Here is a 71,448-nt window from a genome sequence, read left to right on the forward strand (position 1 = left end):
CATTTCCAAGTAACCGTTCAGGCTGACCAGTACCGTACACAACTATTCACACAAGGTGAGGTCCGGCTGACCAGTTAAGGCTGATCGGGTCATTAAGCCATAAACAGTAAAAAACAATAGAAACTAATGAACTAAGATTGTTCTCATTGTCAGCAGAAAACCCTCTTTAGTAGAAGGCCTGTGTGGCTGAAAGCACTGAACTGAGCATTTAGAGTTTGAGCAATTCCAGTGGCGGCTGGTGGCAGGAGCTATAGGAGGACGGGCTCATTGTAATGGCTGGAATGGAATTCATGGAATGGTATCAAACTTATGGCAACCACGTTTGACTCTGTTCCAATTATTCCATTCCAGCCATTACAATGAGCCCATCCTCCTATTGATCCTCCCACCAGCCTCCACTGAGCAATTCAATGTTAGCGCCCAAAGTCTCTTCAGTCATACAGCAACACTCTGGTCCTGGTTAGCGGTGGTAGGAATGGTTTGGTCCGAAGTCGGCCTGGTGTTGGTCATCAGGGTAGGCAAGGATTTCTTCAGGGTAGGCAATGATTTGTTCAGGGTAGGCAAGGTTTGTGTGTGCGTAGGCCTGGTTTGGTTCAGGATATGCATGGTTTTGGTCAGTGTAGTCAGGGTCATCAAGGAAGTCAGGGTTTGGTTCACAATGTCCCTCAGAGCGAATCAGTTGACTAACATTTCTCAGCTTGGCTTTCTGACCAACAGTCTGGTACAGATACACAGCCACTATAAACTGGAGGACCTGTCACAAGAAAACAACCAGCTGGAGGACCTGTAACATCAACAACAACAAACTGGAGGCCCTGTTTAACATCAACAACAACAAACTGGAAAACCTGTCGATTAAGACAAATGTGAACAGCTGAGTAGTGGGTATGTGTCTTTGTGCATGTGGCTTTGTGTGTCTGTGTGTGTCTGTGTGTGTCTTTGTGTGTGTGTCTGTGTGTGTCTTTGTGCATGTGGCTGTGTGTGTCTGTGTGTGTCTGTGTGTGTCTTTGTGTGTGTGTCTGTGTGTGTCTTTGTGCATGTGGCTGTGTGTGTCTGTGTGTGTCTGTGTGTGTCTGTGCGTGTGTGTTACCTGAATGATTAGCAGGCCCACTTCCATGCCCACTATTGTCAAAGTGTTCTCCTTCAGCCAGTTGGTGATTATGTCTACACATCTCTGTAAAAAAACACACACACACACACACTTGAAAATGTCAATACAGATGGGAGAAGTGTGTGTGCATGTGCGAGAAAGAGAGCGCGAGAGAGGAGAGAGAGAGAGAGAGAGAGAGAGAGAGAGAGAGAGAGAGAGACAGAGAGAGACAGAGAGAGACAGAGAGAGAGAGAGACTGTACCTGTGGATGGATCTGTGTTCCATTTCCAAACAGCAGTGTGCTGAATCCTGAGACGGCAGGACAGTCCGTGGTGTTGAAACAGGAACAGGGATACACCTCTATCAGACTGTTGTTCTTAATGAACATGTTGCTCTGCCAGTCATTAGGACCATGCATACCACAGCAGTGCCCCTACACACACACACACACACACACACACACACACACACACACACACACACACACACACACACACACACACACACACACACACACACACACACACACACACACACACACACACACACACACACACACACACACACACACGCACACAATTGGTCAGTTCGGTCTCGCCTCATCTTCACTTTTGATGTGGACCATATTTCACAATTGCTGTCATACATACATAGCGCTGTACATTATCCAGAAGCTTCCAATGTCGTTGATTGTCAGGGTTTGTTCCATATTCAGTGATGATCTTATCCACTTCTATTTTCATCTTAGATGTGATCTGTAAGAGCAAAACACATGTCTGTCTGTCTGTCTGTCTGTTTGCCTGTCTGTCTGTCTTGTTACGTCCGTCGTTGGAAGGAGACCAAGGTGCAGCGTGGGAGGCGTACATTTTACTTCATTTTCAAATGACACCAAAAAAACACGAAACGAACATAAAGCTCTGTAGCGCTAAACAGCAACTATAAAAAGACAAGATCCCACAACATAGCGTGGAAAACAGGCTGCCTAAATATGATTCCCAATCAGAGACAACGATAGACAGCTGCCTCTGATTGGGAACCATACCCGGCCAACAAAGAAATAGAAAACTAGAATGCCCACCCAAATCACACCCCGACCTAACCAAATAGAGACATAAAAAGGCTCTCTAAGGTCAGGGCATGACATGTCTGTCTGTCTGTCTGTCTGTCTGTCTGTCTGTCTGTCTGTCTGTCTGTCTGTCTGTCTGTCTGTCTGTCTGTCTGTCTGTCTGTCTGTCTGTCTGTCTGTCTGTCTGTCTGTCTGTGTAGAAACAAAGCAGTTATCATAGTACTATGTAACAACATGTTAATACAGCCCATTTTCTCTGAGATGCTTAATGCTTGGTCCTGGACATACCTTTCCATGATTTAACAAAAGGATGAAGGTGACAAACAGCTGACCAAGGACGATGCAGATCAGGAAGCCCATATACTGAGAGGAAAGGTAAGACAGAGAGTTGACTAAAATCAGTTAGACCATCACAAGCACTACACTCGGAGCTTAAGATGAGTCACGTGTGTGTGCGTGTGTGTGCGTGTGTGTGCGTGTGTGTGTGTGTGTTAGTGATGCGCGGGTCAGCTGTTTGTTCCAACAAGCTCTCACAGTCTCACAGCAGAATCATACGTTTGTCCATAAACATCACATTTCAAAGGTTATATAATAAATAATGATACATTTATGCATTGTTTTCTCTTTATTCAACCCTCCCTTCATCCACACAATATTTAATGACCCTAAACCCACCCTTCATCCACACAATATTTAATGACCCTAAACCCGCCCTTCATCCACACAATATTTAATGACCCTGAACCCACCCTTCATCCACACAATATTTAATGACCCTAAACCCACCCACCCCTGGATATAACTGTGCGGACTACGGGTTATGAGTCAACCCACGCGTCACTAGTGTGTGTGTGTGTGTGTGTGTGTGTGTGTGTGTGTGTGTGTGTGTTATTATGACCGTAACATGACCACTCACCAGCAGTAGGAAGCACCTGTTCTCCAGTTGGGCTCCCATACACCCCAGGATAGTGACACCAACCACTACCAGGCCAATGATGAACAGTCCCCCAGCTACAGTCTTCACCTCAACTACACACACACACACACACACACACACACACACACACACACACACACACACACACACACACACACACACACACACACACACACACACACACACACAGACAGACAGACAGACAGACAGACAGACAGACAGACAGACAGACAGACAGACAGACAGACAGACAGACAGACAGATACACGCACTCACACAAACACACACACACACACACACACAACAAAAACACAGGTGTGTTTTCGGAGGAACAATCACACCCTCGTCTCTCTCATAACATTTGAGTTAATATAGAAACTCTGAAATGTGACAAATGGCAATTCTCTGTCCAGTATAACTTACGAGAGCTGAGAACAGAAATGAAATTGTCTTTATCAAACAAGATCCATACCGCACATCCAAAGATACAGAGCCCCAGAATCTGTGTAGAGGATTCAGTTAGATGCATGTCACTTCATATGTAGTACATCAAACCCTAATGTAGAGAGGCAAAGCCACATCTCTGGATCGTTTCTAGAAGATTCAGACGATGAAGGCTAGTTGGTTAACATTAGGTTGAATTCTCCATCTTTTTTTGTTCTTACCAGGAAAACAGAGTTGAAAACTGCTGCAAAGAATTTCAGAATTTGAAACTTGTCGTCCACCTTCATGATGTCTTCCTGATATTTTATCTGTGGTTACTTCTCACTGACACGGCGACGGGCAACAGCAATGGCAGACAAACTTTTTTTCTCTCACCTCCCTATCTGCCTGACTACTGTTAAGGTAATGCTTTATTTGGTAGGTGCCATTTCCTGGTTCCATCACCTTGGGAACAGAGTCCAGCTCCTTGTTGTTCTTAATAATTAACTACACCCACGCATGCATCTCTCTCTCTCTCTCTCTCTCTCTCTCTCTCTCTCTCTCTCTCTCTCTCTCTCTCTCTCTCTCTCTCTCTCTCTCTCTCTCTCTCACACGCACACGCACACGTACACGTACACGCATACCTAATTACCTTCCTGATACTTGAAGTGATGTGGTCCTGGGTCCTAGTAGCCTATGAGACAATGTTATTGTTATGGCATGGGTTTGAATCCTGGGTCTGCCATGGTAGTGATAACCTAAATTTTTTGACACACAAAGTCAGCATGCTGTTTAGGCGTTTGTTACAGAACAATAAACGGATGTTTTGAGAGCAGTTGAGGCTGCTGAGGGGAGGATGGCTCACACTAATGGCCGGAATGGAGTGAATGGAATGGTATCAAACACATGTAATACCCTTCCGTTCACTCCATTCTGGACATTATTATGAGCCGTCCTCCCCTCAGCAGCCTCCACTGTTTGAGAGACATAATTAACATCTAAATGCAGAATGGCTCTGGTTGGTGGGAAATATACAGTTCCACCGCCTAGCGCTAGAGGGCAGTGTAATTTGGACACTGAGCCACAACTTACGTGCCGCAGCAACTCTCTTCTCTGCCGCAGCCATACAGTAGAGGAAGACAGAAAGACTTCCGTGCACAACATTTTTATGTATTTTCAGGTGAAATATGCCCCGTTACTGTGCTGTAAAACTTTGCAAAAATCGTGGAGGAACACCCTCTAAAGAAAACAAGAGAATAAGCTTTTACCCGTACGGTATCTATTATTTTCACATCACGTTTCTATATGTGCAGATACAGTCCTACTCTTAGCTAGCTTAACTAGCATGCTCATATTGGTTGCTGGCTAGCGTTGTGTATCCAGCAGTGCCCTCAGAACAAATAGTTAGCTGTCATATAAAAACACAAAGCCTCCTTTGTTTACCATTGTGTATAACAGAATGACTGGTGCTGCATTAGTTGTTATTGTGTTTCTCGGGCTTCAGCCGAGGCTGAAACACTAGTAACGTTACAGAAGCAATGCTTTGTATGTAATCTTGAGAATTTGGATGGGGCTGACAAATCGAATTAGGGCATGTCAACAAATGTAGGTGTCTTAACAACATGTTGGTATTGTCTCCTCCCACAGGTTCCCCTTGCAAGATGAGGTCAGGCTGCAGATATGGGTAGACAACATGAAGAGAGACGAGTGGATCCCCAGCAGACACCAGTACCTGTGTAGTGAACATTTCACTGAGGACTGCTTTGACCTGCGATGGGGGATCCGGTACCTGAAACACACTGCCTTCCCTACCATCTTCCCTCACACACACCATGTAAGTAGACAGACACCCCTTCTATGACACCCAACAAAATTAGCACAAGTCTTAATGCCCATTTCCAGAATAGTGATTGATATTAGAGTTTCACATGACTTTGATCATGCATTTTACACTGATCGTCATTGCAGTGTACAAAGCATTGTGTTAGGATATTTTCTTTGGGATTCATCAGGGCTGGGGTCAATTCAATTTGAAGGCAGTCGATTCAGGAATTTATTTTAATTTAAAATTCAACAATGGAAAAAAAGTTTTGAAATAAATAGCTTCTACTCCTCAGTTTATTGAGAAGTCATTGAAAATAGATGCTGTTTTTTCACATTTTGAATTGTTATTTAAGTTTACCTGAATTGACTGCCTTGATTTTGAATTGAACCATCCCTGGAATTTGTTAAAGTGCGACATCAAATTGTTTTGTTTGTACAACATATTTTGCAGCGAAACGCTTTAATTTCTAGATCCAACAATGCAGTACACCTAATAATACACAATAATACACACAAATTACAGAGCTATACATGGCTATATGATGATAGCATGATTTCTGTTTGTGTTTTACCATCACTCTTTCCCCTCAGGATGAAGATAGAGCCATTTCCACCAGTAAGAACACCACCAAGCCCAAAACCAGGATATGCGACGCCAACATTGAACTCATCCGCTCCCCCTCCCCTCCTGGCAAGAATACACCTCTGATTCTGAAAAGGACAGTCAGAGTGGAACCAGTCGTGGTGAGTGTCACTCCTGTCCCTAACCCTGAGGATGCCAGTGAATCTACGGTCACTACACTGTTATATGAAAGACCGCTTGTTTCAGACACAGAGGCCTCTACTCCTAGTGAAATGGTCCTGGGGGAGGTGATGCTCTCAGAGACCCAGGCTGCAGTGTGTGAGGTGAACAGAGAACGATCTGGAGACAGTGGTGGGATACTGACAGCCTCATGCTTGAACCTGTCTGGTGAGACACTGCAGCAGCTGGATACACTGGACTCCACTGTGACTGTGCTCTGCTGTGAATCCGTCGTCCCTGTCGGCCATTTCTCTGAATGTGAAGCCACGGTGGACGCCCTCCATGTGGCCCTCGGTCAGACGTTTAGGATCTTCCCTCTGGAGCTGCGGAGGGAGGAGTGGGTGGGAGACCGGGAGGAGGGCCCCGGGGAGGGGGAACACATCTCTGTGTACGAGCACTCCTACTCCAAACATGACACGGACCAGGAACAGCTGTGGAGGAAGACAGCCAGCCTCCACAACAAGATCATGGAGCTGGATAGGAGAGAGGAAAGCACCATGGCTAAAATACGATCGCTTGAGAGCGAGATGGCACATCTGAAGAAGAGCAACATTGTTTTCAAAGAAAAGCAGAAATTACTAGAGGACTATATTACTTCTGCGTTGCTCTGATGTCTTAATCGTAGTGCTTTGTTTCCATTAACAACGGTCTTTCTGATGAGATGTGTTTTGTGTTGTTATTACAGGGTTATTACAGGGTTATTACAGGGTTATTACAGTCTCAATCACTTGTACTTATTTATTATCTGTTTACATGTTTCACAAGAGTTATATTACTTACTTGTAGTGAGGCCCTTCTCAAAGAGCGTTCTGGGCAGGGGATCCCTGTCCTTCCATTTGTCTCCGCTAGGTGGCACTGTGTCTTTAGGATAGGCCCTGGCGCTATGCACTACTGTTTCATGTTTAGAATGACATAAATGTCATTTGGAGTGTAATTTGGAGCGTTTTAAGGGAAGTGATATTCCCTATTCTTGTGCTACAGATGGTTGCTTGTTTTATTCAATGATATAGTATTTGTATATCATATCTACTGTGCGGTCATACGGATCCTTACTTTGCTTGTTATTAATGTATAAAAAGACAAATGTTTTTCACTACTGTTTTATATTTATGTGGATAATAACAAGTATCCTGCGGTACGTAAGTATCCGAGTAATTGAGACGATTACACCGTTTTAGGTGTATCTTCTTGGTTCTAATTAAATGGTTGAATAGGAAAAGGTGCAATGCTTGCTCACTATTCAAAATATATTTTTACCCAAGCAACTATTAAAAGCTTGACTTCATCAATGGCCTTCATCAGAACAGGTTCTGATAAATAAACCGGTTCTGATAAATACACAGGTTCTGATAAATAAACCGGTTCTGATAAATAAACCGGTTCTGATAAATACACAGGTTCTGATAAATAAACCGGTTCTGATGAATTAACAGGTTCTGATAAATAAACCGGTTCTGATAAATACACAGGTTCTGATGAATAAACAGGTTCTGATAAATAAACCGGTTCTGATGAATTAACAGGTTCTGATAAATAAACCGGTTCTGATGAATTAACAGGTTCTGATAAATTAACCGGTTCTGATAAATTAACAGGTTCTGATAAATAAACCGGTTCTGATGAATTAACAGGTTCTGATAAATAAACCGGTTCTGATAAATAAACCGGTTCTGATAAATACACAGGTTCTGATAAATAAACCGGTTCTGATAAATTAACAGGTTCTGATAAATAAACCGGTTCTGGTGAAGGCCATTGAAGGCCGAAACGTCAAGCTTTTAATACTTGCTTAAATAAAATAATATATTTGATGTTCAACAAGCGTTGCATCTTTTTGATGATGTAACTGTTTGCTCCTTGACTCCCATTGGTTGGGCGTCATCTACTTCTTTCCATAATGTCATTAAATGGTCAACTGACTTCTCGTTGACGAAAATGCAAAACTGTGGTCCTCATTCTTGATGGGCTTACATTACCTGCAACGCTTTTATCAATGCACTGGCAATGACATCACACCTGTCATGATGAAACTGATGGTTTCAAGACAACTGGGAACTCGGGACGGGGGGGGGGGGTCAAATCATGACGTCAGTGATCTTCATGTCGGAGCTTTATGCAGCTGCGGGGGGGAATCTAGCTCCAACTCTTTCTGGAGCTCCGACCGTCCCACCTGTAGATCGCTGACATCATGATTTGACCTTATATTTTATGGAGTTCCCGGGCATCAGAGGCCCGAGTTCCCGACTTGAAATTCCGAGTTGAACGACCGTTCAAAAGTATTTTTCTCAGTCGGAGCTCGTTTTAATCCGAGTTCACAGATGTTTTGTACGCTCGGAAGTCGGAGATTTCCAAGTTCACTGTTGTTATGAACGTGGCGTAACGTCGAACCAGAACTGACCATTTCATTTCACATCACTTGTAGTGAAACATAATGTGAGCAACGACTAGCATTCCATAGGAGCAGTAGTAGAGGGTGTGGGCCAATCATCTAGAGCCAAAGACAGGACCTATAGGCCTATCTTTACATTATCAAAGTCAACCTATATGAGATAAATAGCAGCTACATAAAGCACGACAGCGTTGATAAAAGGGCTGCTTGTAGGCTATTGTGAGATGAAGGGAGCTCTAATCCCAGTGTAGACTACATGCTGTTATTTTGACCTGAGATCTATAAGAGAAACGTCACACGCCTCACAGAGCCACTCTGAAGACAAACTTAGGACATTGTCACTTTCCCAGTTTATTGATCTCAGGTAAAAAGAACAGCGTGTACACTGAGATGACTGATTGATTACCAGTTTATTGATCTCAGGTAAAAAGAACAGCGTGTACACTGAGATGACTGATTGATTACTAGTCTGCAATGCTACAAAGTCAACTTCACAGCCATTTCATTGATATCCGAGAAGACCTGTTGAGCAGTAATGAAGAAGCTGGGGACTTCACTGACGATTTAAAATCATGTAGGTTGACTTTGATAATGTAAAGATAGGCCTATAGGTCCTGTCTTTGGCTCTAGATGATTGGCCCACACCCTTGTTCTGTGTCTGTCCAACAGAATGTAGCAGCAGCACGAATACAAGGACACACACACAACACCCAATCATGTCGGTCATAGGAAAACAACATTTATTCAATTACAGATGTTAATTGCTGTGCTTGTGTGTTTCAATGCAGTACCTTTGTGCTCGCAACACATCTAATGAACTTTGTATTACATTAGAATATGGCCCTCAAAATGGCAATCTGATTTTGCTCCTCACTCTTCTGCCTTTAGGCTCTCTCCTAGTCATCTGACTGCAGCTCTGCCTGTTGCCAAGTCTGATCCTGTTTGTATCCTAGATCCTATGCAGAATGCAAACTGCCATCGGGCAGGCTTTATGTCTGCACTGCACCAACCCAACGGGCTATTTCAGAAAGCAGGATTATTAATTTAGCCAGCTAACTTTGATTAGCAGACACATTTAACTATTGGTGTTGTGGTTGATTAAGAAAGCTATTTTTTTAATTGGTTGTTTTTATTGGAAATATTGTTTTGATTGGAAACTTCAGAACTGTGAAGTTATTTCAGGCAGTTTTGGACAGTTAGCTGGCGAACGCATTGATCCAGGTTTCCGGAGCAGCAGCCTATTCACAGACTTTGTGTGATACAGGAAGAACTCCAGGTATGGTTGAACATGAACATCTAAGCACTGACTTTTTGCCTTTAGAAAAGCACTTAGTTTAATTGTACCCGTAGTCATAACAAAAGACAAGTGGTTGTTAGGTGCTACTGCCACGTGTGGAAAGTCCATTCTTTCAATGATAATTATATGCTGATGCATTCGTCATAACTGACCTTTCTAAAGGCTCTCATTAGATGCCAAATGTTCACTTAGTCTCCCGTTGACATCACTGCATGACTACGTCAACACTCGTTAGGATTCACCCCCGCATCTTTCTGCATCCATCCGCTGAGAGAAACGCCTTCCATCCCTCGGACCCGAGGCCTTGTCTGCTTCCCAGAGGGTCTGTATAATACACTACTGTGGCCCATTTGGAACGCGCTCCCTGACTGCACTTGCCTGAACGACTCGTAGGAATAATTGAGGTGTTTAGCATTATTCCAACGCATTAGTCAAGACTCTAAACAAACAGACTTAATGGGGCCATTGTTTGTTCTGTACTTAGAGTCTAATTTCATTTCAGAGTAATAAGTCTTTTGATGGTATTATTATTGTTGTTTGTGAAAGGCTAATGCTAAATGAAGCATCCATCCACTGTGTTATGTCCATTCAAAGATAGAGTATACTTCTAGTAATTGAAGGCGAGCTACTAATCACCTGGAGTCTAAAGTATTAACATGCATTATGCATGGTATTGTCAGAACAGGTCAGTCGTTTTTGCCTTTAATTTGAGAAAAATGACTACAGACAGAAAACAACGTTTATTCTGGAAGTATTTACACAATCATTATTGGTTCAATTGAGTCGTGGCGCTGTTCCACGTGTATCATGCACATAAGTGACAAGTAACCTGACGCAGCGGGCGTTTCCCTCTCTCTGGTCCTGAGGAGAAAAATGTACTGTTGGGGGAGGTTCTCTTCTGCACTGTTCAACCAATCCAGTAAATGTGGAGGAGGAGTTAAGGTGGAGTGTTGCCGTGTCTACGTCCTGAAGAGGAAGTCGCCTCACAGACTCTTCCTATTTCCCCTGAAAACCAGATGCATCCGGTTGTTGCCGACCCGTCGAGGGTGGAGGACATGAGACACGAAGACATCCAGTTCATTCACCATGGTTATGTCCCAAATGGCACCCTATTCCCTTTATAGTGCACTACTTATGACCATAACCCTATATGGGGAATAGGGAGCCATTTGGGATGCACCCTTGAACACATCTAATCCGTCTCTGAGACTGTGCTTTTAATGTACGTGAAGGGATTAGATGGACATACCAGGGCATTCTTAGAGGATGACATGTCTGATCACAGAGCTGTTGATCTCTCCTGGAGATAGAGGATGACATGTCTGAACACAGAGCTGTTGATCTCTCCTGGAGATAGAGGATGACATGTCTGAACACAGAGCTGTTGATCTCTCCTGGAGATAGAGGATGACATGTCTGAACACAGAGCTGTTGATCTCTCCTGGAGATAGAGGATGACATGTCTGATCACAGAGCTGTTGATCTCTCCTGGAGATAGAGGATGACATGTCTGAACACAGAGCTGTTGATCTCTCCTGGAGATAGAGGATGACATGTCTGAACACAGAGCTGTTGATCTCTCCTGGAGATAGAGGATGACATGTCTGAACACAGAGCTGTTGATCTCTCCTGGAGATAGAGGATGACATGTCTGATCACAGAGCTGTTGATCTCTCCTGGAGATAGAGGATGACATGTCTGAACACAGAGCTGTTGATCTCTCCTGGAGATAGAGGATGACATGTCTGAACACAGAGCTGTTGATCTCTCCTGGAGATAGAGGATGACATGTCTGAACACAGAGCTGTTGATCTCTCCTGGAGATAGAGGATGACATGTCTGAACACAGAGCTGTTGATCTCTCCTGGAGATAGAGGATGACATGTCTGAACACAGAGCTGTTGATCTCTCCTGGAGATAGAGGATGACATGTCTGAACACAGAGCTGTTGATCTCTCCTGGAGATAGAGGATGACATGTCTGATCACAGAGCTGTTGATCTCTCCTGGAGATAGAGGATGACATGTCTGAACACAGAGCTGTTGATCTCTCCTGGAGATAGAGGATGACATGTCTGAACACAGAGCTGTTGATCTCTCCTGGAGATGGAGGATGACATGTCTGAACACAGAGCTGTTGATCTCTCCTGGAGATAGAGGATGACATGTCTGAACACAGAGCTGTTGATCTCTCCTGGAGATAGAGGATGACATGTCTGATCACAGAGCTGTTGATCTCTCCTGGAGATAGAGGATGACATGTCTGATCACAGAGCTGTTGATCTCTCCTGGAGATAGAGGATGACATGTCTGAACACAGAGGGACTAAAGAAGGGTCTGAGGACCACTACAGTCTCTCTCTCTCTCTTTCTCGCTCTCTCTCTCTCTCGCACTCAGAGGGACTAAAGAAGGGTCTGAGGACCACTACAGTCTCTCTCTCTCTCTTTCTCGCTCTCTCTCGCACTCAGAGGGACTAAAGAAGTGTCTGAGGACCACTACAGTCTCTCTCGCTCTCGCTCTTGCTCACTCACAAGCACACTTAGAACCACTACAGTGTCAACGGGGAGGAGTGGCCATAACCACTCCCAAGACATACTAATATAGCTTAGCCTACAATTGCCATGGAGACACAAAAACCCCACAGTAACCACTCTGATCCATAAAAGCCAATGAAGAGTCGAAATTGAGTGTTTGTTTTCAGTACGAGACGAGCCAAGTAAACAAACCTGTGGTTACTGACAGATGTTCCCACCATTGTTCATTAGAAATCGTCTATAATTGGGACTGATTGGCTGGGAGAGAAGTCTCTTAATTGATTTTGTATTGAATGCTCAGTAGGTGTCCATCAAGGCTAATTGAGGCATGTTCATCAAGTAAATGAACAACATGTTCTTCAGTGAATTCTATAAAGGCAGGTGAATGACAGGCGCGGTAATCTAACTGTAACCTGTAGAATAAACCCTGCAGTACAGCACATACAGTTCCATGTAGGAGTCATGTCTTTGGAACAGTGGGCCTTTAAAACTCTGCAGTTCAAACTATATCGAAACGGCACCCCACCACTGTTTTGGTAAACATCTGTTTTGAGGCTATACTCTGTTTACAATTGCATTGTTTACAAATATTGGAGTAAAAACTGTTTTTCGATTGGGTTCTGATAGGGTACGACAGATAAACTAAATTCATGGGGCATTTATAAGTAATATTCTTCAGGAATCAATGGGTAGATTTAATTCATTTCAAAGTCCAAAAATGGATGTAGGAAATGCAGACTGCCCCCTTAAAGACGAAGTACAGTAATTATGTGAATGCAGGTAGTGGTTATGAAACCTGTTGGACAAGCCATACTACATATACTATATTGGCATGGGGGGGTGTGGTATATGGCCAATATACCACGGCTAAGGGCTGTTCTGAAGCGCAACGCAACACAGAGTGCCTGGATACAGCCCTTAGCCGTGGTATATTGGCCATATATCACACTTGCTTAAGTATGATTATATAGCTTTCAAACTGAACATGAAAAGCATTTCTCTTCTCACAGGCAACTTGCAATCAAGTCCTTTGTTCTTTTGTCTGAATGTTTGCAAGATGGATAAACATTTGTGAAGAGAATAGATCGTCTTGTGTTTTTGTCATTTCACGGTCTGTTATTCAGGCAGTCTGAAATGCACATTAAGTGACAATGAAGCAAACCACAGCCAGGAGCAATCATAACAACAACATTGTTATAAAGGAGGTATTGTCAACTCATTAGATTAGTTATAAGGCATTTATTAATGGTTGATTAATGGTTTGACTCACCATTTATATACATATGTATCAATGTATTTATATACAGTAGCAGTCAAAAGACTACCTCATGAAGCTGGTTGAGAGAATGCCAAGAGCGTGCAAAGCTGTCATCAAGGCAAAGGTCAGGCTACTTTGAAGAATCTCAAGTATAAATTATATTTTGATTTGTTTAACACTTTTTTGGTTACTACATATGTGTTATTTCATAGTTTTGATGTCATCATTATTATTCTCCAATGTAGAAAATAGTAAAAATAAAGAAAAACCCTTGAATGAATAGGTGTGTCCAGACTTTAGACTGCTACTGTATGTTACTGTGTTTAGTTAGCCAAGACTCAACTTGAAGTTCAGTCTGCCTTCAAGTCAAAACTTTCCTATTCCAATAGGTTTTCACCGCAGTGACGGACGAGGGATTTGGCTTGAAAAACGTACGTCAATCCGTGAATAGAAGGTGTTGCTGTACTCCTAATTATCCCATTATCCAAGCCACAAAACCGAGAAGATTTAAATACTGCTCGTTTTTCATTAAACTGCATTTTTCGTCAGCATGCTAGGCTAGGTAATGCTAAAGCAACCCATTGGATTCACAACATTAAATTAGGGGCTGCAAAATAGTTTATTAATAATTAGTAAATGGTTTATAAGTATCTAAATTAATCATCAACTGAGGTATTAGTAAGTTAATGTTCTCACATTTATAAATGTACTCATTAACAATGAATAAATATACCATTCATGACATACTGTATATAAATACATTTATAAATATGTAAATACATGCTGAGTCAAACCATTAATCAACCATTAACAAATACATTATCAATAATCTTACGTTGACAATAATTTAGGTTGACAAATAAGTACATTAGTGGTCGATTATTAATAATTTACAAATTGTTAACATACTACGATCAAACAATTTATGAATGATCTCATAAATCGTTAATAAATTATTTAAAATAACGTTTATAAATGCGTAAATGACTATTTACAGATTGCTTAATGACATTTACAAATGTAGGAATAATGATGAATAAGTGGTAAGTAAACTCTTGACTGACTGTTTATATATTGTTTATTAAGGGACCTTAATATAAAGTGTTACCAAATTGTCAATAACATGCATGCAGGGTTGGGTAGGTTACTTTCTACATGTAATCCGTTAGTTACTAGTTGTCTGTCCAAAATTGTAATCAGTAATGCACCTTTGGATTGACCAAACTCAGTAATGTAATCTGATTACTTTCCCTTTAAGAGGCATTAGAAAAAGACAAAATGGATCCATCAAATGTGTGTCATCATAGTGGTCTCTGATTGGTGGTCATCATTTGGTGTGTCATCATAGTGCTCTCTGACTGGTGGTCAGACTTGCTCAGGTGGAACAAACTTTAACTTGCGTCTTTTTACAATTGAATGTCATTGAGAAAACAGAAAGGTGTCGTAATGTATTTTTTCCCGCAAACATCCTTTCTGAATTTAAAAGTAATGGAAGACGTAACCATCTAGTATTTCAACAGCGTCTGTAATCTGATTACAATATTTTTTGCTGGTAACGTAACTGATGGTTATCAGATTACATGTAATCAGTTACTCCCCAACCCTGCCTGCACGTGTCATAATCACTTGGCTGGAAGAAAATCAGCTCTGAGTGTCTGCTATTGGAAAAGTATTTTCAAAAGAAAACCATAGGACTATTGTTGAATGTAACAATGGTCTTAATTTATTTTAAACGTTTACCACACGGTGCCATTTTGTTTGAAGCTAGAAGGGAGAGAGCCCAAGCATATGTAAGTCATTGGAGTTATTCCTTTGATAGTGTGCTTTCCCAGAAAACACTGAATTATTTCACTTCCATATGGAACTTTATATTTGACCTTAATTTAACCAGGAAAAGCCAATTGAGACACAGATGGTCTATTGCAAGGGAGGCCTGGCCGAGAAGGCAGCAGCAATCAACACAACAGTACAGTAATGTTAAACATGAAAACCAGTCAGCACAACCACATGACCCCACCTACAGGAAACAGTTACACTCCTCCTGAACAGAGTTCTGCACCAGGGTTTTAAAATAATGTTAGTATTAGTAGATATATACATTCAGACTTGTTCAGTTAATTCTTCAAATCATGTACAGACATGTGTTTTATTGTTGCATTACACAAAAACAGAGAAAATACAGATATCTATGTAAAGACATGTCAAAGTTCAAACACGTCAATAAATATATGGACCAGATAGTCATAATAAATACACATTATACTCACAGAGCGAGCATTCGTTGTTCACTGATGCCCATATCCTTCCTCACAATAGTTTTTCTGGTGGCCAATCATCCCAGATAATCAGTGATTGATCTGGACAGGAGCTCACCGGAACTCACCGGAACTGTGTACCGCCACCTCAAATGTTCTACTGCTCCAGTTCCTGCACCTCTTATAGAATATTAGCTTGAAAGAATATACATTACATTTGCTTACCGCTGAGAGCTAAAATGGCCGGCTTGACATACCAATATTGATGTTGAATCAACGAGGATATTTACATATATTTACATGTGTCTAAACCATGGGTCTTCAATGACATCAAAGAAATGCGATATACAGTAGAAGGGGAAGCAGTGGAGTAGGGGGAGTTTCCATACTGCCCATATGGTCCATCAATAGCTCTGGTCCATGGTGTTATGTGTGGCTTGCTGATGCTGAGCCTTCTGTGAAGCTGAAAGTAGCGCCTGGACCAGAGCTAGTCCAACATAGTGTCTCCTAGCTGTAGTAAAGATAGATCCAGGGGTTGGTACAGCTGTTTAGACTGGCAAGCAGCATGATGATGACAAACAGTGGACCTGAGAGAGAGAGAGAGAGAGAGAGAGAGAGAGAGAGAGAGAGAGAGAGAGAGAGAGAGAGAGAGAGAGAGAGAGAGAGAGAGAGAGAGAGAGAGAGAGAGAGAGGGGATATGGCATGATAAAAATAGCACTACAGGTTTCCACAGAAAGAATGGGAAAGGTCATGCAAATCAATAGAACTGGAGGCCAATCGGTGTGATTAAACTAGATACCTGTGGCTTCTAGATCCCTGTGCTCCTAACAATGTAGTAAAATGACAAGCAGGTACGCAAATAAAATCGAATTTACCATTTGTGGGCGCTGTACTGGGACTCCATGCAGACCACAACTGGACCACAAAGAAGGGGCTCCAGCATATCGAGTAGACCATAATGATGACGAATGTCATTTTGACCGTCTTCAACATCGCGCTCGAGACCCCTTTGGTGCCCGTGCGCCTGTCGCTCGTGGAAGCCTGGAGCGCCTTTCTCTTCATGTTGAAGTATATCCCCGTGCATATTTTAACCTGGCAGTACAGCAAGATGATAACCGGGAGAACAAACACTGATAAAGTGATCCAGCTGATGTATATCTTAGAACCCCAAGGTTCGATAAATGTCGCCCAACAATCATACAGGTTGTCCTGTAGTTCTTGGAGAGAGAAGATGAAGAGTTGCGGAGTGCTGAAAGCCAGAGAGATCAGCCACGCTGCGCCTATGGCGACGTACCTCTTAAAGGAACTCTTCAAGAACGACACCATGGGTTTGCAGACCGCATGGTACCGATCTATGGTCATGGCCACTATCATGTATGTGGAGGCGAACATCCCAACCACCTGAAGATATTTCACCGACCTACAGACGAAATCTGAGCCTCGGAACCGGTGTGTAATCTCCATGCAGAGCTGCGGTAGGACTTGGAAGAAAGCGACCACTAGGTCCGCGAAGCACAGGTGCAGAAGGAACAGATGGGTCTTTGTATTCATCTTGCGCTTCCTCCAAAGTGCACGTAGAAGGCACAAATTCCCACATGTGGCTAAGACAAAAATCAATCCCAAAACTCCAGCTTTTAGAAGCGCAAAGTCGTGTTCACCTGTTTCATCAGTTCCTCCCGCGTCCTCACGCTCCGAACTGCCATTGCCACTATACTTGAGTTGTAAACTCATTGTACCTTACAATATTTTTTGGGTTACTATTTGTTTTTTCATTGTTAATTATGTTCAGAAAATTAGGTCCAATACCTTCCTATTGGCAATTCGGCCACTCTGTCGCCTATGATGCGCAGTGGCTCTGCGCAGCAGCAACAAGTGCTTTAGCTGGTAGTAGCGTGGTGTTTGCCTGACGACTCGCCCTGACGACTCACCCTGAATTTAATTGCTGCACCTTCAAGAAACGTCAGTTTGGCCACCCAGCGCTATGTGGTTGGGTAGCCTTGCAAGCATCGTCTGACTATGACATTTTGTACGGACCATCACCGTCCGAGAAAAGATGGCCTGCAACGACAGGTGCACCAGAGCTGTAGGCCTGTTTAAATATGGCTCTGGATGCACCAATGAAATCAGAATGTGCTGTATAGGTAGGTGCGCAGTGCGCATTCCCAGAGTGTAATGAACATCCAGGCTACGTGTTCAACATGAACACCTCCCCTGGCTTCACACGTGAGTGCACATTCATTTCATTCAATGTCCTTAATTTCCATTTTCTGTCAATATTAATTGTAGACATAGACCTGTACTTTGTGACCATCAGCCACATGGGCCTGATGAGAAGCCTTTCTTCCACAGAATACTAAAGGAACAGACTACATCCACCCCTAAACAACACTCTTTCAAATTGAATCCATGTTGAATATGATTGATAAAAGTCAGGTATAAGGACTCGTATCCTTTACAATTGAATGTAAAAGAACATTGGTCGTGCATTTCCCCCTCAGCATCCATGTATCAATATGACCCATGTTTATTTAAAAGCATCAAGTCAACAACTGTATTGACTGGTCAGGGCATATTCTTGGAGAAAATGAATTCCTAGAGATTCAGACTGTGGTAAATGTCATATTGTGAAATGATGTGTTTATACCGTTACTCTGGCTCTGTGAGAGCACTTCTCTCAGTTCTGTTTCACCCAGTGCCTTTGTGACAGTCGTGAAGAAAAGGTCATGTGTACAGTACTTATCAGCAGGAAGGCACATATCTGAAAGGATGTATTGAAGCTGAGATTTGTGTCTAGCAGCTTGCAGAGCCTTCGCTCCTGAGTGATACAGTGTGCTGAGTGCTGTTATTCATTATCCACAACCTCTCCACACCATCACTGTGTCCCAAATGGCACCCCATTCCCTACATAGTGCACTACTTTAGACCCTATGGGCCTTGGTCAAAAGTAGTGCACTATATAGGGAATAGGGTGCCATTTGGGATGCAGCCCACATCATGCTAGAATAAAAGGCTGTTCTCCTTCAGTGTGAGGACACACCGACACTGTTTATGGCGCTGTTAAGTACCACATAATAGTATTTTCCTACTATACATCTATTATGCAGTTAATGCCACCTGTCCATGCCACCCATCATGCCACCTGTCCATGCCACCCATCATGCCACCCATCATGCCACCTGTCCATGCCACCTGTCCATGCCACCCGTCATGCCACCTGTCCATGCCACCCACCATGCCACCCGTCATGCCACCCACCATGCCACCTGTCCATGCCACCCACCATGCCACTCATCGTGCCACCCATCATGCCACATGTCCATGCTGCCCATCATGCCACCCATCATGCCACCTGTCCATGCCACCCACCATGCCACCCATCATGCCATCTGTCCATGCCACCTGCCCATGCCACCTGCCCATGCCACCCGTCATGCCACCTGCCCATGCCACCCGTCATGTCACCTGCCCATGCCACCCATCATGCCAACTGTCCATGCCACCCATCATGCCACCTGTCCATGCCACCCGCCGTGCCATCTGTCATGCCACCCGTTCATGCCACCCGTCCATGCCACCCATCATGCCACCCATCCATGCCACCCGTCCATTCCATCCATCCATGCCACCCACACATGCCACCCGTCATGCCACCCGTCCATGCCACTTGTCATGCCATCCCTCTATGCCAACCGTCCATGCCACCCATCCATCAATCAATCAAATGTATTTATTTATAAAGCACATTTTACATCAGTCGATGTGCCGGGTAGAGATTATAACAGTACATGGCCAAGATGTTCAAACGTTCATAGATGACCAGTAGGGTCAAATAATAATAGTCACAGTGGTTGTAGAGGGTGCAGCAGGTCAGCACCTCAGGAGTAAATGTCAGTTGGCTTTTCATAGCCGATCATTTCTGCCACCCGTCATGCTCAGTGACAGGGAGCAATATGATCAGGGCAACATACATACAGACGTAATGTGCATACATGAGTGATGCTCTAAAGCTTGCTGTCGTAAAGCAAGTCAGAAATAGACCCTTTTAGATTATTCATCCAGCGTTTATCACGTTTCCATTGCTGCATCTTCTGCCTTCAGATATCCACTTTTACACAGCATGTACTCTATGCCTAAAATATATATAGAGTTTTTGTTTCCCAATGCCTTATAGCTACACTGCAATATACTTTGAAATTAATCTGGAGTGGTGCAGTAAAGCTGTATCTAGCTACAGTATACAGTAGATCTGAGCTACACTAGCCACTTTGAAATGAATCTGGAGGGACGCTGTAACACCACATAGCAATAACTGCAATTTCGTCTTCTATGATCCCTTGGGATTCCCAATATCCCCACTCAGTGTGATTCATCTTTAGGTTGCGGAGCATCGCGCACTGATAGACTTTAAAATGAATCTGGAGTCATGCAATAAAGCCATATGAGTGTAATTGACTTCTATATTTATTTTTTATTTATTTTTTTATTTAACCTTTATTTAACCAGGTAGGCAAATTGAGAACACGTTCTCATTTACAATTGCGACCTGGCCAAGATAAAGCAAAGCAGTTCGACACATACAACAACACATAGTTACACATGGAGTAAAACAAACATATAGTCAATGATACAGTGAAAAAAAATAAGTCTATATACAATGTGAGCAAGTGAGGTGAGATAAGGGAGGTGAAGGCAAACAAATATATGTATAAATAAATAAAAATGTAAAAAGGCCATGGTGACGAAGTAAATACAACACAGCAAGTAAAATAAAAACTAAAAACACTGGAATGGTTGGTTTGCAGTGGAAGAAAGCGCAAAGTAGAGACAGAAATAATGGGGTGCAAAGGAGCAAAATAAATAAATAAATACAGTAGGTAAAGAGGTAGTTGTTTGGGCTAAATTATAGATGGGCTATGTACAGGTGCAGTAATCTATGAGCTGCTCTGACAGCTGGTGCTTAAAGCTAGTGAGGGAGATAAGTGTTTCCAGTTTCAGAGATTTTTGTAGTTCGTTCCAGTCATTGGCAGCAGAGAACTGGAAGGAGAGGCGGCCAAAGGAAGAATTGGTTTTGGGGGTGACCAGAGAGATATGTATATGTATATGTATATGACCTCATGGGATTCTCTTTATCCTCAGTCTCTGTGTGAATCATCTATCGGTTCCAAACATCTGACCATCTCACTCTTTGTCTTGTTTACCCCTATCATCAACCTTACCTATACGGTTCCAGGGAGCATGGTGCAAGACCTGGTTGCTATCGGGACTTGTCGTGGTTAAGAGGGAAGGGCAACTTGAATTGGATTGCGCCACTAATATATGGAATTATCTGCTGCCCTTCATAGAAAGGAACATAATTTCAACAACGTTTACTATTGAGTCACTTCAGAGCACTGTGACAGGAATCTGGATACAGTGTATAATCAGAGAACACTTTTCTTCTATAGATGACAGAACAATAATGACATATGACATAATAATGACATATGACATAATAATGGGTTTGCTTCTGCTGTATGTTTTTGATTACCTCTATTGAAACTGTTATTACTGTTTGAATCGAACAAAGGGGGAGGGTTTTTGCTATAAAACATCCATGCAACCATACATACACAAACACAAAAATGTAATTCTGTTTAATTTTGGCAGCTAGGATCAACAGGAATATCCAGCAGCACTGTGCCTCTGTGGGTTGTTACTGTGCTTCTCCAGCAGCACTGTGCCTCTGTGGGTTGTTACTGTGCTCCTCCAGCAGCACTGTGCCTCTGTGGGTTGTTACTGTGCTTCTCCAGCAGCACTGTGCCTCTGTGGGTTGTTACTGTGCTTCTCCAGCAGCACTGTGCCTCTGTGGGTTGTTACTGTGCTTCTCCAGCAGCACTGTGCCTCTGTGGGTTGTTACTGTGCTTCTCCAGCAGCACTGTGCCTCTGTGGGTTGTTACTGTGCTCCTCCAGCAGCACTGTGCCTCTGTGGGTTGTGTTCCTCCATGTTATTACTGTCAGGATTTGGCCAGGATTGTTCAGGTTTTTGGTCACTAGATGCCCCCATTGCGCCTTTTTTGAACCTTTTGTTTTTCCCTTGTTCTAATTATTATTTGCACCTGTGTGTCATTTCCTTGTAGGTATTTAATCCCTTTGTGTTCCTCAGTTCTTTGCGCTGTGTTTGTATGTTAGCACCCAGCCCCAGCCATGCTGTGAACATATATTTCTCTTGTTGGATTTTCCAGAGGTTCTCTGGTTTTGTTCTTGTTTATTTTTGATTAGTCTTTTGAGGTTTGTTTTTTCCCTGCTGTTCTTACCACTTTGTGGATTTTCTTTGTATTTTGGAGGATATCCATTTTTTCTCTTGGCTTTACTTTTGACGTTGTGGATTTATATTTTTGCTTGAAGATCTTTTACCTTGATTAAACCACCGTCTCTAGTACTGCTGTGTCTGCCTCATCTTCTGGGTTCTGCCGACTATTAGTGACTGTTTCTCACACCGGGTCCTGACAATTACACTCTGTACCAGAGAGTAATTTATTCAACTGGTCTATGTCCACTACTGGTGATGTAGCTACTGTTTGTGTCATGTAATAAGGGTGGAAATCCAATAAACACATTGAGAACTCTATGGCCCTTTAGAGCGGGCGATAGGCACAGGATCAGACACAGGCACAGGAACAGGCACAGACAAAAGAACAGGCACAGACACAGACAAAGGAACAGACACAGGAACAGGTTCCATTTGGCACCCATCCAGACAGTGGTTTTACAATGAGGTTTGAGAGGATTCGTGGGCACCCCATTATGAGACCTGAATGGACCTTGTCCAATTACCTTTGTTGAAATCATAGAAACAAATGTTCCTCCCAACCATGTTGTATCAAGATAAGAGATGCTGCGCTCATTTGACATTTGCACACCTTGCTGACATTTCACACGGCATGTTGTTGAACGAGACTCTGCATGGAAGAATCCATAGTAGAGATAGATACATCCTCAATGGGATGATCAATGAATGATCTCTAAATCATCCATATTTAATTTGCATCACATGTTGATATTGTATTTTATCAATTGAACAATCCTCCTCTTATGATTGGGTTAACAACAAAAACAATAATGTTATAGATAAGCCTGTAGCTACTTTCGGTGGTGGGCTGTATGTGGCCATGTCGCTCTCCATGATGCTGGAATGTTGTAGATTACAATCGGATGCACACTCCATCTAGATTTTATCAAATCATTAGTTCATACTCTAATTGGTGAAATAAACATTTGTGCCAAACATAAGTAATACAAATGAGTCATGCGGAATGATTTTTATCCTATTTTAATTCAATTAAATACTGTAGCTCTTCCACAATGAAATCTAATGATTCACACAGGGAGGATTATTTTACATAAAATGCTGCCCTCTGGTGTTACAGAGCAGTCAATGCATGCCCTCTCGTGGTTGGTGGTTAGCGGCTGACGTGCCTATGAAACAGCCAATCGATAAGCAGAGCACCGTAACGTGATCTATTGTATATTTACACATTTCCTGTTTTCCTTATCGAGCAGATCTGTCAATGAAACGCTGACTATTCTGGTAATTTCCTTGGATGAAATGTTACATTTGTCTAGGTTTTATCATAGTTTACAAAACACCTTTTGAAATGGGCTGTCGTAAACTCAATGATGATTAGCGAGCTGATGCTGCTTTGCTAGTTAGCTAACCCAGCGTAAAATAAATTAACGTTAGGTACTAGCTGCTGTGTTGTATCGCTAGTTAGCAAGCTAAACTAGCTAGCAAAAAACGACCGAGTTGTTGTAAAACAAATATCTTCGCTGATATGCAGCTATGTTTTTTTCCAACTCTTCACAGTGAAGGCAGTGGTCCCTTTATTGATACAAGCCCATGTACTGACTCGTGTGTTCCCCATTTGGCCTGGATATGTGCTCGCTAGGTGACGTTAGGTGTCTCATAAGATATTAATATTCGTCACAGAAACGTTAACTGTCCATTCCAATGTTTACATTGCTAAAAGTCTACAGTATTCTGGAGTAGCGTCTTACTCTCGATGACGTCTTTCAACCACTTCTCCCTGAACCTCGTTTGCCCTGGCCTGTGTGTCAGCCTGTTCGACTCCACTACAAAGTACACCTCCACGGGCAAAGTCTGAGGTTTGATCTTGGAAATCACAATGACAAAGTAGACACTGGCAGTCGCCTTGGGGATCGGGGTGCGTCGGGTGGGGATGCTCCATTGTGCCCGGTAGTGGTACTGTTTGTGAAACTCATGATCCGTCTCCTGGAGGAATACTAGGCTAAAAAGCCAGCTGGAGTGCACCTCCCATGTGTGGATGTACTCCTCGATTCGCAGTTTCCCCAGTTCAATTGTAAAGTCCTTGCAAGAGATCCATTCGATGTTTTTAAACTCGTATTCGGTGGAGTCTTCCACCTCTTGCTGGTGGCCGAGGGCACCGCGTGCGTTCTCCAGTACAGTTTTCAAGATTTCAGATGCTCTCAAGCTTAGGTTTGATGAAGGCCTCTCATCCATCGTGTTTCTCTTCGTATATCAACACTTACGTTGAGAAAGTATTTGGAAACCCGTAGATAACATTCGTTTTCTACACTGGAAAACGAATGTTGTTGTTTTGAAGGGTTTCCATGGCTACAATGGAACAGCAGGAACATCCGGGTATTTGGTAGCACTGGTTGGCCATTCAAACACTATCTATTTTTTGTGTGGGACAAATACCTTTGTTCATTCTAATGAGGGGTTGTTTCTCTCCATTGTGGTTTTACTTTAGGCTAAATGGTATGTTTATTAAGCTAGACTTTGCACAAAGTCCTCTGACATCCATTAGCTTTCTTTCTCTGATATTCCAGGAGGCAGCTTCATTCCTAGATGACCTATGCTGGACCAGAGCCAAGAGGACTGACCCAGTCTCTAGAGGTTGCCCTTACTGACCCAGTCTCCAGAGGTTGTCCTAACTGAACACAGACCACACAAGCGAAGGAGATGACCCATCAAGGCCTATTCCCGTATCAGCACTGGCACAAGCAAAGGCTGTAGTCCAGTCATACCATTTGAACTACCTCCTGTCTCTGGTGTGAGCTGCCGTATGTCGCGGATCAGGAGCACGCTCAACACTGTTACTAAAGCAGTAAGCGGCAGCGACCTCCTCTCCAAGATATCCCGCCTTAAGCCCAGTGTCGCAGCCGCCCATGCAGAGAAGGTACTGGCCGAAACGGAGTCTCCGACTCCATCTCCAACCCCGGCAGCTGCTGCAATAGCCATGAAGTCACAAGAGCAGGATCAGACAGTAGGACAGGAGCAGAACAATGGAGAGGAGGGGAAGGAGAATCAGCCACTTCAGGCTTTAGAGAAACCTTTCATGGCCAACATCAAGCCCAAACATAGCCTCGCTGCGGTAGCGGCTATATCCACCGCTAGCTCCTCGTCAGTCATGGCCAAGCAGACGTTACAGCTGTTCCAACCAGAGGCCCTGTCCACCAACATGGACGAGACATACAGCACCCTGTCTCAACACGTCAACGACTACTTCGGGAGTTGTAGTAGTCTATCAACAGGAGATGACAAGAAGCCTCACCATCTAAATGACAATGCTCAAGCATCCACGTCCTCCAAGCCTGCTGTCAGTCAACGCTATCAGAGTACTAACAGCGGGGACCACATCCCCGTTTCAGTACCTGTGGCAGCTGAGACCAAGGATATCCAGGGCAAGGCAGCTACCCCACGACCAACTACTCCCCTGGAGGAGGTTAGCCCAACCTCGGGTGTTCCCACCCGAGAGAGCCCTGCCACAGACAGTGCTTCCTCTGACCCAGTCACCCCTACCCCCACCCTAATACCCTCTAAAAAAGGGGGGTTTGGGCAGTATCTGTCTGACCCTCGCCCCAATGTTCAGGCATTCTTTGGCAGCTACATAGCACCCTTGGTACCTAGTAAGTTCAGAGCTGACCCCAAGAGCGTCACAGCAGCAGTTAAAGAGAATACCAATGAGGAGGCTGTGAGGAAGCCTGGAGAGAAAACCACTGAGGTGGCTATGAGGAAGCCTGGAGAGAAGACCACTGAGGTGGCTATGAGGAAGCCTGGAGAGAAGATGGAGAAGAAGAACGCTGAAGAGGGGACCAAGAAACTACTGCTGAGCCAGAGAGAGAAGGTACTGAAACTGATTCATATAAATGAATGATTCTCTGCCATGTGAATGAATTAAAATGAACTTTTAATACCCTGTCAGTATGAAGTGTCTTGCCCTGTCAGTTTGAAGTGTCTTACCCTGTCAGTTTGAAGTGTCTTACCCTGTCAGTTTGAAGTGTCTTACCCTGTCAGTTTGAAGTGTCTTGCCCTGTCAGTTTGAAGTGTCTTACCCTGTCAGTTTGAAGTGTTTTACCCTGTCAGTTTTGAAGTGTCTTACCCTGTCAGTATGAAGTGTCTTACCCTGTCAGTATGAAGTGTCTTACCCTGTCAGTATGAAGTGTCTTACCCTGTCAGTTTGAAGTGTCTTACCCTGTCAGTTTGAAGTGTCTTACCCTGTCAGTATGAAGTTCATGTTCAATGATCTGGGACAGAGGGAAAACATTACACACAATGATTACCTTATATCTAATTTTGATATACATTTTTAAAAAAGGATCCTGGATATGTTCTGTGCCCTCCCATCCCAGATCATAGCCCGGGTGAGTATGGACAACCGGACCAGAGCCTTGGTGCAGGGCATCCAGAAAGCCTCAGACATGAATATCCACACCAGCCGTGTGGAGGAGCTTAGCCTGCATCTACTGGAGTACCCTGAGACACGCGGCGTGGCCGTCAAGGTGTGGGATGTTTCTGTAGACAATGTAAACTTCAATCCTTGTAGATATACTGTGGGTATATTTACATTCATATTATAGTCATGTAGCAGATGCTCTCATAGACCAACTTCCAATCAGTGCATTCAACTAAGATAGGTACATGTAGAAGTGTGTGAATTTGCTGAAGTGAACCTCCACCTGTCTCCCTTACCCCCCCCAGGAGAGGGTGATCCCGTGCCTGTTGCGTCTGAGGCAGACCAGAGACCCCAGGCTCCAGGCTGCAGTGAGAGAGGCCCTGGCCCTGGTGGGATACACAGACCCTGTGAAGGGCCAGGGTATACGGATCCTGGCCATCGATGGAGGGGGGACCAGGGGACTGGTAGCCCTGCAGACCCTACACAAACTGCAGAGCCTGACGGGCAAACCCATCTACCAGCTGTTTGACTACATCTGTGGGGTCAGCACAGGTAGGCTGTTTCACCATGCTCCCTGTATTTTATACTACATGATATCGGTCCACACTACTAGGGCTGCTTTCCCAGACACAGATCAGGCCTAGTCCTGAGAACATAACCCATTGAGCATTCTTTTTAGGCCAAGACTAGGTTTCATTTATGTCTGAGAAACCAGTGACTTATATTTAATGAAAGGCACTATACAGTCCAGTCTTAAAATCAAAAAGTCAGGGCCTCCCCAGTGGCGCAGCGCTTGAGGCGTCATTACAGACCGGCCGCGACTGGGAGACCCATGAGGCGTCGTTACAGACCGGCCGCGACCGGGAGACCCATGAGGCGTCATTACAGACCGGCCGCGACCGGGAGACCCATGAGGCGTCATTACAGACCGGCCGCGACCGGGAGACCCATGAGGCGTCATTACAGACCGGCTGCGACCGGGAGACCCATGAGGCGTCATTACAGACCGGCCGCGACCGGGAGACCCATGAGGCGTCATTACAGACCGGCCGCGACCGGGAGACCCATGAGGCGACATTACAGACCGGCCGCGACCGGGAGACCCATGAGGCGTCATTACAGACCGGCCGCGACCGGGAGACCCATGAGGCGTCATTACAGACCGGCCGCGACCGGGAGACCCATGAGGCGTCATTACAGACCGGCCGCGACCGGGAGACCCATGAGGCGTCATTACAGACCGGCCGCGACCGGCAGACCCATGAGGCGTCATTACAGACCGGCCGCGACCGGGAGACCCATGAGGCGTCATTACAGACCGGCCGCGACCGGGAGACCCATGAGGCGTCATTACAGACCGGCCGCGACCGGGAGACCCATGAGGCGTCATTACAGACCGGCCGCGACCGGGAGACCCATGAGGCGTCATTACAGACCGACCGGGAGACCCATGAGGCGTCATTACAGACCGGGAAACCCATGAGGCGTCATTACAGACCGGCCGCGACCGGGAGACCCATGAGGCGTCATTACAGACCGGCCGCGACCGGGAGACCCATGAGGCGTCATTACAGACCGGGAAACCCATGAGGCGTCATTACAGACCGACCGGGAGACCCATGAGGCGTCATTACAGACCGACCGGGAGACCCATGAGGCGTCATTACAGACCGACCGGGACCGGGAGACCCATGAGGCGTCATTACAGACCGGCCGCGACCGGGAGACCCATGAGGCGTCATTACAGACCGACCGCGACCGGGAGACCCATGAGGCGTCATTACAGACCGACCGCGACCGGGAGACCCATGAGGCGTCATTACAGACCGGCCGCGACCGGGAGACCCATGAGGCGTCATTACAGACCGGCCGCGACCGGGAGACCCATGAGGCGTCATTACAGACCGGCCGCGACCGGGAGACCCATGAGGCGTCATTAAAGACCGACCGGGAGACCCATGAGGCGTCATTACAGACCGACCGGGACCGGGAGACCCATGAGGCGTCACTACAGACCGACCGGGACCGGGAAACCCATGAGGCGTCATTACAGACCGACCGGGAGACCCATGAGGCGTCATTACAGACCGACCGGGACCGGGAGACCCATGAGGCGTCATTACAGACCGGCCGCGACCGGGAGACCCATGAGGCGTCATTACAGACCGACCGCGACCGGGAGACCCATGAGGCGTCATTACAGACCGGCCGCGACCGGGAGACCCATGAGGCGTCATTACAGACCGACCGGGAGACCCATGAGGCGTCATTACAGACCGGCCGCGACCGGGAGACCCATGAGGCGTCATTACAGACCGACCGCGACGGGAGACCCATGAGGCGTCATTACAGACCGGCCGCGACCGGGAGACCCATGAGGCGTCATTACAGACCGGCCGCGACCGGGAGACCCATGAGGCGTCATTACAGACCGGCCGCGACCGGGAGACCCATGAGGCGTCATTACAGACCGGCCGCGACCGGGAGACCCATGAGGCGTCATTACAGACCGGCCGCGACCGGGAGACCCATGAGGCGTCATTACAGACCGGCCGCGACCGGGAGACCCATGAGGCGTCATTACAGACCGGCCGCGACCGGGAGACCCATGAGGCGTCATTACAGACCGGCCGCGACCGGGAGACCCATGAGGCGTCATTACAGACCGGCCGGGACCGGGAGACCCATGAGGCGTCATTACAGACCGACCGGGACCGGGAAACCCATGAGGCGTCATTAAAGACCGACCGGGAGACCCATGAGGCGTCATTACAGACCGACCGGGACCGGGAGACCCATGAGGCGTCATTACAGACCGGCCGCGACCGGGAGACCCATGAGGCGTCATTACAGACCGACCGGGACCGGGAGACCCATGAGGCGTCATTACAGACCGGCCGCGACCGGGAGACTCTTGAGGCGTCATTACAGACCGGCCGCGACCGGGAGACCCATGAGGCGTCATTACAGACCGGCCGCGACCGGGAGACCCATGAGGCGTCATTACAGACCGGCCGCGACCGGGAGACCCATGAGGCGTCATTACAGACCGACCGCGACCGGGAGACCCATGAGGCGTCATTACAGACCGACCGCGACCGGGAGACCCATGAGGCGTCATTACAGACCGACCCGGGAGACCCATGAGGCGTCATTACAGACCGGCCGCGACCGGGAGACCCATGAGGCGTCATTACAGACCGACCGGGAGACCCATGAGGCGTCATTACAGACCGACCGGGAGACCCATGAGGCGTCATTACAGACCGGCCGCGACCAGGAGATCCATGAGGCGTCATTACAGACCGACCGGGAGACCCATGAGGCGTCATTACAGACCGGCCGCGACCGGGAGACCCATGAGGCGTCGTTACAGACCGACCGGGAGACCCATGAGGCGTCATTACAGACCGGCCGCGACCGGGAGACCCATGAGGCGTCATTACAGACCGACCGGGAGACCCATGAGGCATCATTACAGACCGACCGGGAGACCCATGAGGCGACGCACAATTGGCCCAGCGTCGTCCGGGTTAGGGGAGGGTTTGGGCCGGCCAGAATGTTCTTGTCCCATCGCGCTCTAGCGACTCCTGTGGTGGGTCGGGCGCATGCACGCTGACACGGTCGCCAGCTGTACAGTGTTTCCTCTGACACGTTGGTGAGGCTGGCTTCTGGGTTAAGCGAGCTGTGTGTCAAGAAGCAGTATGGCTTGGCGGGGTTGTGTTTCAGAGGACGCATGGCTCTCAACCTTCGCCTCTCCCGAGTCCGTACGGGAGTTGCAGCGATGGGACAAGACTGTAACTACTAATTGGATATCACGACATTGGGGAGAATAATATTTGTTTTTAAATCTGAAAGTCCTGTTTGGCACGTGGCATCCTAACACGATGAACCCCTATCCGGCAGGTGCGATCCTGGGCTTCATGTTGGGGGTGTTCCAGATTCCTCTGGATGATTGTGAGGAACTCTACAGGAAGCTGGGTTCTGATGTGTTCAAACAGAACGTCATCGTGGGAACCGTCAAGATGGGCTGGAGCCACGCCTTCTACGACAGCCAGATCTGGGAGAACATCCTCAAGTGAGTACAGTACCCTGCTGCTCCGTCTAGTATACTGTCGTGTCAGTACCCTGCTGCTCCGTCTAGTATACTGTCGTGTCAGTACCCTGCTGCTCCGTCTAGTATACTGTCGTGTCAGTACCCTGCTGCTCCGTCTAGTATACTGTCATGTCAGTACCCTGCTGCTCCGTCTAGTATACTGTCGTGTCAGTACCCTGCTGCTCCGTCTAGTATACTGTCGTGTCAGTACCCTGCTGCTCCGTCTAGTATACTGTCTTGTCAGTACCCTGCTGCTCCGTCTAGTATACTGTCGTGTCAGTACCCTGCTGCTCCGTCTAGTATACTGTCGTGTCAGTAACCTGCTGCTCCGTCTAGTATACTGTTGTGTCAGTACCCTGCTGCTCCGTCTAGTATACTGTCGTGTCAGTACCCTGCTGCTCCGTCTAGTATACTGCCGTGTCAGTACCCTGCTGCTCCGTCTAGTATACTGTCGTGTCAGTACCCTGCTGCTCCGTCTAGTATACTGTCGTGTCAGTACCCTGCTGCTCCGTCTAGTATACTGTCTTGTCAGTACCCTGCTGCTCCGTCTAGTATACTGTCGTGTCAGTACCCTGCTGCTCCGTCTAGTATACTGTCGTGTCAGTACCCTGCTGCTCCGTCTAGTATACTGTCGTGTCAGTACCCTGCTGCTCCGTCTAGTATACTGTCGTGTCAGTACCCTGCTGCTCCGTCTAGTATACTGTCGTGTCAGTACCCTGCTGCTCCGTCTAGTATACTGTCGTGTCAGTACCCTGCTGCTCCGTCTAGTATACTGTCTTGTCAGTACCCTGCTGCTCCTTCTAGTATACTGTCGTGTCAGTAACCTGCTGCTCCGTCTAGTATACTGTCGTGTCAGTACCCTGCTGCTCCGTCTAGTATACTGCCGTGTCAGTACCCTGCTGCTCCGTCTAGTATACTGCCGTGTCAGTACCCTGCTGCTCCGACTAGTATACTGTCGTGTCAGTACCCTGCTGCTCCGTCTAGTATACTGTCGTGTCAGTACCCTGCTGCTCCGTCTAGTATACTGTCGTGTCAGTACCCTGCTGCTCCGTCTAGTATACTGTCGTGTCAGTACCCTGCTGCTCCGTCTAGTATACTGTCTTGTCAGTACCCTGCTGCTCCGTCTAGTATACTGTCGTGCCAGTACCCTGCTGCTCCGTCTAGTATACTGTCGTGTCAGTACCCTGCTGCTCCGTCTAGTATACTGTCGTGTCAGTACCCTGCTGCTCCGTCTAGTATACTGTCGTGTCAGTACCCTGCTGCTCCGTCTAGTATACTGTCGTGTCAGTACCCTGCTGCTCCGTCTAGTATACTGTCGTGTCAGTACCCTGCTGCTCCGTCTAGTATACTGTCGTGTCAGTACCCTGCTGCTCCGTCTAGTATACTGTCGTGTCAGTACCCTGCTGCTCCGTCTAGTATACTGTCGTGTCAGTACCCTGCTGCTCCGTCTCAGATACTGTCGTGTCAGTACCCTGCTGCTCCGTCTCAGATACTGTCGTGTCAGTACCCTGCTGCTCCGTCTAGTATACTGTCGTGTCAGTACCCTGCTGCTCCGTCTAGTATACTGTCGTGTCAGTACCCTGCTGCTCCGTCTAGTATACTGTCGTGTCAGTTCCCTGCTGCTCCGTCTAGTATACTGTCATGTCAGTGGTGTAAAATATCTCGACAGTGTAGTCTGACCTATGAAAATCATGTTCTTATTTTGGAGCATGTAAATTGCCGTATAATTTAGTCTGATTTGATAATGAAGTGGTGAATGTTTTGTGTGTAACAGGGAGCGAATGGGAGAAGGCGTCATGGTCGAGACAGCCCGGGATCCAACATGCCCAAAGGTAAGGTTTGATCTATACATCACTTTAACATCTCCATATAGACGGGTTGGCTGACTAGTCACCAAAATGATACGTACGCATTGATACGTCTGGAAGGCCTGCGTTGTAATGATCCTGGACGGTCAGATAGCTAGCAACAATGACAAGAAGCTGCCATGCAGGGAGTCATAGGTTTCTCGTTTAGTCTCATTGTGTCTTGTTCTTGACACCATGTCTTGTTTTGAGGGGTTTTGACTCATGTCATGTCAATGCTAATAGGGCTAAAATTCGCTAGCTAGCTAACCAACAACTGTAACGACGCATTTAAGAGACAACAAGTGCTCATTGTGCAAATGTATTTATGTTTTCAATAAACATTGGAGACTAAATATAGTTTACATGTTGTTAACAATCTAAGCCAACCCGTCTGTTATGCACGTTAGTTTTGTTGCTAAACAACCAACCCATCTCTTCTCTCATGAACACGTCTTCATTTAGTTCATGCCTCTGTTCCTCCTCCAGGTGGCAGCAGTGAGCACCATAGTGAACAGGGGTCTACCTCTGAAGGCCTATGTGTTCAGGAACTACAGCATGCTGCCAGGGGTCAGGTCCCACTACATAGGAGACTGTAAACACAAGATGTGGCAGGCCATCAGAGCCTCCTCCGCCGCCCCAGGGTACTTCCAGGAGTATACACTGGGAAAAGACCTGCACCAGGTAACCAATTCATCTCTCTGTTTGTGTAGCTTTAGTACTCTCTCTCTATCTACCTCAACCTCTCTCTTTCTCTCTGTTTATCTACCTCAACCTCTCTCTTTCTCTCTGTTTGTCTACCTCAACCTCTCTCTTTCTCTGTTTATCTACCTCAACCTCAACCTCTCTGTTTCTCTCTATCTACCTCAACCTCTCTGTTTCTCTCTATCTACCTCAACCTCTCTCTTTCTCTCTATCTACCTCAACCTCTCTCTTTCTCTCTATCTACCTCAACCTCTCTCTTTCTCTCTATCTACCTCAACCTCTCTCTTTCTCTCTATCTGTTTATCTACCTCAATCTCTCTCTTTCTCTCTCTCTGTTTATCTACCTCAATCTCTCTCTCTCTGTTTATCTACCTCAACCTATCTCTATTACCCCCCTCTCTTTGTCTCTCTGTCTCTATGATCTCTCCCTGACTGTCACTCGTTTACCTGACACTTCTCGCAAATCAATACACTTTCAGTACACTTCCTGATAGTCCTCTCCAAGGCCTGAGGCCATTAACTGTAGTGTGTGTTTCTGTGTGTTAAATTAGCCTGTTCTCTCAGCTGGAAATCCAGAGAGTAAATGTAGAGCCCCTCCCCTCTCTCTCTGTTCCATTTCAATTCAAATCAATTCAAGGGGCTTCATTGTCATGGGAAACATATGTTAACATTGCCAAAGCAAGTGAAATAGATAATAAACCAAAGTGAAATAAACAATAAAAAATGAACAGTAAACATTACACTCACAAAAGTTCCAAAATAATAAAGACATTTGTGTATATACAGTATTGTAACGATGTGAAAATAGTTAAAGTACAAAAGGGAAAATAAATAAACATGGGTAATATTTGTTTGTTATTCACTGGTTGCCCTTTTCTTGTGGCAACAGGTCACAAATCTTGGTGCTGTGATGTCACACTGGTATTTCACCCAGTAGATATGGGAGTTTATCAAAATTGGATTTGTTTATGAATTCTTTGTGGATCTGTGTAATCTGAGGGAAATATGTGTCTCTAATATGGTCATACATTTGGCAGGAGGTTAGGAAGTGCAGCTCAGTTTCCACCTCATTTTGTGGGCAGTGGGCACATAGCCTGTCTTCTCTTGAGAGCCAGGTCTGCCTACGGCGGCCTTTCTCAATAGCAAGGCTATGCTCACTGAGTCTGTACATAGTCAAAGCTTTCCTTAAGTTTGGGTCAGTCACAGTGGTCAGGTATTCTGCCACTGTGTACTCTCTGTTTAGGGCCAAATAGCATTCTAGTTTGCTCAGTTTTTTTTGTTAGTTACTTGACACATTGGAAAAAAATATATTTTTGTTTTCTCATGATGTGGTTGGGTCTAATTGTGTTGCTGTCCTGGGGCTCTGTGGGGTCTGTTTGTGTTTGTGAACAGAACTCTTACTCACTCTCACTTCAAACACACACATCAAAGACTGAGCCCCACTGTGATGGAGAAGGGTTCCTGTAGGTGCTGCTGTCTGTAGGGTAATGGCAGGAGACAGTGACTCTTGATGAAAGAGAATATCTGATGTATAGCCAACCCTCTGTCAGGTTGTACCTCAACAGCCTATTTGTTTGTCAGACTTTCTTCTAGGTAAACAAAATGCTATTTGACCTGTGTAATTTGGATGCCACTCCGTTGACCTGCTTTAGTTTTGTTTGGTTGTAGACTGTACACCTGCGTCAGATCGAAAGCTGTTTCCTGGATGTTAGTTTGTTTCAGGAAGTAGGAAATCACAGCTAAGTGCAAAGCAAGCTCTCTTCTCAGAGCCTTAGAAATCTCCATGGCAACCAGTGAATATTCTATCTACCCGACCAAGTGGGTTTGGGCCTCCCTCCATCTCTCCATCTGGGCAGAGCCCTCAGACAGCCGCTCTTTAACCTTTACCCAGAGTCTGAAAGGAGAGGTAGCTGCCTGCCTGCCCCACAGTCCCTTTGATCAGCCATTCACAATGGAGCACAGTGCCCTGCCACACACACTCCAATCATTTATTGATATTTAAACACGTACTGCACGCACACGCCACAGGATTAGTCGGCGTGAGATCTGTGTGTGTGGAGAGAGATGGATGATTTGGTGACATGCTTTATTTACTGTGTGCTTTATTTACTGTGTTTTGGCTCTGTTTCCCTCGTTTCAAAAGCTTCACAACAGACCAAAGAGGAGAGTGTAGACTAGAGATTTATTCAAAGTCCACAGCTCTTGACTCGCCTCTTCAGAGAGCTGTGTTGTTTTTGGAGTTTTCTCTACTGTTCAATGGACATATGTGGTAGTTTTAATGTGCCAGTAATCATTTAAATCCTTAGCTTGTCACGAGACCTTGCTGTTATCTTGGATGAACCTCCTTTCGATCATTGAACTTCCTGCTTCAACATTTTGATAAGGCTAAGTCCATTTCATGACACAGTGCTTTCATTATCCATAATGTCCCTTCAGCTCTCTGTCCCTTCTCTGACAATGCTACATACCCAGTGGACAGGCCTAACTAATATGCTATTACATAGTCAATAGACTCTTATCGCTAATCCCTTTATGTTCTGTTTCATGTATTGTGTGTGTGTGTGTGTGTGTGTGTGTGTGTGTGGATTAACATGCAAGTAGCAGCTGTAGCTCTTGGCTGAGAAACCGGTTGACAGCTGAACTCCCTCTGCTCTCAGTCAGTCCGGATGGAGACGCCCGCCAGCCCGTCTGTGTTTTAAAGGGGACTGGAAACACTAGGCTTGAGAACACCAGCTAACTGCTCTGAAATGTACTCACACCATGACCTCTGCATGCAGTAACGAGCTACATTTGCTGGTGTCAAACCATATATGAAAACATGATACATATTTTGAAAGCTGAGAAACAGCCCTTTCAAATGATATGACAAATTGGCACCACAGCCATCAACTGGTACTCAGTCAAGAAACAACTCGTTTTTTTCCCCCAACTGCCGCCACACAACTTCCTAATGAAGATGGAGAAAATCGTAAAGCATATTGAGTGTTCCGTGTTCTGTAAGGATTGATCATCTGAAATCAGAATAGTAATACTTTTTATTGTGAATGAGTTACACGTTTTAGGGACCAGTGGTATTTTTGTAGAATTCTATGGAATGTTCTGTGACATTTTCTTGTCTGGATAGTATATTAAACACATACAGTACCAGTCAAGTGTTTGGCCACACCTACTCATTCAAGGGTTTTTCTTTATTTTGATTATTTTCTACATTGTAGAATAATAGTGAAGACATCAGAACTATAAAATAACACACATGCAATCATGTAGTAACCAAAAAGTGTTAAAACAAAGATGCTTCAAGTAGCCACCCTTTGCCTTGATGACTGCTTTGCACACTGAGACTGAGCTTTCAAAAGGATCATTATCTAGCTGGCTTGGTTAGCTATCATCATAATTTATTTATATTTATTTAACCTTTATTTAACTAGGCAAGTCAGTTAAGAACACATTTTTATTTACAATGATGGCCTAACCCTATCCCGGCTGACGCTGGGCCAATTGTGCGCCGCCCTATGGGACTCCCAATCACGGCCGGTTGTGGTACAGCCTGGAATCAAACCAGGGTCTGTAGTGACGCCTCTAGCACTGAGATGCAGTGCCTTAGACCGCTGTGCCACTCAGGAGCCCATAAGTTAGGCTTCAGGTTTAGGCTAAATTAATTATTGCAATCAACAGCCAGCAGGCTAAGCTACTATTTTTAGGAATCATATCACAGATAAACAGACACCTCCTAATGAGATATCTAGCTAATGTAGTTATGTAGCTAGCTAATAGTTATAGCTAAGGGGATCATAGCTAGTTATCTACATTTTACTTGTAAAATATTTCTAATGTTTATCATAGATAGAATGTAGCCAGATATATTTCTATATCTTTCATTTTAAGAACAACCTCACTGTAGAAAAGTAGCCTACACATTAGTCAAAGTGCTGTCTGGTGATCAGTATCCTACACATTAGTCAAAGGGCTGTCTGGTGATCAGTATCCTACACATTAGTCAAAGGGCTGTCTGGTGATCAGTATCCTACACATTAGTCAAAGGGCTGTCTGGTGATCAGTATCCTACACATTAGTCAAAGGGCTGTCTGGTGATCAGTATCCTACACATTAGTCAAAGGGCTGTCTGGTGATCAGTATCCTACACATTAGTCAAAGGGCTGTCTGGTGATCAGTATCCTACACATTAGTCAAAGGGCTGTCTGGTGATCAGTATCCTACACATTAGTCAAAGCGCTGTCTGGTGATCAGTATCCTACACATTAGTCAAAGGGCTGTCTGGTGATCAGTATCCTACACATTAGTCAAAGGGCTGTCTGGTGATCAGTATCCTACACATTAGTCAAAGGGCTGTCTGGTGATCAGTATCCTACACATTAGTCAAAGCGCTGTCTGGTGATCAGTATCCTACACATTAGTCAAAGGGCTGTCTGGTGATCAGTATCCTACACATTAGTCAAAGGGCTGTCTGGTGATCAGTATCCTACACATTAGTCAAAGGGCTGTCTGGTGATCAGTATCCTACACATTAGTCAAAGGGCTGTCTGGTGATCAGTATCCTACACATTAGTCAAAGCGCTGTCTGGTGATCAGTATCCTACACATTAGTCAAAGCGCTGTCTGGTGATCAGTATCCTACACATTAGTCAAAGGGCTGTCTGGTGATCAGTATCCTACACATTAGTCAAAGGGCTGTCTGGTGATCAGTATCCTACACATTAGTCAAAGGGCTGTCTGGTGATCAGTATCCTACACATTAGTCAAAGGGCTGTCTGGTGATCAGTATCCTACACATTAGTCAAAGGGCTGTCTGGTGATCAGTATCCTACACATTAGTCAAAGGGCTGTCTGGTGATCAGTATCCTACACATTAGTCAAAGCGCTGTCTGGTGATCAGTATCCTACACATTAGTCAAAGGGCTGTCTGGTGATCAGTATCCTACACATTAGTCAAAGGGCTGTCTGGTGATCAGTATCCTACACATTAGTCAAAGGGCTGTCTGGTGATCAGTATCCTACACATTAGTCAAAGGGCTGTCTGGTGATCAGTATCCTACACATTAGTCAAAGCGCTGTCTGGTGATCAGTATCCTACACATTAGTCAAAGCGCTGTCTGGTGATCAGTATCCTACACATTAGTCAAAGGGCTGTCTGGTGATCAGTATCCTACACATTAGTCAAAGGGCTGTCTGGTGATCAGTATCCTACACATTAGTCAAAGGGCTGTCTGGTGATCAGTATCCTACACATTAGTCAAAGGGCTGTCTGGTGATCAGTATCCTACACATTAGTCAAAGTGCTGTCTGGTGATCAGTATCCTACACATTAGTCAAAGGGCTGTCTGGTGATCAGTATCCTACACATTAGTCAAAGGGCTGTCTGGTGATCAGTATCCTACACATTAGTCAAAGCGCTGTCTGGTGATCAGTATCCTACACATTAGTCAAAGCGCTGTCTGGTTATCCAATGATGACAGCGAAGATATTTCACCCAGTGGAGAAGTGCAACTGAAGCACGAAATGAGTCCTTTTACATTCATGATTTGGAGTGAACCCTGACTGAAGCCGAGCAGAATTTACAACAACAATAATTTGAGTCCTGTGCTAACGTGACCACACACACACAGACACACACTCACACAGGGCCAGCTTTAGCCTTTTGGGGACCCTAAGCAATGTTTTAGGGGCCTCCCTCTTGACAGCGGAGAGAAAAACATGTTTAAAAGTAAATTTCCTGTAATTCTACCCATTTTGCCATGGGGTGTAGAGAACATGTTGCTGTTTTAAAGTACGTTTTCTGTAATTCTACCCATTTTGCCATGGGGTGTAGAGAACATGTTGCTGTTTTAAAGTACGTTTTCTGTAATTCTACACATGTTGCCATGGGGTGTAGAGAACATGTTGCTGTTTTAAAGTATGATTCCTGTAATTCAATTTACCTTTATTTAGCCTTGAATAAAGACTTGGGAGTGTCTGTGTGGAACCGATAGACCAACTTTGATTTAACCAGGCAACAACTGAAAAAGGTCAATTTCCTGAAGACGCTGTGTGTGCCTGCTTCAGCTGTAGTTTAATGGTAGTGGAAGAAGTAGCAGAAGGCTGATGTGTATTTCCAGTGAGCACCTGGAGAGATCAGGGAGGGAGGAGTTGATTCTACTCTGTGCTGTTCTCTACATTCCCCTTGGAGCTGAGTAATGTTCTGTTGGCCGAGGGAGGAGTTGATTCTTCTCTGTGCTGTTCTCTACATTCCCCTTGGAGCTGAGTAATGTTCTGTTGGCCGAGGGAGGAGTTGATTCTTCTCTGTGCTGTTCTCTACATTCCCCTTGGAGCTGAGTAATGTTCTGTTGGCCGAGGGAGGAGTTGATTCTTCTCTGTGCTGTTCTCTACATTCCCCTTGGAGCTGAGTAATGTTCTGTTGGCCGAGGGAGGAGTTGATTCTACTCTGTGCTGTTCTCTACATTCCCCTTGGAGCTGAGTAATGTTCTGTTGGCCGAGGGAGGAGTTGATTCTTCTCTGTGCTGTTCTCTACATTCCCCTTGGAGCTGAGTAATGTTCTGTTGGCCGTTTGACCCGACGTTGTCATCCAGGACTCTAGATTCTCCCTCTATTTTTCACCACCACAGATGCTGTTTCTCAAAGAGCATCTGCCAGACAGAGAGAGTTTGACTGAGGCAGTGGAGTTGTCCTGTTTCTCAAAGAGCATCTGCCAGACAGAGAGAGTTTGACTGAGGCAGTGGAGTTGTCCTGTTTCTCAAAGAGCATCTGCCAGACAGAGAGAGTTTGACTGAGGCAGTGGAGTTGTCCTGTTTCTCAAAGAGCATCTGCCAGACAGAGAGAGTTTGACTGAGGCAGTGGAGTTGTCCTGTTTCTCAAAGAGCATCTGCCAGACAGAGAGAGTTTGACTGAGGCAGTGGAGTTGTCCTGTTTCTCAAAGAGCATCTGCCAGACAGAGAGAGTTTGACTGAGGCAGTGGAGTTGTCCTGTTTCTCAAAGAGCGTCTGCCAGACAGAGAGAGTTTGACTGAGGCAGTGGAGTTGTCCTGTTTCTCAAAGAGCGTCTGCCAGACAGAGAGAGTTTGACTGAGGCAGTGGAGTTGTCCTGTTTCTCAAAGAGCGTCTGCCAGACAGAGAGAGTTTGACTGAGGCAGTGGAGTTGTCCTGTTTCTCAAAGAGCATCTGCCAGACAGAGAGAGTTTGACTGAGGCAGTGGAGTTGTCCTGTTTCTCAAAGAGCATCTGCCAGACAGAGAGAGTTTGACTGAGGCAGTGGAGTTGTCCTGTTTCTCAAAGAGCATCTGCCAGACAGAGAGAGTTTGACTGAGGCAGTGGAGTTGTCCTGTTTCTCAAAGAGCATCTGCCAGACAGAGTTTGACTGAGGCAGTGGAGTTGTCCTGTTTCTCAAAGAGCATCTGCCAGACAGAGAGAGTTTGACTGAGGCAGTGGAGTTGTCCTGTTTCTCAAAGAGCATCTGCCAGACAGAGAGAGTTTGACTGAGGCAGTGGAGTTGTCCTGTTTCTCAAAGAGCATCTGCCAGACAGAGAGAGTTTGACTGAGGCAGTGGAGTTGTCCTGTTTCTCAAAGAGCATCTGCCAGACAGAGAGAGTTTGACTGAGGCAGTGGAGTTGTCCTGTTTCTCAAAGAGCATCTGCCAGACAGAGAGAGTTTGACTGAGGCAGTGGAGTTGTCCTGTTTCTCAAAGAGCATCTGCCAGACAGAGAGAGTTTGACTGAGGCAGTGGAGTTGTCCTGTTTCTCAAAGAGCATCTGCCAGACAGAGAGAGTTTGACTGAGGCAGTGGAGTTGTCCTGTTTCTCAAAGAGCATCTGCCAGACAGAGAGAGTTTGACTGAGGCAGTGGAGTTGTCCTGTTTCTCAAAGAGCATCTGCCAGACAGAGAGAGTTTGACTGAGGCAGTGGAGTTGTCCTGTTTCTCAAAGAGCATCTGCCAGACAGAGAGAGTTTGACTGAGGCAGTGGAGTTGTCCTGTTTCTCAAAGAGCATCTGCCAGACAGAGAGAGTTTGACTGAGGCAGTGGAGTTGTCCTGTTTCTCAAAGAGCATCTGCCAGACAGAGAGAGTTTGACTGAGGCAGTGGAGTTGTCCTGTTTCTCAAAGAGCATCTGCCAGACAGAGAGAGTTTGACTGAGGCAGTGGAGTTGTCCTGTTTCTCAAAGAGCATCTGCCAGACAGAGAGAGTTTGACTGAGGCAGTGGAGTTGTCCTGTTTCTCAAAGAGCATCTGCCAGACAGAGAGAGTTTGACTGAGGCAGTGGAGTTGTCCTGTTTCTCAAAGAGCATCTGCCAGACAGAGAGAGTTTGACTGAGGCAGTGGAGTTGTCCTGTTTCTCAAAGAGCATCTGCCAGACAGAGAGAGTTTGACTGAGGCAGTGGAGTTGTCCTGTTTCTCAAAGAGCATCTGCCAGACAGAGAGCGTTTGACTGAGGCAGTGGAGTTGTCCTGTTTCTCAAAGAGCATCTGCCAGACAGAGAGAGTTTGACTGAGGCAGTGGAGTTGTCCTGTTTCTCAAAGAGCATCTGCCAGACAGAGAGAGTTTGACTGAGGCAGTGGAGTTGTCCTGTTTCTCACTGTGTCTACCATCCTTACACAGTAAATAAAATCAAAGTGTATTGGTTGCGTACACATAATACCTAGCAATACAAAACAATACACACAAACATCCAGAAGAAATTAATAATAGTTAGGATGAGCCATCGCTAGAATACAGTATAAAGTGGGTAAAACACTATGTAAACATTATTAAAGTGACCAGTGTTCAATGACTCTATGTACACAGGGCAGCAGTCTCTAAGGTGCAGGGTAGAGGACTGGGTGGAGGACGGCTAGTGGTGACTATTTAACAGTCTGATGGCCTGGAGGCAGCAGTCTCTAAGGTGCAGGGTAGAGGACTGGGGGGAGGACGGCTAGTGGTGACTATTTAACAGTCTGATGGCCTGGAGGCAGCAGTATCTAAGGTGCAGGGTAGAGGACTGGGTGGAGGACAGCTAGTGGTGACTATTTAACAGTCTGATGGCCTGGAGGCAGCAGTCTCTAAGGTGCAGGGTAGAGGACTGGGGGGAGGACGGCTAGTGGTGACTATTTAACAGTCTGATGGCCTGGAGGCAGCAGTCTCTAAGGTGCAGGGTAGAGGACTGGGTGGAGGACGGCTAGTGGTGACTATTTAACAGTCTGATGGCCTGGAGGCAGCAGTCTCTAAGGTGCAGGGTAGAGGACTGGGTGGAGGACGGCTAGTGGTGACTATTTAACAGTCTGATGGCCTGGAGGCAGCAGTCTCTAAGGTGCAGGGTAGAGGACTGGGTGGAGGACAGCTAGTGGTGACTATTTAACAGTCTGATGGCCTGGAGGCAGCAGTATCTAAGGTGCAGGGTAGAGGACTGGGTGGAGGACGGCTAGTGGTGACTATTTAACAGTCTGATGGCCTGGAGGCAGCAGTCTCTAAGGTGCAGGGTAGAGGACTGGGTGGAGGACGGCTAGTGGTGACTATTTAACAGTCTGATGGCCTGGAGACAGCAGTCTCTAAGGTGCAGGGTAGAGGACTGGGTGGAGGACGGCTAGTGGTGACTATTTAACAGTCTGATGGCCTGGAGGCAGCAGTCTCTAAGGTGCAGGGTAGAGGACTGGGTGGAGGACGGCTAGTGGTGACTATTTAACAGCCTGATGGCCTGGAGGCAGCAGTCTCTAAGGTGCAGGGTAGAGGACTGGGTGGAGGACAGCTAGTGGTGACTATTTAACAGCCTGATGGCCTGGAGGCAGCAGTCTCTAAGGTGCAGGGTAGAGGACTGGGTGGAGGACGGCTAGTGGTGACTATTTAACAGTCTGATGGCCTGGAGGCAGCAGTATCTAAGGTGCAGGGTAGAGGACTGGGTGGAGGACAGCTAGTGGTGACTATTTAACAGTCTGATGGCCTGGAGGCAGCAGTATCTAAGGTGCAGGGTAGAGGACTGGGTGGAGGACAGCTAGTGGTGACTATTTAACAGTCTGATGGCCTGGAGGCAGCAGTCTCTAAGGTGCAGGGTAGAGGACTGGGTGGAGGACGGCTAGTGGTGACTATTTAACAGTCTGATGGCCTGGAGGTAGGAGGTTCTAAGTCTCTCGGTTCCAGCTTTGATGCACCTGTAATGTCTCCGCCTTCTAGGTGTTAGCGGGGTGAACAGGCCGTGGAGCCACGAGCCACGGCCTGTTCACCCGGCTAACACCTGGAAGGTCAACAAGGACCTCAGCCATCCGAGCCACGGCCTGTTCACCCCGCTAACACCTAGAAGGTCAACAAGGACCTCAGCCACCCGAGCCACGGCCTGTTCACCCCGCTAACACCTAGAAGGTCAACAAGGACCCCAGCCACGGCCTGTTCACCCCGCTAACACCTAGAAGGTCAACAAGGACGTCAGCCATCCGAGCCACAGCCTGTTCACCCCGCTAACACCTAGAAGGTCATCAAGGACCTCGTGGCGAGGTCCTTGGTGACCTTCTAGGTGTTAGCGGGGTGAACAGGCCGTGGCTGGGGTCCTTGTTGACCTTCTAGGTGTTAGCGGGGTGAACAGGCTGTGGCTCGGGTGGCTGAGGTCCTTGGTGATCTTCTTGTCCTTCATGTGACACCGGGTGCTGTAGATGTCCTGGAGGGCAGGCAGTGTGCCCCCGGTTAATGTTTTGATCATACCGCACCACCTGCTACGGTTGTATAGTACTGGTTCTATAGTAGAGCCGTGGTGAACTAATACCCAGTGATCTGGTATATTTAAACATGTAGCTAGTCTGGCTGGTTGTATAGTACTGGTTCTATAGTAGAGCCATGGTGAACTAATACCCAGTGATCTGGTATATTTAAACATGTAGCTAGTCTGGCTGGTTGTATAGTACTGGTTCTATAGTAGAGCCGTGGTGAACTAATACACAGTGATCTGGTATATTTAAACATGTAGCTAGTCTGGCTGGTTGTATAGTACTGGTTCTATAGTAGAGCCATGGTGAACTAATACTCAGTGATCTGGTATATTTAAACATGTAGCTAGTCTGGCTGGTTGTATAGTACCATGGTGAACTAATACACAGTGATCTGGTATATTTAAACATGTAGCTAGTCTGGCTGGTTGTATAGTACTGGTTCTATAGTAGAGCCATGGTGAACTAATACCCAGTGATCTGGTATATTTAAACATGTAGCTAGTCTGGCTGGTTGTATAGTACCATGGTGAACTAATACACAGTGATCTGGTATATTTAAACATGTAGCTAGTCTGGCTGGTTGTATAGTACTGGTTCTATAGTAGAGCCATGGTGAACTAATACACAGTGATCTGGTATATTTAAACATGTAGCTAGTCTGGCTGGTTGTATAGTACTGGTTCTATAGTAGCGCCATGGTGAACTAATACCCAGTGATCTGGTATATTTAAACATGTAGCTAGTCTGGCTGGGTGATCTGGTATATTTAAACATGTAGCTAGTCTGGCTGGTTGTATAGTACTGGTTCTATAGTAGAGCCATGGTGAACTAATACACAGTGATCTGGTATATTTAAACATGTAGCTAGTCTGGCTGGTTGTATAGTACTGGTTCTATAGTAGAGCCATGGTGAACTAATACCCAGTGATCTGGTATATTTAAACATGTAGCTAGTCTGGCTGGTTGTATAGTACCATGGTGAACTAATACCCAGTGATCTGGTATATTTAAACATGTAGCTAGTCTGGCTGGTTGTATAGTACTGGTTCTATAGTAGAGCCATGGTGAACTAATACCCAGTGATCTGGTATATTTAAACATGTAGCTAGTCTGGCTGGTTGTATAGTACTGGTTCTATAGTAGAGCCATGGTGAACTAATACACAGTGATCTGGTATATTTAAACATGTAGCTAGTCTGGCTGGTTGTATAGTACTGGTTCTATAGTAGAGCCATGGTGAACTAATACACAGTGATCTGGTATATTTAAACATGTAGCTAGTCTGGCTGGTTGTATAGTACTGGTTCTATAGTAGAGCCATGGTGAACTAATACCCAGTGATCTGGTATATTTAAACATGTAGCTAGTCTGGCTGGTTGTATAGTACTGGTTCTATAGTAGAGCCGTGGTGAACTAATACACAGTGATCTGGTATATTTAAACATGTAGCTAGTCTGGCTGGGTGATCTGGTATATTTAAACATGTAGCTAGTCTGGCTGGTTGTATAGTACTGGTTCTATAGTAGAGCCATGGTGAACTAATACCCAGTGATCTGGTATATTTAAACATGTAGCTAGTCTGGCTGGTTGTATAGTACTGGTTCTATAGTAGAGCCATGGTGAACTAATACACAGTGATCTGGTATATTTAAACATGTAGCTAGTCTGGCTGGTTGTATAGTACTGGTTCTATAGTAGAGCCATGGTGAACTAATACCCAGTGATCTGGTATATTTAAACATGTAGCTAGTCTGGCTGGTTGTATAGTACTGGTTCTATAGTAGAGCCATGGTGAACTAATACCCAGTGATCTGGTATATTTAAACATGTAGCTAGCCTGGCTCAGCCACGTGCATGAATGTTGTTAGTAATGTTGTTGCATCATAGATACACTGTGACAGAGAGTATACGTCCCAAATGCCACCCTATTCCCTATATAGTGCACTACTTTTGACCACAACCATATAGTAGTGCACTACATAGGGAATATGGTGCTATTTCTGGGACACCCAGAGTCTAGAGGGGAGATGAGCAGAGCGTGGCTCCCAGTTCGACCTCCCCGGTGTTCTTGAGGCAACGGGGCAGAAAATGGAATGTCTTCTGCCTCAGCTGAATGCAACATATCCTCCCTCCCAGTCCCTGTCATCTGCCCATCTGGACACAGCTAAACAATGAGACCAGAGCCAGTACATCCATTTTGTGCTAGTGTTGTGTTAGGATATCATGCATGAAGAGAAGCTGAGAAGCCTCATTCAGGGACTCTCAGGCTGGATTTCAATGAGCAGGTTTGTTTGTTATAGCTAGCTAAATGACCTGCTGTTGTTATGGGGATTTAAATGAGCTGGTGTTTTGGTTATAGTTAGCTAAATGACCTGCTGTTATTATGGGGATTTCAATGAGCTTGTGTTTTGGTTATAGTTAGCTAAATGACCTGCTGTTATTATGGGGATTTCAATGAGCTGGTGTGTTTGTTATAGTTAGCTAAATGACCTGCTGTTATTATGGGGATTTAAATGAGCTGGTGTGTTGGTTATAGTTAGCTAAATGACCTGCTGTTATTATGGGGATTTCAATGAGCAGGTTTGTTTGTTATAGCTAGCTAAATGACCTGCTGTTATTATGGGGATTTCAATGAGCAGGTTTGTTTGTTATAGCTAGCTAAATGACCTGCTGTTGTAATGGGGATTTACATGAGCAGGTTTGTTTGTTATAGCTAGCTAAATGACCTGCTGTTGTTATGGGGATTTAAATCCAAGCTCATGGCCATATTATCTTACTTGTGAAATTATGACATTGTCTTTTTCTTTGTATAAGTAAACTGAAATTCTAATTTTCCTTGTTGAAAAGCAATGAGAAAACATGAGAATTAATTTTTTTTTTTTTTTTAGTTTACTTCTTGACTCCAACACAGATATAGGCCAAGGATGTTGGCTTGTTGTGACTGGAAACTGGTATATGGTGATTGGAAGGTTGACCCTTATTAAGGCTATGTGACCATAGAGGTCAGGGAATAGAACCAGCTGGCGTAATGAAATACTGTGGCGTGGATCAACACTCACTAGCAGGACTGTTATAGGGGGAGCGGTGTGGCGTGGAGACGTGGATCAACACTCACTAGCAGGACTATTATAGGGGGAGCGGTGTGGCGACGTGGATCAACACTCACTAGCAGGACTATTATAGGGGGAGCGGTGTGGCGACGTGGATCAACACTCACTAGCAGGACTATTATAGGGGGAGCGGTGTGGTGTGGAGACGTGGATCAACACTCACTAGCAGGACTATTATAGGGGGAGCGGTGTGGCGTGGAGACGTGGATCAACACTCACTAGCAGGACTATTATAGGGGGAGCGGTGTGGCGTGGAGACGGATCAACACTCACTAGCAGGACTATTATAGGGGGAGCGGTGTGGCGTGGAGACGTAGATCAACACTCACTAGCAGGACTATTATAGGGGGAGCCTCCTCTGTTTGCTCTCCCTTGTCAACATATTTTTCTAATTTCTCTCTCTCTCTCTTTTTCTCGTGTGTTGTAATTGGTTCACAGCCTGCTCCAATCCAGTTAGAGGGCTCTGTCCCTGTCTGTCTTACTGAGAAACAGGATTCCCAGGACCATTGATCAGGTCCTCACGTGTAATTGGGTCTTTCCACTCAGCAGTTGACCCTCTTCTCCTCAGCTGGAGTCAAGACAACTGTATCAGCCGTTAAAAAGGTCTTGGTGACGAGCTAATATGACCATTTTGACAGGTTGTCCTTGCAAGGCAGAATATGTTCTCACTTGTATAAATAGTTGGATGGATTTGTGTCCTGCTGGAGGTCATTTTGCCACAGCTCGCATTGATGTGCCATCATGGATGAGCTGCACTACCTGAGCCACTTGTGTGGGTTGTAGACTCCGTCTCATGCTACCACTAGAGTGAAAGCACCGCCAGCATTCAAAAGTGACCAAAACATCAGCCAGGAAGCATAGGAACTGAGAAGTGGTCTGTGGTCACCACCTGCAGAACCACTCCTTTATTGGGGGTGTCTTGCTAATTGCCTATAATTTCCACCTTTTGTCTATTCCATTTGCACAACAGCATGTGAAATTTATTGTCAATCAGTGTTGCTTCCTAAGTGGACAGTTTGATTTCACAGAAGTGTGATTGACTTGGAGTTACATTGTGTTGTTTAAGTGTTCCCTTTATTTTTTTGAGCAGTGTATATGTTTTATTATGGTGCCAGTGAGAGCACAGGCAGCGCCATCGAGGCCATCTCCATTTTGAAGCAGTCCATTTTCTTCTTCTACTACTTCTATGATTTAGCAAACAAACTGAAAGTGTGCCCACCTAGTGTTTGCTCATGAGTATAATTCATTCGCTGATCCTCCCTGATGACCCGGATGGAATCAGGAAATCCCACCCAGACTTCTTTAATATTGTGGAAGCCCTTAATGGCCATGCCAACACGGGTTTTATCCATCTAGAGTGCTCTAACTCTAAGAAGGTACCAGAACAAAGCTTGGTTGTTATTTTGACAGAGGTACTGAACAGCACTGTACTGTGGTTCCATAGAACTTCCTTCACAGCTTGTGTGCTAGTTACCTTCAGCATGTTAGTTTGCCAGGGACATACTGCATCATAACATAAAGACCAGTGATCTGGTCACACTGTACCAGGGACATACTGTATCATAACATAAAGATCAGGGATCTGGTCACACTGTACCAGGGACATACTGCATCATGATAACATAAAGACCAGGGATCTGGTCACACTGTACCAGGGACATACTGTATCATGATAACATAAAGACGAGTGATCTGGTCACACTGTACCAGGGACATACTGTATCATGATAACATAAAGACCAGGGATCTGGTCACACTGTACCAGGGACATACTGTATCATGATAACATAAAGACAAGTGATCTGGTTACACTGTACCAGGGACATACTGTATCATGATAACATAAAGACAAGTGATCTGGTTACACTGTACCAGGGACATACTGTATCATGATAACATAAAGACCAGTGATCTGGTCACACTGTACCAGGGACATACTGTATCATGATAACATAAAGACCAGTGATCTGGTCACACTGTACCAGGGACATACTGTATCATAACATAAAGACCAGTGGTCTGGTCACACTGTACCAGGGACATACTGTATCATAACATAAAGACCAGGGATCTGGTCCCACTGTACCAGGGACATACTGTATCATGATAACATAAAGATGAGTGATCTGGTCACACTGTACCAGGGACATACTGTATCATAACATAAAGACCAGGGATCTGGTCACACTGTACCAGGGACATACTGTATCATAACATAAAGACCAGGGATCTGGTCCCACTGTACCAGGGACATACTGTATCATGATAACATAAAGACCAGTGATCTGGTCACACTGTACCAGGGACATACTGTATCACAACATAAAGACCAGGGATCTGGTCCCACTGTACCAGGGACATACTGTATCATAACATAAAGACCAGTGATCTGGTCACACTGTACCAGGGACATACTGTATCATGATAACATAAAGACCAGGGATCTGGTCACACTGTACCAGGGACATACTGTATCATAACATAAAGACCAGGGATCTGGTCACACTGTACCAGGGACATACTGTATCATAACATAAAGACCAGGGATCTGGTCACACTGTACCAGGGACATACTGTATCATAACATAAAGACCAGGGATCTGGTCCCACTGTACCAGGGACATACTGTATCATAACATAAAGACCAGTGATCTGGTCACACTGTACCAGGGACATACTGCATCATGATAACATAAAGACCAGGGATCTGGTCCCACTGTACCAGGGACATACTGTATCATAACATAAAGACCAGGGATCTGGTCACACTGTACCAGGGACATACTGCATCATAACATAAAGACCAGTGATCTGGTCACACTGTACCAGGGACATACTGCATCATGATAACATAAAGACCAGTGATCTGGTCACACTGTACCAGGGACATACTGTATCATGATAACATAAAGACCAGTGATCTGGTCACACTGTACCAGGGACATACTGTATCATAACATAAAGACCAGTGATCTGGTCACACTGTACCAGGGACATACTGCATCATAACATAAAGACCAGTGATCTGGTCACACTGTACCAGGGACATACTGTATCACAACATAAAGACCAGTGATCTGGTCACACTGTACCAGGGACATACTGTATCATAACATAAAGACCAGGGATCTGGTCCCACTGTACCAGGGACATACTGTATCATGACAACATAAAGACCAGGGATCTGGTCACACTGTACCAGGGACATACTGTATCATGACAACATAAAGACCAGGGATCTGGTCACAGTTTAATTGCAGCCAGGCAAGGTTTTATTTGGCTAGTTTAGTGTTTAATCATGAGGCCTGCAGCGAAGTGTCAAGACGCATTAAGGTGCCATGAAATCTCTGCTTAGTCACGATGATGCACAACAGGAGAATCACGTTGGCTTGTTGGTTAACAGGTCTCAAGAGCCTGAGGAACAAAAAAGAATCACCTGATTAAAAAAACAACAGTTAGCAGTGAGAATTGTCTTGTAATGTGTTCACTATCACTGTTGACTGTGACATTTCCTCTAGTTTGAAAGCCCAAATAGTGAGACTTTCATGTCAGTCAGGGCCCACTTCCTTATTCCAATTCCTTCAGTGTTTTTTTAGAAGAGGCAGTGCTGGACATAACTCCATGGCAACACTGGAGACTCATTGTTTTGTTTCTCTTCAGTGTCTCTGTAGTGAGAAGCCAGTGAGGTTGTTGAGAGAGAGGCTTAGCCCAGAGAGCTGTTGTAGCTCCGACCCCCACAGAGTGGAAATGACCTCTGACCTGCAGTCAGCAGGGGTCAAGGCCTTATTGTGAGCCACACTCTCTCCCACAGTTCACCATGAGTAGATCATTGTTTCAGCAGTTTAATCCTATCCAAACAGCCCAGTTTGAAAACCCTTCACCCAGGGTGCGTTCCAAATTACACCCTATTCCCTATGTAGTGCATTACTTATTACCAGGGCCCATAGGGCTCTTAGAAGTAGTGCACTATATAGGAAATAGGGTGCCATTTTGGACGCAGACTAGTGGATGAAGTCCAAGAGTAAGTGGACTTGGAGAGGGTAGCTAAGAGGGAGAGAGGGAAGAAATAACTCAAAAGACTAAACCTGGCCTTGCCAAGACAAGGTCACTGCTCAGCTAGTGTCTGGAGCACATAGAGTAGCCTGACACACACACTGTCAAGTAAGTGTGTGTGTGTGAGCGAGAGAGCCCTTACCTAGCCTCTGTCTGGCTAATCTTGTCTGTCTGCAGCCGCTGACATTCACAACTGCTTCTGGAAATGAGATGTGAATAATGAATTGCACCGTATCAAAGCCTCTTTCTACTGAGGCGCGGCGGCTCTGTTGAGGTGATCGTACAACATTGAGGTAATTGAGCTATCCTGCCCTGTATGGGTAATACACGTGTTGTTTCCCTTTTGTTGGCCTGGTCACAAAGACATTTCTACCACACGTTTAACTCCTTGTTATTCAGACCACTATCACCCTACAGGTCTATTCATCTCTGGGATGTATTAGACTGTGTACCACTTCTCACCAGCCCTGGAGGGGTCGATAGGGACGTGTTTCCACAAGCCTGGTGGGCCAGTAGAACAGCCTCGTAGTCCCAGGTCAGGCAGCTTAAATAGGCCTGGTGTTTAGATGCAGAGCAGCATTGATCAGGGCCTGGGGCGTTTCATTAAACAGGCCTGGTGTTTAGATGCAGAGCAGCATTGATCAGGGCCTGGGGCGTTTCATTAAACAGGCCTGGTGTTTAGATGCAGAGCAGCATTGATCAGGGCCTGGGGCGTTTTATTAAACAGACCTGGTGTTTAGATACAGAGCAGCATTGATCAGGGCCTGGGGCGTTTCATTAAACAGGCCTGGTGTTTAGATGCAGAGCAGCATTGATCAGGGCCTGGGGCGTTTCATTAAACAGGCCTGGTGTTTAGATGCAGAGCAGCATTGATCAGGGCCTGGGGCGTTTCATTAAACAGGCCTGGTGTTTAGATGCAGAGCAGCATAGATCAGGGCCTGGGGCGTTTCATTAAACAGGCCTGGTGTTTAGATGCAGAGCAGCATTGATCAGGGCCTGGGGCGTTTCATTAAACAGGCCTGGTGTTTAGATGCAGAGCAGCATTGATCAGGGCCTGGGGCGTTTCATTAAACAGGCCTGGTGTTTAGATGCAGAGCAGCATTGATCAGGGCCTGGGGCGTTTCATTAAACAGGCCTGGTGTTTAGATGCAGAGCAGCATTGATCAGGGCCTGGGGCGTTTTATTAAACAGACCTGGTGTTTAGATACAGAGCAGCATTGATCAGGGCCTGGGGCGTTTCATTAAACAGGCCTGGTGTTTAGATGCAGAGCAGCATTGATCAGGGCCTGGGGCGTTTCATTAAACAGGCCTGCTGTTTAGATGCAGAGCAGCATTGATCAGGGCCTGGGGCGTTTCATTAAACAGACCTGGTGTTTAGATACAGAGCAGCATTGATCAGGGCCTGGGGCGTTTCATTAAACAGGCCTGGTGTTTAGATGCAGAGCAGCATTGATCAGGGCCTGGGGCGTTTCATTAAACAGGCCTGGTGTTTAGATGCAGAGCAGCATTGATCAGGGCCTGGGGCGTTTTATTAAACAGACCTGGTGTTTAGATGCAGAGCAGCATTGATCAGTGCCTGGGGCGTTTCATTAAACAGGCCTGGTGTTTAGATGCAGAGCAGCATTGATCAGTGCCTGGGGCGTTTCATTAAACAGGCCTGCTGTTTAGATGCAGAGCAGCATTGATCAGGGGCTTGGGCGTTTCATTAAACAGACCTGGTGTTTAGATACAGAACAGCATTGATCAGGGCCTGGGGCGTTTCATTAAACAGGCCTGGTGTTTAGATGCAGAGCAGCATTGATCAGGGCCTGGGGCGTTTCATTAAACAGACCTGGTGTTTAGATGCAGAGCAGCATTGATCAGGGCCTGGGGCGTTTCATTAAACAGACCTGGTGTTTAGATGCAGAGCAGCATTGATCAGGGCCTGGGGCATTTCATTAAACAGGCCTGGTGTTTAGATGCAGAGCAGCATTGATCAGGGCCTGGGGCGTTTCATTAAACCTCGACCTCACCTGACTCTGGAAACGAGCTGCTGGAGGACTGTTGACAAGGAGAGGACACACACTCACACACACATTCTCTATCACTCAGTAACTCCAGGTATACCTCAGGGTAATTGGCACACTTCAAGGCAGCTGTGGAAGCTGCATTCTGGCCACTCCTCCCCCTGAAGACATGCTTGATGCTAAGCCTCTTTCATATTTTCACATCTTCTAGCGTGCGCTGGTTTGTAATGATGCATGCTTGTCTGTTGGAGTCATAAAGACACATTATGTATGAGGACATGGTGATTTACTATGTTCTACCTCAGACATGATGTACTAGGACATGGTGATTTACTATGTTCTACCTCAGACATGATGTACTAGGACATGGTGATTTACTGTGTTCTACCTCAGACATGATGTACTAGGACATGGTGATTTACTGTGTTCTACCTCAGACATGATGTACTAGGACATGGTGATTTACTGTGTTCTACCTCAGACATGATGTACTAGGACATGGTGATTTACTGTGTTCTACCTCAGACATTATGTACTAGGACATGGTGATTTACTGTGTTCTACCTCAGACATGATGTACTAGGACATGGTGATTTACTGTGTTCTACCTCAGACATGATGTACTAGGACATGGTGATTTACTGTGTTCTACCTCAGACATGATGTACTAGGACATGGTGATTTACTGTGTTCTACCTCAGACATGATGTACTAGGACATGGTGATTTACTGTGTTCTACCTCAGACATGATGTACTAGGACATGGTGATTTACTGTGTTCTACCTCAGACATGATGTACTAGGACATGGTGATTTACTGTGTTCTACCTCAATATTATTAGACATTTAACCAGTACATTTACCAAACTTAATGTCATGTACCTTTTACATACAAGATAAGAACGCAGACATAAACATTACATTAAATCAAATTGTATTGGTCACATTAGCCGATGTTATTGCAGCTGTAGCGAAATGCTTGTGTTTCTAGCTCCAATAGCGCAGTAATATCTAACAATAAACACAAACCTAAAAGTAAAAGAATGGAATTAAGGAATATATAAATATTAGGACGAGTAATGTCGGAGTGGCATTAACTAAAATAGAGTCAAATAGAATACAGTATATACATATGAGATGAGTAAAGCAAAAATATGTAAACATTTTAACAACATACCGGTCCGTCTAAAATCCTTGTGTTATTTTCTAAAGTCAGACTGTCTCTGTGTGTTTCCAGGACGGTGGTCTCCTCATCAACAACCCCACAGCGTTGGCCATCCATGAGTGTAAGCTGCTGTGGCCCAACACCCCAGTGCAGTGTGTGGTCTCCCTGGGTACGGGTCGCTATGAGACCGGCAACAAGAACAACACCACCTCCACCAGTCTCAAAGCCAAGATCACCAACGTCATCAGCAGTGCCACCGACACAGAGGGTGGGTCACCAGAGGACCATGGAGTGTGTGTGGTGTACTGTGTGTGTGGTGTACTGTGTGTGTGTAGTTGGTGTGTGTGTGTGTGTGTGTGTGTAGTGGTGTGTGTGTGGTGTACTGTGTGTGTGTAGTTGGTATGTGTGTGCCACTGTCCACATCTGTCATTTGACAGGGATGAAACCACATTAGGTTATTTATAACATCAGATTAAAGGCAGTCAGCCAGCCAGCCAGCCAGTCAGAGACATGTGCTTCACTAAAACAGACACTGCATGTAGTCTCTTGTAGGTGGTTGGATGTCAATTGTTTTCTGTGAATCTCATTAAGTGACTCATTCGCTGCATGTAGTCCCTGCTAGGTGGTTGGAAGACCATCATCTCCCCAGTACTCCACCTCTCTCTGATTCCTCTCATTCATCATCTCCCCACTACTCCACCTCTCTCCGATCCCTACATGTGTAGATGGTCAGTGTGAGTGATGTTTAGTCACAGTGTGTGCGGGTGACGGCACTATGAACAACTTGATGGATCTCTATAAAGTAGGAAGTCATAATAAACCAGTCACATACGGACTAACTTTGTCTCCCTCATCAGAAGTCCACATCATGCTCTCTCCTTCTCCCAGACAGCTGCTTCCTCTAAACTATAAACTAAAATGATTTAACTGTACTCCAGCAACATGACCAAACCTCTCTCACCTCTTCTCTCCCCGTCAGAGGTCCACATCATGCTGGACGCCCTCCTTCCACCCAACACCTACTTCCGTTTCAACCCCTACATGAGCGAGGACATCCCATTGGACGAGAGCCGCCCGGAGAGGCTGACCTTCCTGCAGGAGGAAGGAACTCGCTACCTGGAGAGGAACGAAGCCAAGCTGAACAAGGCAGCGTCGGTACTGGCTCTGGAGAAGAGCGCCATCCAGAGGCTGGCTGAATGGTGCAAACTGAAGGCTGACATGTACGAGGGCTTGCCCTTCATCTCCAAACTGTAGGGGACGTCTAGAGGTGAAAGGTCAGACAGCCTGAGAGACACTAATTTAGACTGATTATGAAGATAATATAGGAGCTGTAAAGGTCTGACATGTACGAGGGCCCTTCATCTCCAAACTATAGGAAGAGACCTGCAGAGGTTAAAGTTCAAAAGTCACTGCAGGTGTTAGCTGCTGAGAAACTAATTTAGACTTGAAAATAAACATGTGCTTTGATATGACTCCCATCAGTGGAGGCTGGTGGGAGGAGCTATAGGAGGAAAGACTCATTGTAATGGTTGGAATGGAATAAATGGAACCGAGTTAAACGTGGCTTCCATATGTTTGATACCGTTCCATTTTGTCATTCCAGCCATTACAATGAGCCTGTCCTCCTATAGCTCCTCCCACCAGCCTCCTCTGGACTCCATATCTGCGGTCCATTTGAATTTCTGCTGCTCAGGCAGGATGTTGTTTGACCTGTGAGAGGTGGTACAGAAGGATCTGTTTTCTCTGAAAGGGGATTGGCTGGTAGGGCTGAAGGAATCAACCTTTTGACTGGTCCTAAATAAAGCACCACTGTGATGAGAGCACATAGGCCGTGTTTACACAGGCAGCCCAATTCTAATATTTTTCCCCCCTAAAAATCTGATCTTTTGCCAATAATTGGGCTAAATATCTGAATTGGGCTGCCTGTGTAAACAGCTATAATGGTGTGAATGGTAGACAGACATAGCCATTTACTGTTTTGATTTAAGAGTGCAGGTTTTGCAGGGAAGGTGTTTTTGACAACTACCGACATGTACTGGTATGTCAGATATTCAGGGTCTGTTATTAGCAACTAATTCCATTGTAATTACTGTAAATACGGATGTTGTAAGTAACTGACATTGGTGTCACCTCATTTAAATGCTTCAAACTTGTACTAGGCATGTAAAGTAGAATGGTATAAAACATGTAATTATGCCTTTTTTCACAGATTAATGAAATCATGCACTTTGTAAATTGTCACATTGTTCTTAAGAGCTCTGTAAGGGATCAGATGTAAATGGTTTGATATGTGATTTTGAATCATATTTAATTGCAGAGTTCATGGTATTAGCTTTATAATGAGCTTGAACCACCTTTCTCCTGCAGCGGCCCTGTAGGTGTGTAAGAATGAAAATGTGTCATTGAAACCGGTTTCTGTTGTTGTGTCGTTTATTGAAGCTGTGTCTCATAACTACACTATATACATGATCATATCATCTGATCTGATGTCTATTAAAGCTGAAGTGATAGTCTACGACAACCTTAAACCACACACACACACACACACACACACACACACACAGGTCTATAATAGAGGTGTCATGGAAGAATGTGGAGTGTCCTCTGTGATTAATTGTTTTTTCCAATTGCAGAATTGATTTGTTACGTTGTTTCATTCAGAGAACTGACCTTCCATGATGACACTCCTCCCAGTCAAATGAGAATCACCCCAATCAACCCACGTAACACAGCGGTATATGGTTGTCTCTCAAATGGCACCCTATACCCTATTTAGTGCACTACTTTTGACCTGGTTCCATAAGTCTCTGGTCAAAAGTAGTGCACTATATAGGCAATAGGGTTCCATTTGCATAGCAGTATGTCAGAGGACACATTATAGCCTCATAGAAGATCAATTGAAATGGTCCCCAGAACCAAACACATGAGGAATCAGTTGTAATGGATGGAAGAATATTCTTTCAGATGGTTGTGATCCCAGCTTGGTGTGACGTTTGAAACCTAACATGACACTGTGGTTGGAGGTTGGAATTGCACGCACGGATTTCAACCCCAATCCTCAATTCTTGGATTGTGTCTGATTTGCATGTGCAGTGAATCATTCATCCTCTATTATATGATAGTTTTAACAGTGATAGATTTAAACTTTCTATAAAACCCTATTGTTGGGTTGGGGGGGGGAGTGACTGAGATTGCATGTGTTCCCTAACCCCAACCATGACCCTATTGTTGGATTGAGGGGGAGTGACTGAGATTGCATGTGTTCCCTAACCCCAACCATGACCCTATTGTTGGATTGAGGGGGAGTGACTGAGATTGCATGTGTTCCCTAACCCCAACCATGACCCTATTGTTGGATTGAGGGGGAGTGACAGATTACATGTGTTCCCTAACCCCAACCATGACCCTATTGTTGGATTGAGGGGGAGTGACTGAGATTACATGTGTTCCCTAACCCCAACCATGACCCTATTGTTGGATTGAGGGGGAGTGACTGCGATTGCATGTGTTCCCTAACCCCAACCATGACCCTGGTAACTGGTGTTAGGGTGTGGATAGAGGACTGGTGGGGGTGTTAGGGTATGGATAGAGGTTGGTGGGGGTGTTAGGGTATGGATAGAGGTTGGTGGGGGTGTTAGGGTATGGATAGAGGACTGGTGGGGGTGTTAGGGTATGGATAGAGGATTGGTGGGGGTGTTAGGGTATGGATAGAGGATTAGGGGTTGCACAAATTTCGATTCTGTACACACTAACACACCAGACAGATACCGTCAGTACACACACTAACACACCAGACAGATACCGTCAGTACACACTAACACACCAGACAGATACCGTCAGTACACACACTAACACACCAGACAGATACCGTCAGTACACACACTAACACACCAGACAGATACCGTCAGTACACACACTAACACACCAGACAGATACCGTCAGTACACACACTAACACACCAGACAGATACCGTCAGTACACACACTAACACACCAGACAGATACCGTCAGTACACACACTAACACACCAGACAGATACCGTCAGTACACACACTAACACACCAGACAGATACCGTCAGTACACACACTAACACACCAGACAGATACCGTCAGTACACACACTAACACACCAGACAGATACCGTCAGTACACACACTAACACACCAGACAGATACCGTCAGTACACACACTAACACACCAGACAGATACCGTCAGAACACACACTAACACACCAGACAGATACCGTCAGTACACACTAACACACCAGACAGATACCGTCAGTACACACACTAACACACCAGACAGATACCGTCAGTACACACACTAACACACCAGACAGATACCGTCAGTACACACACTAACACACCAGACAGAAACGTCAGTACACACTAACACACCAGACAAATACCGTCAATACACACACTAACACACCAGACAGACACAGTCAGTACACACTAACACACCAGACAGATACCGTCAGTACACACACTAACACACCAGACAGATACCGTCAGTACACACACTAACACACCAGACAGATACCGTCAGTACACACACTAACACACCAGACAGATACCGTCAGTACACACACTAACACACCAGACAGATACCGTCAGTACACACTAACACACCAGACAGATACCGTCAGTACACACACACTAACACACCAGACAGATACCGTCAGTACACACACTAACACACCAGACAGATACCGTCAGTACACACACTAACACACCAGACAGAAATGTCAGTACAGACACTAACACACCAGACAAATACCGTCAATACACACACTAACACACCAGACAGACACAGTCAGTACACACTAACACACCAGACAGATACCGTCAGTACACACACTAACACACCAGACAGATACCGTCAGTACACACACTAACACACCAGACAGATACCGTCAGTACACACACTAACACACCAGACAGATACCGTCAGTACACACACTAACACACCAGACAGATACCGTCAGTACACACACTAACACACCAGACAGATACCGTCAGTACACACACTAACACACCAGACAGATACCGTCAGTACACACACTAACACACCAGACAGATACCGTCAGTACACACACTAACACACCAGACAGATACCGTCAGTACACACACTAACACACCAGACAGATACCGTCAGTACACACACTAACACACCAGACAGATACCGTCAGTACACACACTAACACACCAGACAGATACCGTCAGTACACACACTAACACACCAGACAGATACCGCCAGTACACACACTAACACACCAGACAGATACCGTCAGTACACACACTAACACACCAGACAGATACCGTCAGTACAGACACTAACACACCAGACAGATACCGTCAGTACACACCAGACAGATACCGCCAGTACACACACTAACACACCAGACAGATACCGTCAGTACACACACTGACACGCCAGACAGATACCGTCAGTACACACACTAACACGCCAGACAGATACCGTCAGTACACACACTAACACACCAGACAGATACCGTCAGTACACACACTAACACACCAGACAGATACCGTCAGTACACACACTAACACACCAGACAGATACCGTCAGTACACACACTAACACACCAGACAGATACCGCCAGTACACACACTAACACACCAGACAGATACCGTCAGTACACACACTAACACACCAGACAGATACCGCCAGTACACACACTAACACACCAGACAGATACCGCCAGTACACACACTAACACAGACGTCAACAACAGAGCTCTCAGTCTGTTAAAGGGCCCAGCAGCAATATTCTCACGTTCATGATGTACATATCTAATGTTCTTCTCTGAGTCTGAACGACGCCTCACTTAGTGACAGGACTATGTCCTACATCTTATGAACTGTTGTCAAGGGTTACACATAAGAACTAGACCTAATGAGGGAATCCAGATGAATGTTTCTGCCTTGGCCACATTCTGACAGTTGTTTCCTGTAATTGGGGGCCAGTGCAAAGGTCAAAGTGTGAAGGTTAACTGATGTCTGTCTCACGTTGTTTACAAGTCGGAGATGTAACTAATGATTCTGGTTCAGACGGTACCGCTACACCGCCAGGATCTTAATTAATGGACTCATCAGCTGTGAGGAATACTGTGTGTGTTGTCTCCTAATGGTGTTCCCTAGCAACCGTCTCTCCTCCACAATGTACCGCTGGTGTGCATCGTCGTGTTCTCCACATTCTCCTGATCAGAACTCAATGTGTTATGCAATCTGCTCAGTGTTGTGCACTGTATTGTGTGCCTTTTGTTCTACAGGAACGTTGTAGTCATTTAGCCGACGCTCCAGACCCACAGTTCGGGAAGTTAGTGCATTCATCTTAAGATGGTCGGTGAGACAACCACATAGACATGGCCTTCTATTCTTACCAATGCATCTGAATTGGGAGAAATTATACATGTTTGCTGCTTAAATTGAAAGGAGGGAGGCTAGAATTGGATTCCAACTGGTATTCATGACCTTTTGGTTTACTCATCAATATCAGTCTAATTGGTTCTCTAGTTGAAATCAATTATAGTCCTCGGTAGAAAGCAGGATAGAGAGAATGCCACACTTCCTTTCAGTCTTCTAAGACTGGGGCTATTAGGCTACAGGAGACCCTCAGCTCACTGAAACATTTCTGGGTTTTCACTCTCGTGGTCTCCCCTCGTTTTGGGTTTTCTTTATCTTTTGTGTTGTGAGAAGACCGGAGCAGAGCAGTATCAGTATCAGATCAGTATCAGTATCAGAGCGGTATCAGTATCAGAGCAGTATCAGAATCAGAGCAGTATCAGAGCAGTATCAGAATCAGAGCAGTATCAGTATCAGAGCAGAATCAGAGCAGTATCAGTATCAGAGCAGTATCAGAGCAGTATCAGTATCAGAGCAGTATCAGTATCAGAGCAGTATCAGTATTAGAGCAGTATCAGTATCAGTAGCAGTATCAGTATCAGAGCAGTATCAGTATCAGAGCAGTATCAGTATTAGAGCAGTATCAGTATCAGAGCAGTATCAGAGCAGTATCAGTATCAGAGCAGTATCAGTATCAGAGCAGTATCAGTATCAGAGCAGTATCAGTATCAGAGCAGTATCAGTATCAGAGCGGTATCAGTAGCAGAGCAGTATCAGAGCAGTATCAGTAGCAGAGCAGTATCAGTAGCAGAGCAGTATCAGTATCAGAGCAGTATCAGTATCAGAGCAGTATCAGTATCAGAGCAGTATCAGAGCAGTATCAGTATCAGAGCAGTATCAGAGCAGTATCAGTATCAGAGCAGTATCAGAGCAGTATCGGTATCAGAGCAGTATCAGTATCAGAGCAGTATCAGTATTAGAGCAGTATTAGTATTATAGCAGTATCAGAGCAGTATCAGTATTAGAGCAGTATTAGAGCAGTATTAGTATTAGAGCAGTATCAGAGCAGTATCAGTATTATAGCAGTATCAGAGCAGTATCAGTATTAGAGCAGTATCAGAGCAGTATCAGAGTCAAAGCAGTATCAGTATCAGAGCAGTATCAGTATCAGAGCAGTATCAGAGCAGTATCAGTATCAGTATCAGAGCAGTATCAGTATTAGAGCAGTATCAGAGCAGTATCAGTATTAGAGCAGTATCAGAGTCAAAGCAGTATCAGTATCAGAGCAGTATCAGTATCAGAGCAGTATCAGAGCAGTATCAGTATCAGAGCAGTATCAGTATCAGTGTCAGATCAGTATCAGTATCAGAGCAGTATCAGTATTAGAGCAGTATCAGTATCAGAGCAGTATTAGAGCAGTATCAGAGCAGTATCAGTATCAGAGCAGTATCAGTATTAGAGCAGTATCAGTATTAGAGCTGTATCAGTATCAGAGCAGTATAAGTATCAGAGCAGTATCAGTATCAGAGCAGTATCAGTATCAGAGCAGTATCAGTATTAGAGCAGTATCAGTATCAGAGCAGTATTAGAGCAGTATCAGAGCAGTATCAGAGCAGTATCAGAATCAGAGCAGTATCAGTATCAGAGCAGTATCAGTATTAGAGCAGTATCAGTATCAGAGCAGTATTAGAGCAGTATCAGAGCAGTATCAGTATCAGAGCAGTATCAGAATCAGAGCAGTATCGGTATCAGAGCAGTATCAGTATCAGAGCAGTATCAGAGCAGTATCAGTATCAGAGCAGTATCAGAGCAGTATCAGTATCAGAGCAGTATCAGAGCAGTATCAGTATCAGAGCAGTATCAGTATCAGAGCAGTATCAGTATCAGAGCAGTATCAGAGCAGTATCAGTATCAGAGCAGTATCAGTATCAGAGCTGTATCAGATCAGCAGTATTAGATCAGTATCAGTATCAGAGCAGTATCAGTATCAGTATTAGAGCAGTATCAGTATTAGATCAGTATCAGTATCAGAGCAGTATCAGTATTAGAGCAGTATCAGTATCAGAGCAGTATCAGTATCAGAGCAGTATCAGAGCAGTATCAGTATCAGATCAGTATCAGAGCAGTATCAGTATCAGAGCAGTATCAGAGCAGTATCAGTATCAGAGCAGTATCAGTATCAGAGCTGTATCAGATCAGTATTAGAGCAGTATTAGATCAGTATCAGTATCAGAGCAGTATCAGTATCAGTATTAGAGCAGTATCAGTATTAGATCAGTATCAGTATCAGAGCAGTATCAGTATTAGAGCAGTATCAGAGCAGTATCAGTATTAGATCAGTATCAGAGCAGTATTAGTATTAGAGCAGTATCAGTATCAGAGCAGTATTAGATCAGTATCAGTATCAGAGCAGTATTAGTATTAGAGCAGTATTAGTATTAGAGCAGTATTAGTATTAGAGCAGTATTAGTATTAGAGCAGTATCAGTCGTCTACAAGTGTCATATAGGCCATGCTGTGACCGCGCCCACCCAATGTTACTGCTGTTTGTAAACAACGTTGCATAACAGAAACAACCACTTACTAACGTTACAAGAAACATCAGGCAAATGATCCAGGAACAGAACGCAGAACCTTGTCTGTGTTGACTAACCATATGATTATCAAACGCTGCGTTAGATGTTGCTTCAATGGATGCAACTGAATCAGCAAATATGTCCTATAAGGGCTGAGCAAGGAAACCATTTAGAAACTGGCCTCGCTGGATGAGGAATCCAAACGTTCCCACAGATTCTCACAGTTTCTTGCATCAGGAGATAATATTTGCCGGAGGGTTCCAGAAGAGGCAAGAAGAGGAGCCCATGTGATAGATAATAATGAAATGAAGCAGAATGAAGATTTTCTTCATGTTCTCTCTCTCTCTCACACACACACACACACACACACAGTAAGTATGTATGAAAATAGACATGTCAAAAATACACCATGCTGTGTCTCTGGCTGCAATGCCACACTGTAAAACAACATCTGTCAGGGTTGTCATGCCACCATGTTGTGAAGGAGTGACTGAAGTTCTCTCACATGGCCGTTGCCCTCGGCGACAGAGCAGTGCCTGGTCATAACACACGCTCTCTGAGTGACACACACACGTTCACCTTTTACAGTTCACTTCCTGGAATATACTGAAGCACCAGGTCAAGGCCTTCGACTCCCAGCTGACTCACCCCCCCCCATCCCTGGACCACTATATCACTAAGCTAAGGACCCTGGGACTAAACACCTCCCTCTGCAACTGGATCCTGGACTTTCTGACGGGGCGCCCCCAGGTGGTAAGGGTAGGTAACAACACATCCGCCACGCTGATCCTACAGGAAAAGGAGGACTGAGCACGCCCCCATTCTCATCGACGGGGCTGTAGTGGAGCAGGTTGAGAGCTTCAACTTCCTCGGTGTCCACATCACCAACAAACTAGAATGGTCCAAACACACCAAGACAGTCGTGAAGAGGGCACGACAAAGCCTCTTCCCCCTCGGGAGACTGGATAGATTTGGCATGGGTCCTCAGATCCTCAAAAGGTTCTACAGCTGTACCATCAAGAGCATCCTGACTGGTTGCATCACTGCCTGGTATGGCAGTTGCTCGACCTCCGACCGCAAGGCATTACAGAGGGTAGTGGGTACGGCCCAGTACATCACTGGGGCCAAGCTTCCTGCCATCCAGGACCTCTATACAAGGTGGTGTCAGAGGAAGGCCCTAAAAAGTGTCAAAGACTCCAGCCACCCTAGTCATAGACTGTTCTCTCTGCTACCACATGGCAAGTGGTACCGGAGTGCCAAATCTAGGTCCAAAAGGCTTCTTAACAGCTTCTACCTCCAAACCATAAGACTCCTGAACAGCTAATCAAAGGGCTACCCAGACCCCTCTTCTATGCTGCTCCTACTCTGTTTATTATCTATGCATAGTCACTTTAATAACGTCGCGGCCCACCATTAACAGGTACGCGACCCACTCTAGAAACGCTGCTCTAGAGACATGTCATAATAAATGTACATAACCAACAGACCAACCATGGTCATACCCTGCAGACTGTCTGTGACCAAACATGGTCATACCCTGCAGACTGTCTGTGACCAAGCATGGTCATACCCTGCAGACTGTCTGTGACCAAACATGATCATACCCTGCAGACTGTCTGTGACCAAACATGGTCATACCCTGCAGACTGTCTGTGACCAAACATGGTCATACCCTGCAGACTGTCTGTGACCAAACATGGTCATACCCTGCAGACTGTCTGTGACCAACATGGTCATACCCTGCAGACTGTCTGTGACCAAACATGGTCATACCCTGCAGACTGTCTGTGACCAAACATGGTCATACCCTGCTGACTGTCTGTGAGACCATTTATGGAAGAAACACACCTACTAGTACAGGAAATAGCCCCTGGATATCTCAGCTTCAATGGTACAGATGTAACCGGACAGCCAGTAACATATTCACTATGCTCCATTCATTACCATTATGGTCACCTGCAGGGGTGGAACGGGAAAATAAACTCACTTAGGGAATTGACCAATGCAAAAATCTTTGAATTCACCTGAAGAACACTTTTATACATCAAAATGATTTTACTTTGTGTGTGTGTGTGTGTGTGCGTACGTACATACATACGTGTGTGTGTGTGTCACCATAATGATCTGTACAACAAACATTATGGGTCATGATGTGACATGGTCAGAAAGTTATGAATGAGACTGTAGACTAATGTTGGGACATGGTCAGACAGTTATGAATGAGACTGTAGACTAATGTTGGGACATGGTCAGTTATCAATGAGACTGTAGACTAATGTTGGGACATGGTCAGACAGTTATGAATGAGACTGTAGACTAATGTTGGGACATGGTCAGACAGTTATGAATGAGACTGTAGACTAATGTTGGGACATGGTCAGACAGTTATGAATGAGACTGTAGACTAATGTTGGGACATGGTCAGACAGTTATGAATGAGACTGTAGACTAATGTTGGGACATGGTCAGACAGTTATGAATGAGACTGTAGACTAATGTTGGGACATGGTCAGACAGTTATGAATGCGACTGTAGACTAATGTTGGGACATGGTCAGACAGTTATGAATGAGACTGTAGACTAATGTTGGGACATGGTCAGACAGTTATGAATGAGACTGTAGACTAATGTTGGGACATGGTTGGTCAGTAATGAATGAGACTGTAGACTAATGTTGGGACATGGTCAGTTATCAATGAGACTGTAGACTAATGTTGGGACATGGTCAGACAGTTATGAATGAGACTGTAGACTAATGTTGGGACATGGTCAGACAGTTATGAATGAGACTGTAGACTAATGTTGGGACATGGTCAGACAGTTATGAATGAGACTGTAGACTAATGTTGGGACATGGTCAGACAGTTATGAATGAGGCTGTAGACTAATGTTGGGACATGGTTGGTCAGTAATGAATGAGACTGTAGACTAATGTTGGGACATGGTCAGACAGTTATGAATAAGACTGTAGACTAATGTTGGGACATGGTCAGACAGTTATGAATGAGACTGTAGACTAATGTTGGGACATGGTCAGACAGTTATGAATGAGACTGTAGACTAATGTTGGAACATGGTCAGAAAGTTATGAATGAGGCTGTAGACTAATGTTGGGAGATGGTCAGACAGTTATGAGTGAGACTGTAGACTAATGTTGGGACATGGTCAGTAATGAATGAGACTGTAGACTAATGTTGGGACATGGTCAGACAGTTATGAATGAGGCTGTAGACTAATGTTGGGAGATGGTCAGTTATGAATGAGACTGTAGACTAATGTTGGGACATGGTTGGACAGCTCCAGACTAGGATGAGGGAACCATTTACATAATGATAAAGATGTCTGTATCGGCTACTATGTGTGCCTGAGTGTACGGGAGCGTGTGAGTTCATCCTTGTCCTCACTCAACCCAGTCTAATCAAATACCAGTCTAATCTAATACACGGTAATGTGATTGGGAGATGCACTAAAGCGTTTGACACTCACTACTATTTACATGAAGATGTGCTTAGACCAGCGATGTTCAACTTGTGAGTCACGAGAGTCTTCCTTGTCTGAGTAAAAAATAAATCTAATAATAAAACAGTCTGAACTTTACCGACTTAAACCAGGTAGAAAGTGTGTAGAAATTAAAATGAATTTATATTTTTAAATAATTTAATCTCAGAAATGTTTTTCTGCAATCACAATACGTTTAATATAGAGCAATTAACCGCGCCATTTTGGTTGATTTTGTGGTCTCAAACTAGTGAGTTTATTAACATTCTCCATCAAGAATATCGGCAAAATTATATTATTGACAGTGAATGAAATAGGAATGTTGTTACCTTGTCTTCCAGATTGTATTTTGGCGATTATTTTTCCCTGATGCGAATATTTGGTCGCAAATTGAGAACCACTGGTTTAAACGACTCCCATTAGCCACCTGTCCTATGGCTGGTGACGATGGCACGCGTGTCCTACTGTCGGCCCACCTTTTTTTTCTTCCAGAATTCGATCTCTGGAACAGATAAGTCCAAATCACCAGTGATTCCCTCACAATATGTGCATCATATCCCCCAAACCCCCCTCCCCAAATTAAATATGGTACTGTACAAAACGTTCCTATTTTGGGGTCTGGATTCCTTGCATCTAGCCTATAGCAGTATCCTAACAATCCGTGAAAACACCAAGCCTAGAGAGTGCTAATCTTTATCACCAAAATGACTAATTCATAGGGCAGATATAAAAGGTCTACTGCTGCACAATTATTGTTTTATCCACAGCACACCATCATCCATCTATTTTTTGTCATCTATTTTTTTTAACCATCATCCATCTTTTTTCAATATATTACAATCATCCATCTGTCTGCAGGTCCCGTCGCAGCCGCTCATTAGTCGGGGTCGCTGCAGCTGCGCGCTCCGTTCGTTCTAGAGCTTCTGCATTCTTCCTGCACCGGAGCGGTGGGTTGCGCGTGCGCGAGACGGCGGCAGCTAGAGCGCTGCTCGTTTGACAGCGGCTCGGGAAGAGGGAGCTGGTGCTAGAACGGGAGAACGGAGCAGAGGACCACAGGCTGTGAGGTTGCAGCGGGGAACGAGTCAGAGCACTGACCGGAGACGCGAGACAAAAAACACCAACTCATCCTCTTCTATTCCTACAGCTGCGAGAAGAGGGAAAAACCTGTCCACGTTTGCTTTAACAGGTGAGATTTGTGGGCTCTTTTAATTTCATTTTTCTGCTGGTGGTTATGATTTTTTATGCTGTTGTCTTGTGTAGGCTGTGCTGTGTATGTATGATGAAATCCTCGCTGCTTTGCTATGTGAATAATGCGCATTTGGTGCAGTGGATGGATGTGTCAAGTCCAAGAGAGGATGGGGTGGCGGTCCAGTTGTGGATCATAGAAACCGATGATGTTGCTGATATTTATGTTGTTGGCGTCAGGTGTGAATATGGAGGCTCGACATTATATCGGTGTTTTTAGAGATGAAAGGAACATCATTTGATCAAAGGACAACACAGGCAGCAATACGCGGCAATGTGATTCAGAGCGTCTCTAGGCTATGATAAAATACATTATTGTCGTTGTCTAGTTTGTGGTGGCTGTTTATCGTGTGATGATAATTATTATTTAATTTACCATATTAATTTATTTATTATGCTATATTCCATCCTTTGTGTGGAGAAAATATGTTTTTGCCGGCCGGCATTATAGTACAAGAGATTAGGCTATTGATGTCTACAGTCTATCAATGGCATGGCCAGCTGTAAATGATAGAATCGTGAATGAATTCCCTATTGGAAGCCTATCAATTAGGTAACAGTTTAGTGATGAGGCCCATATAGGCCCATGTGTCGTAAAGATGTGAGACATTTGAGAGGAGAAAGCAGGTGCAGCAACCACGTAGACCGACACAGACATTGCACGCTGCAGCAATTATTATAGGCTACCTCTTTTATGCATGCGACCAATGAATGTGCTCTCTGCCCTTTGCGTCGTGACACGCGGTAAAGACCAATAACGATTAACGAGACGTTTATTCCCAGTAGTATAATAATACCGTTGTAGGCCTAGTCTGTGGTTGGTGTCATTTTATATAGGTCAAGGCCTGCTATACCGAGTAAAGCTGACGTGGGCTATAGATTCCCCCCAGCTCCACATCATCAACATCTGGGAGGTTCGGAACCTCAGAGGGATCTCACAGGTAGAATCCCCTTAGCTCTATTGACTCCCAACAGCAATGCAAATGCTTCACACACAGTATATGCTTGCGTCCCAAATGGCACTGGCCAAAAGTAGTGCACTATGTAGGGAATAGGGTCCCATTTGGGAGGCCACCGTTATGTTTCTACTGACTACAGTAGGCCTTGGTCCCATGTAGATGGTCCCATGTAGAGACAAATCTGGGCCTATTGTGAGGCTGATATTATTTCATGCTGATACAGTATATAGATATTTGTTTGACATGTTGACAACAAGTCCCCCTTCCCAAATTATAATCTGATAAAACATGAAAAGTTAAACGCAAGTCAATAATCCGTTGGTCGGGGCGATTGAACAGATGTTTTGAGATATTTCTGTAGTGACCAGGACAAGGATGAATTCTGTATATACCAGGGTGTGTTTGATTGGTGACATGTTGACAGATGTCCTGTGGCATTATTCTCTGATGTGTGTGTGTGTGTACGTGCGTGTGTGTGTGTGTGTGTGTGTGTGTGTGTGTGTGTGTGTGTGTGTGTGTGTGTGTGTGTGTGTGTGTGTGTGTGTGTGTGTGTGTGTGTGTGTGTGTGTGTGTGTGTGATCCTCTGATTCGTAGACCCCACATGGTGCTGATGATGATTCCATGGTTGTTGTGATATGCTACTTTGGGAAAAGCCTGAGAACTGGTGTAGTGAGAGGAAATAAAACTAGCTATTATGAATGTCACTGTGTTTGTCTGTGTGGGGTTTGAAGGGGTATTATGAATGTCCCTGTGTTTGTCTGTGTGGGGTTTGAAGGGGTATTATGAATGTCACTGTGTTTGTCTGTGTGGGGTTTGAAGGGGTATTATGAATGTCCCTGTGTTTGTCTGTGTGGGGTTTGAAGGGGTATAATGAATGTCACTGTTTGTCTGTGTGGGGTTTGAAGGGGTATAATGAAGGGGTAAGACATTAACATAAGACAGAGCCTTTATATGGGATCTTGTTCCTGTCGTCCCCCTCAGTCAAGATTCAACAACATGTTCCCATCGTCCCCCTCAGTCAAGATTCAACAACATGTTCCCATCGTCCCCCTCAGTCAAGATTCAACAACATGTTCCCATCGTCCCCCTCAGTCAAGATTCAACAACATGTTCCCATCGTCCCCCTCAGTCAAGATTCAACAACATGTTCCCATCGTCCCCCTCAGTCAAGATTCAACAACATGTTCCCATCGTCCCCCTCAGTCACGATTCAACAACATGTTCCCTGAGGACATTACAGAAAACAAAGACACATGATTGTAGTCCCTGGTGTCTACCCCTCTCCTCCTACCCTGGCGTCTACCTCCCTTCTCCTACCCTGCTGTTTACCTCCCTCATCCTACCCTGGCGACTACCTCACTCCTCCTACCCTGGTGTCTACCTCCCTCATCCTACCCTGCTGTCTACCTCCCTCCTCCTATCCTGGTGTCTACCTCCCTCCTCCTACCCTGGTGTCTACCTCCCTCCTACCCTGGTGTCTACCCCTCTCCTACTACCCTGGCGTCTACCTCCCTCCTCCTACCCTGGTGTCTACCTCCCTCCTCCTATCCTGGTGTCTACCTCCCTCCTCCTACCCTGCTGTCTACCTCCCTCCTCCTACCCTGGTGTTTACCTCCCTCATCCTACCCTGCTGTCTACCTCCCTCCTCCTATCCTGGTGTCTACCTCCCTCCTCCTACCCTGGTGTCTACCTCCCTCCTACCCTGGTGTCTACCCCTCTCCTACTACCCTGGCGTCTACCTCCCTCCTCCTACCCTGGTGTCTACCTCCCTCCTCCTATCCTGGTGTCTACCTCCCTCCTCCTATCCTGGTGTCTACCTCCCTCCTCCTATCCTGGTGTCTACCTCCCTCCTCCTACCCTGCTGTCTACCTCCCTCCTCCTACCCTGCTGTCTACCTCCCTCCTCCTATCCTGGTGTCTACCTCCCTCCTCCTACCCTGGTGTCTACCTCCCTCCTCCTATCCTGGTGTCTACCTCCCTCCTCCTATCCTGGTGTCTACCTCCCTCCTCCTATCCTGGTGTCTACCTCCCTCCTCCTATCCTGGTGTCTACCTCCCTCCTCCTACCCTGCTGTCTACCTCCCCCCCCCTACCCTGGTGTCTACCTCCCTCCTCCTATCCTGGTGTCTACCTCCCTCCTCCTACCATGCTGTCTACCTCCCCCTCCTACCCTGGTGTCTACCTCCCTCCTCCTATCCTGGTGTTTACCTCCCTCCTCCTACCATGCTGTCTACCTCCCTCCTCCTATCCTGGTGTCTACCTCCCTCCTCCTATCCTGGTGTTTACCTCCCTTCTCCTACCCTGGTGTCTACCTCCCTCCTCCTACCCTGCTGTCTACCTCCCTCCTCCTATCCTGGTGTCTACCTCCCTCCTCCTACCCTGGTGTCTACCTCCCTCCTCCTACCCTGGTGTCTACCTCCCTCCTCCTATCCTGGTGTCTACCTCCCTCCTCCTATCCTGGTGTCTACCTCCCTCCTCCTATCCTGGTGTCTACCTCCCTCCTCCTATCCTGGTGTCTACCTCCCTCCTCCTATCCTGGTGTCTACCCCCCTCCTCCTACCCTGGTGTCTACCTCCCTCCTCCTACCC

General features: G+C 45.5%; 6 protein-coding genes across 30 annotated transcripts in view; 3 read left to right on the forward strand and 3 right to left on the reverse strand.

Moving 5' to 3' along the window:
- Nucleotides 1-4,006, reverse strand: part of LOC139533664 (CD82 antigen) — a 4,246-nt gene extending 240 nt beyond the window's left edge. Inside the window, exons 1-8 of the mRNA XM_071331904.1 lie at nt 3,759-4,006; nt 3,517-3,595; nt 3,073-3,185; nt 2,445-2,519; nt 1,741-1,845; nt 1,353-1,523; nt 1,091-1,174; nt 1-754 (exon numbers count right to left, since the gene is read on the reverse strand). The exon at nt 1-754 is cut by the window's left edge and continues 240 nt beyond it. Coding sequence (XP_071188005.1) covers nt 461-754; nt 1,091-1,174; nt 1,353-1,523; nt 1,741-1,845; nt 2,445-2,519; nt 3,073-3,185; nt 3,517-3,595; nt 3,759-3,824 — 987 coding nt within the window. The 5' untranslated portion in view covers nt 3,825-4,006 and the 3' untranslated portion in view covers nt 1-460. The remainder of the gene's footprint in view (nt 755-1,090; nt 1,175-1,352; nt 1,524-1,740; nt 1,846-2,444; nt 2,520-3,072; nt 3,186-3,516; nt 3,596-3,758) is intronic.
- A 613-nt stretch (nt 4,007-4,619) lies between these two features.
- LOC139533667 (THAP domain-containing protein 5-like) lies at nt 4,620-8,085 on the forward strand. Of its 3 annotated transcripts, none has more exons than XM_071331906.1 (3): nt 4,620-4,786; nt 5,164-5,350; nt 5,932-8,085. In XM_071331906.1, the coding sequence occupies exons 1-3, from the start codon at nt 4,704-4,706 to the stop codon at nt 6,751-6,753; spliced, it is 1,092 nt and encodes a 363-aa protein (XP_071188007.1). In that variant the 5' UTR covers nt 4,620-4,703; the 3' UTR covers nt 6,754-8,085. The 3 variants fall into 3 exon arrangements, with proteins under 3 accessions (XP_071188007.1, XP_071188009.1, XP_071188008.1); XM_071331908.1 differs by having other exon boundaries at nt 4,621-4,696; XM_071331907.1 differs by having other exon boundaries at nt 4,645-4,791.
- Nucleotides 8,086-15,737: 7,652 nt separating this feature from the next.
- On the reverse strand, nt 15,738-18,104 carry avpr2l (arginine vasopressin receptor 2, like). The gene is made up of 2 exons (XM_071331910.1): nt 16,750-18,104; nt 15,738-16,461 (listed from the first exon to the last, which is right to left on the reverse strand). Exons 1-2 carry the CDS (start codon nt 17,603-17,605, stop codon nt 16,382-16,384), a joined length of 936 nt encoding a protein of 311 aa, XP_071188011.1. The 5' UTR covers nt 17,606-18,104; the 3' UTR covers nt 15,738-16,381.
- A 5,252-nt stretch (nt 18,105-23,356) lies between these two features.
- pnpla8 (patatin-like phospholipase domain containing 8) lies at nt 23,357-56,633 on the forward strand. 2 transcript variants are annotated; one of them, XM_071331911.1, is made up of 9 exons: nt 23,357-23,441; nt 24,725-26,022; nt 26,528-26,677; nt 26,877-27,123; nt 30,478-30,649; nt 32,442-32,499; nt 33,001-33,195; nt 54,294-54,489; nt 55,201-56,633. In XM_071331911.1, the coding sequence occupies exons 2-9, from the start codon at nt 24,961-24,963 to the stop codon at nt 55,473-55,475; spliced, it is 2,355 nt and encodes a 784-aa protein (XP_071188012.1). In that variant the 5' UTR covers nt 23,357-23,441; nt 24,725-24,960; the 3' UTR covers nt 55,476-56,633. The 2 variants fall into 2 exon arrangements, with proteins under 2 accessions (XP_071188012.1, XP_071188013.1); XM_071331912.1 differs by lacking the exon at nt 23,357-23,441 and adding an exon at nt 23,891-24,016.
- On the reverse strand, nt 23,874-24,494 carry akap14 (A-kinase anchoring protein 14). The gene has a single exon (XM_071331913.1). The coding sequence runs from the start codon at nt 24,390-24,392 to the stop codon at nt 23,874-23,876; it is 519 nt and encodes a 172-aa protein (XP_071188014.1). The 5' UTR covers nt 24,393-24,494.
- A 10,973-nt stretch (nt 56,634-67,606) lies between the features above and the next one.
- Nucleotides 67,607-71,448, forward strand: part of nrcama (neuronal cell adhesion molecule a) — a 158,165-nt gene continuing 154,323 nt past the window's right edge. For 16 of the 22 annotated variants that reach the window (XM_071331929.1, XM_071331930.1, XM_071331935.1 and 13 more), the window contains exon 1: nt 67,608-67,844. The gene's annotated coding sequence lies outside the window, so the exon portion shown is untranslated. Of the gene's footprint in view, nt 67,845-71,448 lie in introns of all 22 variants that reach the window. The other 6 variants (XM_071331932.1, XM_071331931.1, XM_071331950.1 and 3 more) reach the window with 2 other exon arrangements.

This window comes from Salvelinus alpinus, chromosome 11 (assembly GCF_045679555.1).
Source record: "Salvelinus alpinus chromosome 11, SLU_Salpinus.1, whole genome shotgun sequence".
Taxonomy (NCBI): domain Eukaryota; kingdom Metazoa; phylum Chordata; class Actinopteri; order Salmoniformes; family Salmonidae; genus Salvelinus; species Salvelinus alpinus.

Bases quoted from the DNA above. Each gene is read 5' to 3' on its own strand.
- LOC139533667 (XM_071331906.1), top strand. From the start codon at position 4,704: ATGCCCCGTTACTGTGCTGTAAAACTTTGCAAAAATCGTGGAGGAACA. The intron at 4,787-5,163 runs GTACGGTATCTA...CTCCTCCCACAG, and splicing joins AAGAGAATAAGCTTTTACCC to GTTCCCCTTGCAAGATGAGG. The intron at 5,351-5,931 runs GTAAGTAGACAG...CTTTCCCCTCAG, and splicing joins TCTTCCCTCACACACACCAT to GATGAAGATAGAGCCATTTC.
- avpr2l (XM_071331910.1), bottom strand. From the start codon at position 17,605: ATGAGTTTACAACTCAAGTATAGTGGCAATGGCAGTTCGGAGCGTGAG. The intron at 16,462-16,749 runs GTAAATTCGATT...TCTCTCTCTCAG, and splicing joins CAGTACAGCGCCCACAAATG to GTCCACTGTTTGTCATCATC.
- akap14 (XM_071331913.1), bottom strand. From the start codon at position 24,392: ATGGATGAGAGGCCTTCATCAAACCTAAGCTTGAGAGCATCTGAAATC.
- pnpla8 (XM_071331911.1), top strand. From the start codon at position 24,961: ATGTCGCGGATCAGGAGCACGCTCAACACTGTTACTAAAGCAGTAAGC. The intron at 33,196-54,293 runs GTAACCAATTCA...GTGTGTTTCCAG, and splicing joins TGGGAAAAGACCTGCACCAG to GACGGTGGTCTCCTCATCAA. The intron at 54,490-55,200 runs GTGGGTCACCAG...TCTCCCCGTCAG, and splicing joins CAGTGCCACCGACACAGAGG to AGGTCCACATCATGCTGGAC.